The sequence below is a fragment of the Pelodiscus sinensis genome, chromosome 4 (genome assembly GCF_052426305.1).
Source record: "Pelodiscus sinensis isolate ZL-2025 chromosome 4, ASM5242630v1, whole genome shotgun sequence".
Classification (NCBI taxonomy): Eukaryota; Metazoa; Chordata; order Testudines; family Trionychidae; genus Pelodiscus; species Pelodiscus sinensis.
This window is the reverse complement of record NC_143055.1, coordinates 50,708,064-50,780,152: the sequence shown is the minus strand read 5'-3', so window position 1 is coordinate 50,780,152 and position 72,089 is coordinate 50,708,064. Positions and strand designations below refer to the sequence as shown.

Genomic DNA, 72,089 nt, shown 5'->3' with positions numbered 1-72,089 from the left:
CTTCGAGAAAAAGCAAAATAACGATCCACCACTACCACCAATGAGTCCGTTGGAGGAATGAAGAATTAATAAATCAGCATTAATTATTATTCACGTTATTGTACTAGCAAGTAAGTACCCTTAATGTCAGGCGCTATCCAAACATAGGCAGAGACAGTCCCTGACCTGAAGATACAGGTTAGCTAACGAATGCAGCAGTGGCTAGGGCTGGCCGCTTACAAAGCCACCACTCGGGGTAAAGGCCTGTCTAAAGAACCAGGCTGTATCTAAATACCTTTGCTTTTTAGTAACACAGCAGCACAGTCACGCGTACCGTGAGGATCACATGGGGTTGGCTCTTAATTCGACTTAACACCTCTTCGAAGGAGTCTTCTGAAACGAAGGGTTTCAGACGTCCCCTCTCCTGGTAAAAGGATCTGGATGGCAATGTATGCTCCTTGTCCGTAGTGTAGTACTGAGATCTCTGTCTCATTTGCAGATCTTTAAGAGATCGGCAGTAGCCACGCCAGCCCACTCCACTAAACTACAGCCCGCACTTTCTTCCCACCCGGAAAGAAACGCGCGCGGCAGCTATGCGATCGGTAGTGTTACAGAATGGGTGGAAGGAGGAGAGTCCGTAACACCGCACCAAGACTCTCCCGAGCGGATAAGATTCGCTCAGTGAGAACTGAGGCTCTGGTGAAGTTGGCGGTGTCTTAGCGAAAGTCAGTTTGGGCCAATCAGCGCCCACAATGTGAAGCCACTTGTTTAGCCTTAGGTGCTATTTTAAAAGACAAAAGTGATGAGAAATCTTTGGATTGCGAAAGCCGGCTGTTAATTGACCAGCACTGTCATAGGAGCAAACTAAATATACTTGGTGTTCAGATAAAATGTGGTGTTTGAAGTATAAAGTTGTTTTACAATGGAAAAAATTACAGATGCTTAATGAAGAAGACTTTTTTTCCAATACATGGATTTCTTCTTTTGTAGAAACCTTTGCATCTGGCTGGAATAAACATAGGCAAGTGTTTTAGGCTAATTAAATCATATATGGGTGACCATTTAAAAACAATCTCAATACAAGCCTTTCAAACTAGTTATTCCTAAGGGCCCATCCTACACCAACCAGGTCTTTGTTCAAGCCCAGGGTAATGGTGTCAGATCTGTAGATGAATTTCAGTTCTGTGGACTCACTCTGTAATTGGTTAGTGAAATTCCTTTGATTGGCATATTACAAAGCCAATTTCTCCTGCATTTCCACACCAAAACCTATGTAAGGGACATATCCAATCCACTTATTTAGCCTCATTAACACAGTTCTACAATTGACAGGTACTACTTCGGCTATTATATATAGCCTGGCTTCTGTTATTTCCACTCCAGTTCATCTGATGAAGTGGGTTTTGCCCACAAAAGCTCATGATTCTATATATTTTGGTTAGTCTCTAAGGTCTCTTTTAAAGTTATAGAATAACAAAGCTATCTCTCTGAGACTTTTTATCCATTTAAAGTTCTGCAGATGTTTAAGAGCTTTGCTGGATTGGGCTGTAATTCAACCTTTTGAATTTGATGCCAGCTGAAGTGTTGCTTTTCTAGCCAGCTGAGCACACATGACATTACCAAGGAGAGCCATCTCCATCATTTAAAATATATGAGCCAGATTATTGTAGAAATTGTGCATGATGCTACATTTAACCTTCTCAAATTAGCATAATTAGTATAGTTTACTCAACTATACTAATTTTCCTCTTTCATTGAGTGAAGATATTTTTTTATCTGCATATTGTGGTCTCATTTATTAGCTATGGTAGTGCTGGGTAATTGAATGAGAGTTGATAGTGCCTCTCTAGATAAAAACCATCATTATTATATAGTGATATATCTTCAGACTGCTTTGAAATATCTGACTTTAGATGCAAATGATTATTTAAGTGAATATATTACTTCAGGAAACATGCTGGTCTGATATCGTTGGAGCTAAAGTCCACTATTGCATTAAAGTGCATAAAACATATAAAGCATTGGCAGAAACAGAGTCCTAGCCATTTCTATCTACACTGTCCATCTCAGGGTCTGAGGAGGTAATTAATTTTCCTGATTATTTAACCATTTGCTTTCTGCAGAGACTATCAACAAGAGTGTTCTGTGGTAGTGACACTTATTAGGGACTGAATTGAGATTATTAATTCATTTCACATTTACCATTAAGAGACTGAAAGAGGATAAATGACATGTCCAAAGCCCCCCACTCAATTTAGATTTCACATCCCACATTTAATTTCCTATGCTAAAAGTTTAAAACTAAAATAAACACCATTCCATTTTGAGTTGAGCTGGATGTCTCAGAGAAATATGGAAACACCCAAGGGCTTTTCTCCAGGCACCTTTTACACAGGACATGTTGCACTTTCAGCCAGGTGCTCCCAAGTTTTCTTTAGCCAGGGAGATGGGACTTATTTCCTGCTGGCTGCTTTAGCTGGTAAGGTAATAATCCTTCTTCCCCTCAGCTTCGGAAGTGACTAGTTTTGAGTTTTCACCAGTCAGCCCCAAACTGAGCCACGTTCTCTCCTTTTCTTCCCACTCCAGGTCTAGCATTGGCTGCAGAAAAATGGGCAGAGCTGACCACATCCAAAAGCTCTCTTTAACTCCCTCTGTGACAATAGGCAGTTTCTTTGTTTCATATTTGAGGTACAAGATACACAATAGCCCAGATCATATGTCCAAAGTTCATGTATGGAAAAGACATTTTCATATGCAGGTACTATTAACTGAGTGGAATCTTGGCCCCTTTCAAGCCAGTGAGAGTTTTGCCATGGTGTTTAAGGAGGCTGAGGTACCTCATTATAAGGACAGCAGGAGCAGACTGTACATCATTTTTTCAGGATTACAGAGCAAGTCAGTGGCAGGCTCAAAATTAGAACCAAGGACTCCAAGTACCTTGCACCGATCACTAGACTAGACTGCCTCTTGAAAGGCTTCTTAAGGTTACAAACAAGTCTTTTTAGTAAGGGGAAACATGCTTTAAAAATTCCTATGGCAAGGAAATATTTGCCGCTTAGTCACCGTTTACCAGCCATCAGAGTTCCTCCTGTAGATAAGGACTTCTACAGTCCAGGTTTTAATCCTACTCCTGTGATGATTCTAGTACATGTCTTGTGATGTGTTCCCATAAACAATGGTGAGCTTTCTGAAACTTATTTTTATCCTAATAGTGATAAAGACAATTAATCCAAGCTGGAATGTACCTTATTCCTTCATCTACTCCTCCATTGTCCAAAAGCAGGGTGAGATTTATGCAATACCCATGGAATTATATATGTGGCTTCTTCCCCCTTCAGTATGTTTGAGGAGTTCCAAATATGCACCACTGGAATAATATTACAGCTATGTGCAGTGATGGAATGAAGAATAACCAAACAGCTCTGCCACTTCAGGTCTGATATTTTGGACAGAACTGCCAGCATTTCTGATAGGCCACAGTTTTTTTTGAGCTGTACCACTTTTCCTTCTTAATGTCTCACAGGATCAGACCCAGATTAAGGAAATCCTTTAAGTCATAGAGGGAAAGGTCTGAATTTAGAGATGCTCAGAAGAAAACGATAGAAATGTAGCCGTGTTAGTCTGGTGTAGCTGAAACAAAATACAGGACTATGTAGCACTTTAAAGACTAACAAGATGGTTTATTAGGCGATGAGCTTTTGTGGGCCAGACCCACTTCCTCAGATCAAATAGTGGAAGAAAATTGTCACAACCATATATACCAAAGGATACAATTAAAAAAAATGAACACATATGAAAAGGACAAATCAAATTTCAGAACAGAAGGGGGATGCGGGGGGGGGGGGGGGAGGGGAGTTAAATGTCTGTGAGCTAATGATATTAGAGGTGATAATTGGGGAAGCTATCTTTGTAATAGGTAAGGTAATTAGATTCCTTATTCAGACCCAAGTGTAAAGTGTCGAATTTAAGCATGATGGACTCAAGTATTTACTTTTCCTAAAGTGCCTTACATTGAAATTTCTTGCCATATAAAAGTAAATAACCCAGGTTTGCCTCCTTCCTCTTAGAAAAGATTAAAAAGTTTATTTTCTCACATTTTACTTCTTATAAATGCAACGTCCTTCATTATTAACATAAACGATCAGCCTATTCACAGTTTAGTACTTGTTAATATTAATTCCAGTTTTTTGTTATCTATGAGAATAACAACTTTAGAGGTTCAGTCATATTTGAAAGACAAAATCAGTGTCTTCGATAGAAATAGGAACTGTCCAGTGAGATAGCAAAGGATTGAAAACAAGGACACAAAATTAAGTATGGAGGTGAAAACCTGACCCAGTTAAGTGAAGAGGAGCTTTGTTATAGACCTTTACTGAACCAGGATTTCACTCTGTGTTTTTTGGCAGTCATATTAAATGTGTCCATAAAATATATTTACACTCACTTAAAGGTTGCTTTACTCTGCCAGAATGATGTGAGAAGTAGGCCTAAAGTGTCTACTGAAAACTGTTTTAAACAATTCAAAAATATGTTGTGCTTTAAAAGTGATCTTCTGGTGGTAATGGTTTGGTATTGTGCACTTGTCATGTTTAAGGGACGTCTCTAAAGCTTGAACTTGCTTTAAGATGGTCACATGTTTGCTTTTAAAATAAACTTTATAGTTTGCAGACCTAATATTTCAAGGTGAACACTTCTGCAAAAACACATTACATTTCACATAGGTGACTGTGTGTGTGTATTGTATTGTGTGATGACAAAAAAAGTGAGTAAGGACTCTGTCATAGTAGTTAGAACTCTCACACATGAAATAAGTGACCATACACACTCACTACTTCAGTGATTCTTACTACTAAGGGCAAGGTGAATAAATCAGTGGAATGCCTAAAAGCATCCAAGAGTTTATCTTGGCAGTATATAATATGGAAGACAAGTAGGTCTTCCTTAGGTCGGGCATATTACACATTCTTTCTGGATTAGGGGATTCTTCTACCCTCAATAATGTGTCATGTCATGTGGTCTTTAAAACTGAACCAGACCACAGATTTTAAGTTACAAGGGGCCTATTCTTCACTATACTTTGGTATATAAAAAGACGATATCTGCTTTTTTTCTTTATAAGGGATCTATTCTTTACTGTACTTTAAATGGGATTTATAAAGCATCTCTTTCAAAAAGAGACTATACCCCTACATAAGTACCTTTTGAACCCTCTCCTCATTAGTGTCACATACAAGATCTAGCTTCTTATATTACGAAGGCAAAACAGAATAAATGACTTGACTGGAGTGAAAGGGACAGAGCAAAACATTGAAAGAGAATTGAATCTACTCCCATATCTCTTTGCTCTAAGGGCCTAGTCCTGCACCATTAAAGTGACCACCAAAACACCTGTAAATGTCAGTGATTCAAAATCAAGCCTCAGTAGAGAGTTTCTCTTCTCTTTTTTTGTTTTACAAAGAGCATTTTTATTCACAATACTGTAGATTCAAAAGGAGTTTATAAATTAAAGCATGCATCAACGTAAGAAGACCAGCAAATCTAGGCAGGGAAATTACATCAATTCTCTGATTACATGACATGGATTCTTTGAGCTGGAATAATAGAGTGAATTGTGTCTACTTTTCTTTTCTTGACTGTGCCTCTCCATGTCTTTATTAACACCTCAAATTCACTCTTTTTTTACTTTTGTACTCATGGTTTGGATTTTTTATTTGTTCAATGTTATAATAGAGGTGGGGAACCTTTTTGGGTTGGGGGCTGCTGACTCACAGAAAAGTCACTCAGGTATCACACACACACACAAAAGCCCTAACCAACCAACCAAAAATAACCCCTTCACTGACGTGGCCCCCAACTGAGAAATTCCCGTCGTACACCAGGCTAATTGATTTTGTGTTCTCCAGCCCTGTGGGTGGTGCCAACCTGGACTCCTCAACCAGATGGCCCCTAGGCCTTAGGTTCCCCACCACTGTGTTATAGTTAAACTACATTGATCTTTTGCTCCTTTTTCCGGTTTTCCCTTTGAATTTGCTGGTGTCTTGAGTAGAAAAGTCAGACCCCTTTGCTTATCAGTTTCTTTTTCTATGGAACTATGTGCATTAAGATTGCCCCTTTTCAAGTCCATTCTTCTTTCTTCATGCCTTCATCCTTCCCCTTGCTTAGTGCTAGCACTCACATTTTGCAATCAGTGATGCCCAGCTGTTACCTAGTTTCCAAGATTCCAACCAGTTAATTTCTGTTGATTTATATCTAATCTAATTATAGTGTTTACTTTTTCCTTTTAGCCTTCCAAACAAAATAATGTTGATACCATTTGGAATGTACTGCAGACCTTGAATTTGCTATCCTACTTTTCAATACAGCTAGATAGATAAGTAAAGTCCCTCTCTTCCAACATGACTACACTACCATTTTTGGGGGTGTAGGCACTGTTTATCTTTCTCCTTGGGCATACTTTGTCCACCTCTTTTTTTCTGATACTTTGATTTTTATAGTTTACCTTCCTTAATGAAGTCCCTTCCATTCCTTATTTTTATCTTAACTTATTTGCTATATTTTGCCTAGTCAATAACAGCTGTCTTTTCTTACTCTGTCTCTGTGATACAACTGTTTCTTCTTCTAGGTATGTTAGCTATTATCCCCTCATTTCTCATCTCTCTCCTGTATATAAGCTATTTTAGTTTTTTTCCTTTTTAAACACATTTCCCACCACCTTATCCCTATTGATTCTCTTTCTCTCTGTACCAGTTTCATCCTGAAAATATCTTTGAGTTTTTGAGATATTATTTTATGTAGAAGGCTATACAAAGCAAATGCAGGTATCAAGTCAAAAGTTTAATCAGTTTTCACTGGAACTTTGCATAGGCTTATGGGGAGCTGTGTAAGAATTAGGGAGGCCAGAGATACTTGAGACATAAACCAGTTTCAGCAGAAGAAATGATACTGGAAAGGATGGATTCTGTAGCAGCTACAGAGGAAAAACCAGAAGCATGTGGTGACTGCTTGGATGTGGAAAGCCTGAGAGTTTTTATACGATTCTATATTTGTAACAGCTGAACCGCACTATGATGTGTGTGTGTGAATATAAGTTCTCTTTAGCTGGTATCCCTTTCTTGCTCCTCTCCGCTTCTTCTTCTCCTTTCCCTTCCGCCCCCATCTTTCTTCTCTGTTCTCTTTTTCTTGCCAGTTGCCACTTTTTCTTTTAATCCCCTCTACCCACTTCTCTGAACTAATCAGGGTCTTGCCTGAAAAAAGAAGTAGTTGCTGTCAGCTTTGCTTTGCTGCTTGGCAGTAATAGGAGTTCAGAGAACATAGATACTACTGGACCTGCTGATTGTTCTTTGACTATCTGTTGAATGGAGGCATTGCTCCTTAGAAGCCCAGATCCTTGCTAACTCACTAATTTAGGGTACGTCTACACTGCACAGCTCGGAGGTATCCCAAAATAGCTACCCTGTGTCTACACAAGCTAAATATTTTTTCAAAATAATGGGCGTGCTATTTCAGCATCCTGGTAACTCTTGATCCATGAGGGTTAAGGGATGTCTCCAAATAGCATGTTATTTTGAAACTTGGCTCTGTGTAGATGCGCCAAATTTCAAAATAAGCTAATATGAAATAGATTTATAATGCATAGTGCAAATTGTGTATCTTATTTCGAGTTTAGGGGGCTGTGTAGACACTCCTTAAGAAAACGATATGGAGAAACAAGGTAAAGGGGAACTTCACAAATATGGGAGAAGGAATGAAGCCAGAGGAAGAAGAAAGAGGCAAAGCAAGTGAGCAGTAAAGAGGAAGAAGTTAAAGAGGAGCAAAGGAGAAAGCATGAAGCAAGAGAAGGAATAAGACCAGGAAGCAAGGAGAAAAAAGGAAGAAGAAAGGGAAAGCAACAGGAGAAAAAGAAAGAAATCAAGTATCAAAAGAAGAAAGAGACCAATAGGAGTAAGGAAGGGAACACAGGAAAAGAAGTAAAATGGAGGAGAGGGAGAAAGCAGGAGGAAGAAAGGAAGTAACCACTTATTGGGCATTAAGATCTAGGTGGGAATATACTGCAGCAACTCATCCACTGTGCTGATAGATGTTGAAAACAAATACAGTGGGTGTTGGGAAGATAAATACTAGTTACACCCTTAATTATGACATGTATATTTTTGCTCTGCAGCATTGGACAAGATTTCCTGGCACTTAGATAGCTAAGTTGTAGATCCTTAGAAATACAATAATGCTAATACAAAACTGTAGTTTTTCATAATGTTCCCAGAGGAGTGACAGATCTGAGTTGATTGTATTTAATCTGCTCAAAGGGCTGGTAGTGGAAAAATGGTTAGGTGGTTAACATGCTAGCATAGAAGTCAGGGGATCCAGATTTTATCTCCTGCATCACGAGACACGTTGGGCAAGTCATTTGGCCTCTCTTGCCCCAGTTCCCATTTGTAAAATAGGGACAATAGCAATTCCTGATCCACAAGTGAGAATAACAACATGAAAGACTATCTACATTTTTTGTTAGTCTGGTCTCTTAGGTGCTGAAGGACCATTTGTTATTTTTTATGAGGTTCTCAGATACTATAATAATCGAGTAGCATAAATATTTTATATTAAGGATTGCCCAACACTCCCAAATAATACTGTTTTCAGTTGTCTAAAACTTTGCCACATTTTAAGAGTCTGGACTAAGATTTTCTATGACAAGAATCTGCCACTGACAATTATTTTGAAGTTTGTCAAAAAGGTTAGCCCTTTTCCAAGAAAGAGGCAAGGAAAAATAAATTTTAACATTTACATTTTTGGGGCAACCCTTCCTTTGCTTGTGCTTTAGAGTAGAGACTTGAAATTTGATTGTGGGCAAAGCACTTTGTCTGGGAGGTGCCTTTTTACATACACCAGGAAAATTCATCCAAAATTTGCCAAGCTGTAAGTCTTTGAAAAAAATCACAGCTTGCATGTTCAACCAAAAATTCTTAGTTTAGCAAAGAAAATTTCCACAATTCTGTTCTCACTGAACATGAGTCCAATATGTTTACTGGGATTAGTTGGAAAAGGAGATTAGGATGAGAATTCTAATAAGAGGAGACTAGGACTGAGTAGGCAAGAAGAAGGAGACCGAGATAAGGAATCATGGTGGGGAAAAGACAGAAGACGGGGACAGGACGGAGAGGACAATACAAAAGGGGTCAAGCCTGTGAGGAATGGGCAGACGAACCTTTGTCCAGAAGGACGCACTCCCCTCCAGAGGTTGAAATGGAAAGCTCATTCTTATCATTCCTCCACCACCAAATATCTGTGAAACCCACTAGCAAAGGGTGTGTCACAATCCCTTTTAGTACTAGTCCAGACAGAGGATATCAATTTGCTATTGTTATGAATTACTCCGTTAGTTCAAGTGGGAGAGTACGCAAAGTGGATTTCTAGGTTTCAAATCAGCTGGTGAACTATATGGGTATCAGCATGGTGCCACATGACAGAAGTTCTGGTTTTTAATTTTATTTAAACGAAAGAAATTATACAAAAACTATGTTAAAAGAACATTGTTACTTTTGTAAAGTCAAGCAGTCAAGTTAGGAAATGCCAGAAATGAAGTTATATTTCCCCCCCCCCCCCCCCCACTACTAACCAATGTACCTATTTCAAACTAACTTTTAAATGTAGACTGATCCTTAGATTCCTAGCTGACTTTGCATGTTATGGCCAGTAAACTCTCCCCCCCCCCCCCCCAAACACACACACATAGCTATGTATTCTGTAAAAGAAGCTTAATCACTTTTTGTATTTAACCTGAATGAAAAGCAGCTATGTTACACCCACCACTTCAACAAGGTTTCACTCAACCCCCCATCACAACAATATGATCAGCTATTATAATAGAACTCATGTCTCACCTCAGTGTATCCTTTGGACAACAGTCAACACATAAAGAACATTTCTATCAGGGTATACACTAGCACCCTAGTTCGAACTAGGGAGGCTAATGAGGGCGACCGAAATTGCAAATGAAGTGCGGGATTTAAATATCCCACACTTCATTAGCATGTTCTCGGGCGGTCGCCATTTTGGAAATTGACTAGCCTGGAGTAACTGCCCGCATCTACACGTGGCAGTGAAACGGGAGTTCAAAGTAACCCCTTACGTCGAATTAGCTGTTAAACCTCATTCCAGGAGGAGTAACAGCTAATTTGAGTTAAGGGGTTACTTTGAGCTCCTGTTTCACTGCCGCGTGTAGACGCGGGCAGTTACTCCCGGTTAGTAAATTTCTAAATGGCAACCGCCCGGGAACATGCTAATGAAGCGCGGGATATTTAAATCCCACGCTTCATTTGCAACTTTGGTCGCCCTCATTAGCCTCCCAAGTTCGAACTAGGGGGCTAGTGTAGACGTACCCTCAGTGACTATCACAAATACCTGTTGAAAATAGTAGGTGAAATCCATTTCAGTGAAATACAAGTGGCAAATTGGCAATCAGTATTCTCAGTCAATTCGTCCTTCCACGGCAGTCTATTACACAAAGGTTGTAAACCCATCATCAGCCTATCAAAACACAGGATCTAAATGTTCCTGCATACTTCATATCCATTGGCTTAGTCTGTTCAAACCAAAAGATAATTTTTCCTTTCTAAAATGCCATCCTGTTGCCACTAAGTCCCACACTGACTATGATTTGTTGCCACAACAGCCAACATTCTGTTACTAAAGGTCTTACTATATTGCTGGAATTTTGAACTCTTTACATTAACTTCAAGTTTTGACAAATGTTAAAGGTGCAAAGGAAAAACAAAAGATTTTTAAAAAACAAAACAAGAAATATGTAAGTCCTAAAAGTTCTAGGGTATGGGGCAAGTGTACAAATTATATTTTGGGGGAAGGAGTTAAAACACATTATAAATGCAAGGTTTTTTTTCACTTGTATACTTCCTGGAAGACACTATGCATTACTGAAGAACTAACAGAATTACATTATCACTAGTAACAAGAAAGTGAAACCTGAAGTGACAATGAAATATCTTGCAAATTGCATATTATTTGCTTTTTTAAAAATAAACTATTTAATCCAAACACCTGATTAAAAAGTTTGAAGAAAATATTTATCTGCTCCTCCAATAAGAACTCCAGCAAAAACAGTGAAGACAAAACACTTGATACTCTTGAGGGAGGGTGAGAGGGTTGAGGGGTGTCCCCCCCATTTGTATGGGAACATTGCTGGCTGTTCCCCTTTGTCAGGGAGTAAGGGGAAAGTGTACAGTTTCCTGTATTCCTCACTCTGGCTGACGAGTACAGAGGAACCTGGATCTACCTCAGTCAGGGGACATATACCCCTTCCCCTAGCTGTGCCCACTTGAAGCAACAGTAGCCATAGAGAGGCACTTCTCACCTGGCCCCAAACTGCTGTAGTGAGAGAGAGCTGGGGTAGTCCTCTCTCCCTGGGGGTAGCCTGCATACTGACCCCCTTATCCCCAGTCCCACCCCAGAGCAATGATTTAAATGGCCCCCCAATTAATTGAGTTAAAAACCTGAGAAATGCCAGGTAAATCTTTTCGTACCTCATAAAGAAGAAAACAAAGGATACAGATTTGACCATTTTTCATTAAAAATGGTGCTTACTCCCCCCCACATGTTAAGCAATGTCAAGCTTTGCTTTAACACTTGCAGGAAATGGGCTGGAGATTTATCAGGCTCATCCTGTACAAAGAACTTGATTCATATAATTTTTTTTTTTTTTCTAAATCATCAGGGTAAACTGCAGCAAGTTCTGTGGCATGCTTGTGAATATCAGATATATCTACCAAGTTGTTTTCAACTAGTACTCCAAGTTGGTGATTCAACAACTCACGTGTATCCTGTCATACAGACAAGCGAATACCTGGTTGATTACATACAAAATCTCAGTGCAAAACTTTTGACTTCCCTCAAGTAAAACCTCAGGCTCTCCCACTTCCTCTGCTAATTATTTTCATTTTTTGACATAGAATGTTTGGGAGTGCATTGCAGGGTCCCAGTCATGGGAAGGAGCACCACCTAGCCACACTCTGGCCTTATCCCAGCCTATCCTATGGTTCTATTCCTGGCCACGCTCCAGCTGCACCTCTGGTCCCACTCCCAGCCATGTCCATGGGGCACAGGATATTGGAGTACTCCTAGGTTTTTGGCATCCTGGTCCTGCACCCCTGTAACCCAGGATCCTGGCCACTAGCCCCATGTCCCTGCCATCTGGGATCATAGCTGCTGGGCCCACTGCTGGCCCAGGTCCCACTCCTAACTGCTGGGTCCATACCTGGGAGCTCCGTCACTGGGCCCCACACATAGGTTTCCACCCAGCTGCCAGGCGGGGGGGGGGGGGGGGGTGCCTGGCTGCTAGTCCCAGCTCTAGGGGGTAGTGAGGAGCATGGGCAGGTCTAAGGCGGGGGGGGGGGGGGGGGGAGGTGTATAGCTCAGCACCTCCCCTTTTTCTGGAGGAGAAGAATGGTTCAGGCTCTCTGTGGGGGTGGGGGAAATAGGAGAGGTGGCTCAGGCCAGCTCTAGCCAGGGGAGGGCAGATAGGAGGAACAGATTATCTCCACCAGGCTCCATCTTCCAGCCTGGCTGGAGGGCAGAACCTGGGGTGGGGGAGAAGAATCCTAGGGCTGGACGAGACCTCAGGAGGATACCAAGTCCAGCCCCCTGCCCAAGGCAGGACCAATCCCAACAAAATCATCCCGGCCCCGGCTTTGTCAAACGCGGAATTAAACACCTCTAGGGATGGAGACTCCACCCCCCCCCCCCCCCAGGTAACCCATCCCAGTGCTTCCCCCGCCTAGTGACATCATTTCCCTAATGTCCAACCTAGCCCTCCCCCGCTGTAACTGGAGAGGCGGAGAGGGGGCGGGATCCCCAAAGTGGCCTGGCCAAGCCCCGGCAGTAATTCCCTCCCCCAGGCCTGGCGCCGTCAAACCACCGCCCGCGCGGCACCACCCCAGGACGGACACTCGCGCTCGCCTCCGAGCCGCGCGCCGCAGGAGCCCGCCCCCGTAAGCTCTCGCGAGGCCTGGGCGGCGCTGTTGCTGTGGCTCCCGGCCCGGATGTTGTTGTGCCTCCTCCTCCCCGGATAGCGACGGGCGCTTCCTGCCCCTGAGTCGCAGCGACGCCGGCTCAGCCTCGCCGGGGTAGCCCGGCCGCCCCGTACCGGACACAGCGCGCGGCCCGGCCCGGCCCGGCCATGGCGGATTTCGACGAGATCTACGAGGAGGAGGAGGACGAGGAGCGGGCGCTGGAGGAGCAGCTGCTGAAGTATTCACCCGACCCGGTGGTGGTGCGCGGCTCTGGCCATGTCACCGTGTAAGGGCCGCGCCGGGGAAAGGGCAGGCCGCGGCCATGCGATGGGGCCAGGGCGCGGGGAGACTGCGGCGAGCTGGTGCTCCAGCGCGGGGGGTGGCAGCGCTGTGCCCCGTCCAGCCCCTGCTCTGGGAGCTGGCTCGGCCCTGGCGGTGCCCCGGGCGGTTGTGAGGCGAGCGGAGTGCCTGCTGTCTGCAAGCTGGTTGGGAAGGGCCAGGCGGCTGGTTCCGCTGGAGTCCCGGCCGCTCCGCTGCAAGGAGCTCGCCTACGACTCTGGCTTTGAACTTCCCAACCCAGCAAGTCGGGGGCGTGTGGCTTCTCCCTCCTCCCAGCGCTCCTTCGTAGCCAACAGTGGGGGCACCTGTGGCGTGCCCCCTGCGTCGCCTCTTGCATTTTGTAAACACTTCTGCGCGCTTGGCTAGAAATCTTCACAGGCAAATCGCCCGTTGGGGCGATAAGTAAACAAAACTGACCTGGGCCGTGACTAACAGCGGTATGCAGAGTATTAAATCCAACGATGAGCTGTCAGGAAGTGGGACGTTGGGGGAAAAATAGTTCAAGAACGTAACCTGTAGTTCTGTAGTTATTTATGCGTTTGTTAGTCACGGTGTTAGCCTCTTCCTTTTATCAAGCTCCAGCGATCTGTAGTGCTCTCAAAAGTCTTAGTAAATGAGAGCAGCCAGCCAGTCTGACCAGCACAAGCACGCCCAGCATCATTAGCTTTTGGCATGTAATAAGGGTGACTGTATTGTTGTTGAGGGTGGTTTTGGTTTTTTTGAACAGGTATAAGTGAGGGGTCTGGTGATGATTCTAAAATAAGTGTACTTAATTTCTAGTAACTTAACAGACTCAGTTGTTTTATGAGCTCTATTAAGAGCTCGTTTTAAAAAAAAAGTGCTCAGTGGTAGTGGACGCTCTTAGGCACTTTTTAAAAAAATGTAAAAGATAGAATAGGCCGTAAGAAGCTTCTTCATATGCATTCACTACTGAACTGAGCTGGATTTGAGACAGTAGCATAGAAGTTAAAGACCTGTATCCTATTGTCATCTGATGTTGAGTTCTCCAAGATGCTGGGGGGTAATATTAACAGTACCGTGGTAACTTTTCATTAATACTGTTTTACTGTGTTGCTAATGTCATGGAAAATATTGATGTGGAAAGACAGATTGATTTCCTCTCTGCTGAGAAATTAAAGTTTACATAAGGGCTTTGGTGCTCATTGAAAGAGATGTTAGAGGTTGAGATGTTACCACCATCCAATGATATATGTGAAATAGTCCTGATCATATACTACATTAAAATTATAACTGTAATTATGCATTAGTTTTCAACAGTTTCATTGTTCTCATTTTAAAAGGCTTAGAATTAAAGGAAATTAAGATGCTTTTCTTCTCTCTCTTGATTGTGGGTTTTGTGGGCTAAGATCAAAGCCCGCTGGTGGGAAATCATGGAAAAGACTTCACACTTCTAGCTTGTAGAAGAAATTTGGCTCTACGCTACCAGTCCTGCCAACTGTTCATGTGAATTGTTTTCTCTTTTCTTTTCATCTCTAGTACAGGTACCGGAGCTCTTGGATGGCCAAAAGAGTTCCACAAAAGTTATTTTGAGTGGTGGTCTTCAGGTTTATATATCCCACCTAGTATTAAATATGCTCTGAGGGTACACAGCAGGGCTAATGTCGAATTAAGCTATGCAACTTAAGCTACACAACTGATTAGCTCAAATCGAAATAGCTTAATTAGGCTTTTGGCACTGTCTATACAGTGGAAAGTTGAAGGAAGACCACTCTTCCTTGGACTTCCATTACTTGTAAAATGAGGGTTACAGGAGTCGAAGGAAGAAGTCCTCCAGCTTGCCATTATTTCCAAATAATGGTTTGGAGTGTAGACACATTCTTTTTCGGAATAATGTCAGTTATTCTGAAATAAAGCTGCTGGGTAGACATAGGCTGAATGTCCTCGCTCAGCCACCTATTTTCCCTCTCTTCCCCCAAATTACATCTATTAAATTTAATGACATCAGAGAAGATTGAACACTTCTACTGGAGTTTTTCAGCTCTCCTAATGAAACTGAAACTTTTTGTAATTCCTACTTTTCATCATGTTTCCTTTAATAAGTATTTTGACACTAGAAAATTTCAAAAGTATTTGGGATAGGATGTTAAAGCTGTTTTTCTCTTAGATTTTTGTTACAGAATTTGCATGCAAAGATTTCTTCCTTGATTTACAGAAATGTGCATTTTGGAGGTTTGGAAAATTTTATCACAGATCTAGCAAGCAAAAGCAATACTTATTATTCTCTCTGTGCAATTTAAAAATGTTGCTGACTATATTTGTAGTTAAAAACTTCCTCCTTCATAGTCTGTTGTCATATCCTTTCTGATCTTGCAATGGAGTTGTAATATTGAATTTATATTATCAGTAATTTTTATGACTATAGATTAACGTGTCAAAGCCAATTATTACTTGAATGTTATCCAACAGAAGGAGAGATGGGTTGTGTGTGAAAGAATCCTTAGTCTTTAAAAAAAAAAAACACACAAAAAAACCCCACACCATCTTAGAAAAAAATAACAAAGGGAATGCAGGTGAATACTGTCCAAATAAAATGTTTAATGCAGAGGTAATCAACTATTATTTGTCATGGTCCAAATTTCTTTGTCAAAATATAGTCAAGATCCAGACTCCAGAGAAAATCTGGACTCCCTAACTGACCCTGGGCTCCCTGTGGCATTTCTGCAGAACCAGGAGTCAGCTGGGGAGTCCCCAGCTGTTGCTGGGCTCCATGTGACGCTGCCACTTTGAAATGCCGCACTGGAGCCCGAGATTACCTGGGGAGTTCCCAGCTGACCCCGGATTTGGGGAAAATGCTGCACAGAGTCCAAGGTTGACCCCAGGCTCGCTCTACTTGGCATTTCAAAGCGGCAGCACAGCATGGAGCCTGGGATCAGCGGGGGAATTAGTGCTGTTCAGTGTTGTGGTTCTAGATTAACTGGAATTGATTTTTAAAGACACCTTACGATTGTTGCAGAAGCGGACGTTCATATTTTTCCCCACCATATCACTGCAGAGCACAGTTAAGGATACTTGCATGCCTTATTTTCATATTTCCATACTTTAATATGTTTGGATTTCTTTTGAGTTTGAATACTCATGAAATTCAGAATTAGTGCTTGTTTTGTAAATAAATACAATATCCTTGTGCTATTTACCCTTAAGTTACTGATGTATGTGCTCTACTTCATCTCCACTTTAAAGTCATTTTTAGGGATGTTAGCATTTAGTCATTTAAGCGATTAACTGATAAGCCTGGGTTTACTGGTTAATCCAAACGACTACCCCCATTCCCATGCTGCCCCTTTATCAGAGGCACTAAGGCCGGGGGAGGTGAGAGCCAGTGCCTGTGGAGAGCTGGCTTTTGAGTCAGCTTCCCATGAGTACCGGATCTTTCGAAACTGTCCCCCCCCCTCCAACCCATGCTGTTACCTCTGATTAGCGAAGCAGCAGCACAGAGGGTGAGGGGGCACTTTGTATGTGTGGGGAGCCAGCTTTTAAGCTGGTTCTCCGTGTGTGCCGGCTCCACAGAGCCGTTGCCCCCTTCCCCACCCGGCTGCCACCCACAAAAGTAGTGGGGAGTGCAGTTGGGAGCTAGTGCTCAGGGAAGGAGCCGGCTTTGCAGGGATGCCTCCCCCCCACCCCTTTGTGCTACCCCAAGAGGCAGCAGCACAGTGTGGTAGGGGACTACCTTGGGGGGGGGGGGCTCGGAGGACCATAGAATAATCATGTAACTGCTAAGATTTGGTGTGGTTACATGATTATTAAATTAAACAACATCTAACATCCCTAGTTGTTTTATTTTTCTCTTGAAATGATGTTGGATGATGTTTTGTAATTAAATTTTTTCACATGAACATTAACTAATGCTACAAAGTGACATTTCTAACTAAGGATGTTAGCAGCTAGTCAGCACAGCCAGACCATCAGTTAACCGATATACCATTAACGTCCCTACTCTATGGTAGAGATGTAATAGTATAGTCAACTAACCGATTAACTGATAAGCAAAAGCTATAGACTACATGCATTCCCCGCCTTCCACCAGTACATTTTTTAGCAGGCTGGCCAGCAGCCCAGCTTAGTCCCAGCTTTCACCTGGTCTGGGACCAATCCCTACTGTGGCTCTGAATTTCAAGTGTATTAGGAACCAGGTGGGCAGGCAGCCCGGCTCAGTTTCGGCTCATGCTGGGTTTGGGAGCACAGATCCCCACTGGACAGGGGCTGCTGATGCCTCTGTATCAGCTGGTTTTTAAACTGGCTCCCTTCGTGGACCAGCTCCCGCCTGGCACCCTACGCTGTTGCCTCTGATACAGAAGCTGCAGGGCCAAGGGGCAGAGAGCTCCTTGGGAGTGGGGGTGGAGTGCACTGGCTGCAGGCCTCACCCCTGGGGAATAATGAATAGTTGAGTAACCGATAAGAATTCATGAGGTTAATCAGTATTTAACATCCCTAGTCTACGGCCATATCTCCAAGTTTTCTCTTGAGGTCAGTGACAGAAATCCCAATCTTTTAATTTTTACAATGTCAGTTTCAGCAGTCCTCTTTTTTTCACCTTATTTACTTTCATCTGAAAATGAGATCTAGTCAGTCTGGAAGACTGTACCATAGTTGCCTGAATCATAAAAGTTCTTCAGCATTTGCTTCCAGCCCTGCATCTACGTTATATGCTCTTCATAAAACAATAGTTTTAAAGTTCCTAGAGAACTTCTCTATCCCACTGTGTTTTGTGTTTTTCTGCTTTTCAGCATTTGAGAGGGTGTTTTTCCTAATTTTTTCAAATATGGAAATGGTTTGCTTTGGACTGAGTTTTACAAATAATCGCAGAAGGGTAAATCCTTCAAATTCAAATCCATACTGAAAGGCAACTCATCTACTCCCATCTTTGTGTGGTTTTTTTGTTTGTTTTTTTTGTTTTTTAACAAGACAGTAAATACACCAAGGAATTCAGTTCTTGTATTCTTACCCCAAGTTTAGAAAATGCTTCCATTAACATGTTTAATGCACATCAGCCAAAAGTTGTAAATAGAGTAACCAATCTCAAATAAATAAATAGATTTTTATCTCTGTCTGTGTTTGTTTAAAAAACAGGATTGTTGAGCAAATACATTCATTTCCACTATCCTGAGTTTGAAGTAAAATTAAGGGATTGTCTACACTATCAAGTTATTGCACTGAAACTTTCTTGCTCAAGTGTGTGAAAAATGACCCCTCTGAATGCAGCAAGTTTCAGTGCAGTAACTTGCCAGTGTAAATGGTCTCCCAGCACTGGGAGCTATACTGCTCATAAAAGTGGTTTTACTAAAGTACTAGGATAGCTCTCTCCTAGTGCTGGTGTTGCAACCACACCATCATTTTTAAGTACAGGCAGTCCCCGGGTTACATGGATCCGATTTACATCAGATCCCTACTTACAAACAGGGTGAGGCAACCCTGCACTAGCTGCTTCCCTCCAGAAGACCAGGGAGATGCGAAGCTAGAGCCCGCCCCCCCCCCCCCCCAGCAGACCAGGGAGACGCGGAGCGGCTTTTCTCAGCAGACACCTCAGCTTGAGAATAAAGGACTGAGGGAAGTGAGGTGTGGGAGAATAAAACTGAGCTCTGGAGAAATGTTTGGCTAGAGTTTCCCCTACAATATGTACCAGTTCCGACTTACATACAAATTCAACTTAAGAACAAACCTACAGTCCCTATCTTGTACGTAACCCAGGGACTGCCTGTACTGTAGTCCATGGCAGCACGTCAGTGCTGCAAGTGTAGAGCCTAAGTAGTAAATCTCAAGAGTAGATTACCATTTCATTAAATTATATATTTAAGGTAGGGGATAAATTTGATTCTCTAGCAGTAAAAACATCCCATTGAAAGGGATTCTGAAACCTCGAGGCATATTTACTAAACTGTTGTGATTAAGATGAAGTGACTGAATCCCAACCAATGTCATCGTAGAACAAGAGTTAGAAAATGGCAGTCCAAAGAAGGAAATACCTGTGCAATATATTTCCAAAATGTAGCACAGCAGTGCATATCAAGTCGTACATGTTAATTAAATGAATGTAATAGTCATATTATGTATTGCTGTGGAATCTAATCCTGTTGTCATTGCACAGTGACTTATATAATGTATTATTGACTTGATTCATGCAGCTGTGGCTGTAATTTTTTTTTTTTTATTTAAGCTAGTATGTTGATAGTTAAAGTTAGGAATGTTAGATGTCGTTTCATTTAATAATCGTGTAACTGCACCAACTCTGAGCAGTTATACGATTATTCGGTGGTCCCTGGGGCCAGGACCAGCAGCCAGTGCACTCCTGGCCCTGCTCCCAGGGAGTCCCCTATGTACAGGATAGCAGCAGCCTCTGTGTGGGGAGGCTCCCCCAAGCCTCTTTTAAGCGGGCTTCCCAAGAACCGGCTCCGACCTGCCCCCCCCCCCCCATCACCTCTGTGGAAGGCAGCAGGGGAGGGCAGCTGGCTCTACAGGAGCCAATATATACGGGGAGTACTAGCATGTACTAGCTCCCACCTGCCTCCCTCACCATCCACGCTTCAGCCTCTCTATCAGAGGCATTAGGGTTGGGGTGGGGGCAAGCAGCTCGGTGTGATCCGGTGCTCGTGGGGACCGCCTCAGCCCCTCCCCTTCCCTCCCCTCCCCTCCCCTTCTGTGCTGCCTCTGATAGAGAGGCAGCAAGGGGGGACTGCATATAGTCATTAGGATTAACTGATAAGCCTGAGCAACAAGAGCGGGGGAGAAGAGGGAACACTTCAAAGTGGCAGCTCCACTTGGAGCTCGGGCCAGACCCCAAGCTCCACATGGCATTTCAAAGCAGCAGTGCTGCCTGGAGTTAATGGGGGAGTCCCCAGCTGATCCTGGGCTCCATGCTGCCCTGCCACTTTGAAATGCTGTGTGCAGCCTGGGGACACCCTAGCTGCCACTTTGAAGTACCCCCTCCTCATCTCCTCTCTTCTCCCCCCCCCCCACTTCCTCTATCAGAAAGAGACAGCAAGGGAGGGAGAGAAGCAACCAGTTGACTAGCATGACAACTATCCAATAAGCATTTGCTTATCAGATAAAAACTAGTTGACTCACATCCCTAGTTCAGGAAGGTACTGTTTCCACACCAGCAGAAAAACTCCTTCTGTAGGTGTATGATGCATCCACACTAGAGGGTTATCATAGAATACTAGGACTGGAATGGACCTCGAGAGGTCATCGAGTCCAGTCCCCTACCCCCATGGCAGGACCAAATATTGTCTAGACCATCCCTGATAGACATTTATCTAACCTACTCTTAAATATATCCAGAGATCCCTGGGCAATTTATTCCAGTGTTTAACCGCCCTGACAGATGGAGATTCCACAACCTCCCTGGGCAATTTATTCCAGTGTTTAACCGCCCTGACAGTTAGGAACTTTTTCCTAATGTCCAACCTAAACCTCCCTTGCTGCAGTTTAAGCCCATTGTTTCTTGTTCTATCCTCAGAGGCCAAGATGGACAAGTTTTCTCCCTCCTCATGACACCCTTTTAGATACCTGAAAATGGCTATCATATCCCCCCTCGGTCTTCTCTTTTCTAAACTAAACAAACCCAATTCTTTCAGCCTTCCTTCATAGGTCATGTTCTCTAGGCCTTTAATCATTCTTGTTGCTCTTCTCTGGACCCTCTCCAATTTCTCCACATCCTTCTTGAAATGCGGTGCCCAGAACTGGACACAATACTCCAGCTGACGCCTAACCAGCGCAGAGTAGAGCGGAAGAATGACTTCTCGTGTCTTGCTCACAACACACCTGTTAATGCATCTCAGAATCATGTTTGCTTTTTTTGCAACAGCATCACATTGCTGACTCATATTCAGCTTGTGGTCCACTATAACCCCTAGATTCCTTTCTGCCGTACTCCTCCCTGGACTGTCGCTTCCCATTCTGTATGTGTGAAACTGATTGTTCCTTCCTAAGTGGAGCACTTTACATTTGTCTTTATTAAACTTCATCCTGTTTACCTCAGACCATTTCTCCATTTGTCCAGATCATTTTGAATTATGACCCTATCCTCCAGAGCAGTCGCAACCCCTCCCAGCTTGGTATCATCTGCAAACTTAATAAGCGTACTTTCTATGCCAGTATCTAAATTGTTGATGAAGAGAGACAGTCCCAAAACAGACCCCTGCGGAACCCCACTTATTATATCTTTCCGCAGGATTGTGAACCATTAATAACTACTCTCTGAGTACGGTTATCCATCCAGTTATGCACCCACCTTATAGTAGCCCCATCTAAGTTATATTTGCCTAGTTTATTGATAAGAATATCATGCGAGACCATATCAAACACCTTACTAACATCTAGGTATACCACATCCACTTCTTCTCCCGTATCCACAAGGCTCATTATCCTATCAAAGAAAGCTATCAGATTGGTTTGACATGATTTATTCTTTACAAATTCATGCTGGCTGTTCCCTATCTCCTTGCCACCTTCCAAGTGTTTACAGATGATTTCCTTAATTACTTGCTCCATTATCTTCCCTGGCACAGAAGTTAAACTAACTGGTCTGTAGTTTCCTGGGTCGTTCTTATTTCCTTTTTTTATAAATGAGCACTATATTTGCCTTTTTTAGTCTTCTGCCTTCTCCAGTCTTCTCCAGTTATGCTGACATAGGTTATGTTGTACAGACATACCAAAAATAGATTACATAAAGTGTATGTCAGAGTAAAAAAAGATGGAAAAAGGCAAGCTTTTTTTATTCTAAACTTCTTCAGTTATGGTAATTTTAGAAGTTTTTTTTAACAATAATAAATTTTCAGATAGAAATGTGATGATTTTATTTTAATTTGGTTTGCTTTTGGAAAGGAGCCTTCATAATGACATGTTTGTTAATCTCTTCATTGAATTATTGTGTTTCTGATATGATCTGTTTTTATTCCTTTTCAGGTTTGGACTAAGCAACAAATTTGAAGCTGAATTTCCTTCATCATTGACAGGAAAGGTGAGCCTCTATGGATAAGAATCAGTTACAAATGTACTATAAGAGTCTCTAAAACTTAGAATTTGGGTAACAAGATTTTGCTACTAGAAAAGATTATTTGGGTTTTTACATGTAGTTGACTTTGCAGGAATACTCATCGTTTAAATTATACTGCAGTAGTACTGTATTTATTTTTCCCCCTCACAGGTTGCACCTGAGGAATTTAAAGCCAGCATCAGCAGAGTTAACAGTTGTCTTAAGAAGAACCTTCCAGTTAATGTCCGATGGCTACTTTGTGGCTGCCTTTGTTGCTGCTGTACATTAGGTTGTAGTATGTGGCCGGTTATTTGCCTGAGTAAAAGAGTAAGTTGGACTATATTATCATTTGGCACAACTTGCTGTAAATTGTGATTTGGGTTTGTTTGTGTATTGGTTTTTTGTTCCTTTTCAAAACTCTGCATGTAGTTGTTGGGACCTGGCGCGAGACAGGACTGAGCCAACATGCCTGATCGCTGGCTCTTAAACACCTTTAAGCGCTGAGCCACTTACGGGTTGATCATGTAACGGATGATATTGTTGTCTGCTACATGATTATCGAATTATATGCTTCCTAACATCCCTAGTGCAAAAGTGAATTTTACGTGCTTCAGTATGGAATTGAAGTGTGACACACAGGGTTGCCAGATAGTTTCACTAAAAATACCAAACATGGTTTGGGGGGAAGGGAGTGGGAAGGGGAGAAGGGACCAAAGAAAACAGGGACCAAAGGTGTTGAGCAAAAAAAAGTCACCATGCCTTTAAATCCCCATGCTCCCTCCTCCCCCTACCAGACATGGCAGGGAAGAATGTTTCCTGCGGCCTTCCGTCTGAGACAAATAGAAAACACCGGACATTTTACATGTCCGGTATTTTCTGTTTTTTTTTTACCGGATAGAAGACGCAATTACCAGACTGTCCGGGCCCATACCGGACACCTGGCAAACCTAGTGACACATCACCTCTGTATTTGTGCACATAACACAATTCATGGGTTGGGGCTGAGAGGTGCAGCATGTGGGAGGTTGTCCAAACATTAATGAGGGAGGTTTGGTCATAACTGAGCTACTGCAAGCAGCATAACCTATTCAGGCCATCCATGTCCATCGGGACTTGTATACCCATTTCTCATTATGTACTGCCCTTACAAGGAGTAAATTAAATAGGCTTCAGAGTGAGGTATCTTTCTCATTAGCCTAACTCAGCGATGAACAACCAAGTCTATTGAGTGGTCCTCATGATTGGCCCCCAGATCTCAGCAGGATGCAAGACTGACATAACCAAGACAGTTAGCAAAACTACCCTATCCAGGGAGACTATCTAGAACTTGTGGGATGTGCCAATAGCTGCACTTGATTGGATGCAGAGGGAGCACACAGTTTTTTCAGTCAACGTTGTATGTGATCAGCATTCACCTCAGCTCACATGCCCGTGCTTTATGTGCATGTCACTTTAGAACACCTGTAAGGGGGGGGGGAAATCTGTGTGAATGGAACACAATGGAATGTGGCAGTCCTGCACATGGACAACCCCTCACACTGGGGTATTATGTCTTCGAGGCGCGTTCTCAGGGTGGCAGATTGAGGAAGTCTTCCATGGAGTGACCTTGAGGAGTTGCACTGAATAGTATGGAATAAAGTGCTGTGAACTACCAGTACCTAGAAGAATCAATACTTGATTTCAAACCAAGGCAGACAGAGCTTGCTAAGCCATTTTAGGCACATCTGTTTTGGGGTGCGTCTACATAGCACCCTAAACTCGAAATAAGATATGCAATTAGCGTTACGCAAATTGTGTATCTTATTTTGAAATTTGAAATAACCCTTGTGGACTGAGGGTTACAGTGATGTTGAAATAGCGTGCCCTTTATTTAAAAAATTATTTCGAAATGATGGGCAGCTTAAGATGTGGGGTGGCTGTTTTGGGATACCTCTGGTATCCTAAAATAGCTGTGCAGTGTCAACTTACACTAGGAGAAAGATTCATGGAGGATAGAGGTGTCACTGGCTATTAGCCAAGATGCTTAGGGACTGAAGCCTGTGCACTGGGTGTCCCTAAACCTGTAACTGCCGGAAGGAGACAAAAGATGGGTCACTTGATAATTGCCTTGTTTTGGTAATACCGTCTGAGGCATCTAGCACTGGCCATTGTCAGAAAGCAGAGTAATGGGTTAGATCCATGATATCCAACCAGTCTGAAGCAGTAGCCAGTACAGTGGCTACTGCTGTAGTGAACTAGTCACACTCAACTGCCAAATAGCCACATGTGGCTAGTGTGTTGGTCACCAGGGTCTAGATGGATCATTAGGCTGACCCATGATGGCCTTGCTTATGTTCCTATTGTGTATCTGTCCATACATGTATTTTGACACTTTCTGGAGATTATTGTATCATCTGGAGATTACCAGCACATTTTATGTGTCAAAAGTTAATGAAGGGAATAGTACAGGTTGTACCTCCATACATCGGATGTTCCTGGACCACAGAGCCTAGGTATAGGAAGGTTGTGCCGTGGGGCAGAAGCTGCAGTGAGGACACGGAGACTTAGCTGGGAGCCAGGGGGCAGGGCGCGGAGGGGTGGGTGGCGCAGCATGGAGCTCTGGCCACTGCGGCCAGGTGGTAGCGGGGGCCTGGCAGCAGCAGCTGTGGAACTCTGGCCCCGGAGCTCCGGCAGTGACGGTAGCCAGGGGCTCTGTCCCTGGCTGCAGAGCTCTGACTTCAGTGGCAGCCAGGTCCAGGCAGGCAGCTGTGGGGCTAGGCTGGAGCCCTAGCTGGGGGCAGCAGGACAGTATGGGCCATGTTGGGAGGGACCTCCCTTTGTCCAGCAAATCCCTTTGTACAGTACTAGTCAGGTCCTGAGGTTGCTGGATGAAGGAGGTCCAACCTATACTTTATATTGTCCACATGTACCTAAAATTTACAGTTGGTGATGAACTGATATTTGCATGAATTGTTTGCAAAGGTACAATATGATGTATGATCTATAAACTAAAACAATAAGAATGTTGAAGAAGGTTGCAAAACAAACTATTTTGGGTTTTTTCCTGCTTTATATCAGACAGATGAACACACTTGTGTGGTTTTAGTGGCTTTCATTTTCTTATAATACAGCTTATATTTATGTCCTTGTACTGTTTACAACTATCTTAAAGAATTTTTAGGTTTTTTAATATTCTCAGTTGTGTACTGTATTTTTCTTTTATTCCCTATAACACCCTAAATGTTTTTTGGGTCTTACCAAGTCTCTGTTCTTCTGATTTCATGGTAGCTGCCATCAACAGTCACATGATAGAACAATCCTCTGACTTTTAAAAAATAATTTAAAGCAGGAAGGGCATTTTTACTAGTGGGTTCTTGGCTTGGGAAATCACTACCTTATCTTTGTAGTATCAAAGGCCAGTTTTGGTAAACTGCAGGGTACTCTTCAAAGACCTGCCTCTCTCCTTCCCCCAGGCTTTTTTGGGGAAGTAGAAAAATGAGTAAATGCTGAGTGAAGTTTTGGTAAATGCCCAAGGGAGTATCTTTTTATTTTGCAATCTTTTTTGTTGTTGTTGTTTTTTTTGTTAAATGATTACTTTTTAAAATGAAAGCATCTATATGAATATGAAATAAATTGAAAGATATTTAGTAGTATCTATCTCTTGTGTATTAAAGTTCATATGTATTTAAAAAATAACATTCTAAAGTTGACTCAGAGTCCAACATACTAAGAAGTCAATAAGGAATGCTACAATGTGAACATTATACAGTAAAACCTGTGTTAACCAGAATGCCCTAATTCCCGAGCTTTCCGGTTATCTAAAAATTCCGGTTATCTGAGGGTGTCATCAACCTAGGAAAAACCAATGAACAATAAGAGTAAAACTCAAGTTTTTAATATTGGTAGTTTTGTAGTGTGAGGAAGTTGGTGTCACATTTCTGTTTTCAGTTAAAGATTAGTACTACTTAAATAAAAAATTGTTAAGCCAATCGTGGTAAACCAAGCCAAGCCGGTGCGCCTGAAAATATGACACTATTGTGATTCGGGGCAATGCCAGTTAACAAAGTTTTCTGGTTAACAGAGTGCCGGATAACAACGCTTTCACTGTCATAATTTTATGTATTTTGAATTAAAGATGTTAAGGACTTGTTGACTAGTCAATTCCCTCCACCCCCCTTGCTGTCTCCATCAGATAGAGGCAGCAAAGGGGGCGGGAAGGGGAGGTACTTCAAAGCAGCAGCCCCGGCGGAAGATCTGGTGAAGATGCTGGAAAACTTTTCATCCCCAGTCCCACTGTAGGGAACAAGCGAATGAGTCAAGGTGGGCCAGAGATCCCTGGTTACACACAGCCGACCCCTCTGTGCAGGCAGCCTGTGCTGAAGAGGAGCCTGAGTCAGGCTGGAGCTGAAGGGGACTTTCCGGGGATGCTGTGGTCGAGGATTGCAAAGCATTGGCTGAACTGTATGGAGGAAACTTGCTTAGCACATGGTAACAGGCACCTCCCAGGGCCTTAGACCTCCTTGGAGTGAGGCTGTGGCCTGCTGAGTAGATGCTGGCAATTAGCACGCCCTTCTTCCCCGGCTTCCAGGCCCTGGAGACTGATCGTGGCATTTCAAAGGGGCAGCGCCGCATGGAGCCCAGAGTCATCCCCTTGTGGTGCTGCTTTGAAACGCTGAGGCAGAGTTTCAAAGGGGCAGCACCGCACAGCTGAGCCCGTGATCAGCTGTGCGATGCTGCCCCTTTGAAATGCCGCTGTGGCATTTTCATGGAGCCTGGTGTCAGCTGGACACAGAGATGGCGGTTCTGTGGAAACCTGGGTTCCGTGGAAATGCTGCAGGGAGCCCAGGATCAGGTGGGGAGACCCCAGCTGACCTGGGCTCCACATGGCATTTCAAAGCAGCAGCTCAGCATGGAGCCCAGGGTCAGCAGGGGACTCTGAGTCCCTTGCTGACCCCAGACTCCATTAGGGCGCTCCCACTGGAGACTCTTGTACATTTCAAAACTGGCACCCGCATGTAGCCAGGAATCAGCAGGACTTCCCACTGGCCCGAGGCTACATGCAGAGTTCCGCGTTCCTCCTTTGAAATGTACAAGAGCCCCAGCAGGAAATTCCATTAACTACTCAACTAGTAAATTACTCAATATTTAACATCCTTATTTAGAATAAAGTTATATATATGTTTCAGTTTGGGTGATAGATATGCCTTTCAAATATAAGAACAGCCATTTTTTAAAAATGTTATCAGTGAATTGTTTGCTGACTTTTTAAAGATCTTTTTGAATTAATTGTATGTTGGAATTATGCCTTTGAAAACTTTTAATAGTAATCCATAAAGGATATATATGTCTACCACATCATGGCAATATTTGAAATGTTTTAGATATAAACAAACTATAATGTCTAGTTTATTTTTGAAATCTACTACATAAGTTATATTGACCATAATATTTACTTAAAAATAAAAAACATTTAAACAGTGATTAGGGATGTTAGATATCGTGTAATTGAATAGTCATGTAACTGCTTGCAGTTTTAAGGGTTACACGATTATTCGATAGTCTCCACAGGCAGGGCTGGCAGCCAATGTACTCCCATCCCCATTCTCGAGGAGCCCCCTGCCACCTCATGCTGCTGCCTCTGTATCAGATGGGGGAGCACAGGGTGGCAGGCAGGAGCCAGTCCACCGGGGAGCCAGTTTAAATACTTTTGGTACAAATCAGCTGCCCGATTCATCATGCTGCTACCTCTGTGGGCAGCAGCCCCTCATAGAGGCAACAGGGCGGGGGGGGGGGGGGCAGGAGAGTAGCTTTAAGACAGCTCCCCCCAGCACTGGCTCTTGCCTGCCTTGAAGCAGCAAGTGGGAGGGCAGGGAAGTCCAGAGAGTATTGCCTCTAGCCTGCCCCTCCTCACCCTCCATGCTGCTGCCTCTCTATCAGAGGCAGCAGTGTGAGGGAGAGGGGAGCAGTGGGAGGCAGATCTGGTGTTCATGAGGAGCCTGCTTAAAACAGCTCTTCACAGGCACCAGCTCCCATTCTCCCCCACTTTGCTGCCTCTGCAGAGGCAGCAAAGGGCAGGGGGGAGTACAGGTAGTCGACAGGATTAACAGATGAGACCACGCTTATCAGTTAATCATGTAGGTGACTACATGTTGACATCCCTAATAGTGGTGTGGGTCTAGTCAAAGCATTCATTACTTATGGTGATGGCATCTGCCAACAAAAATAATCCCAGCAAAGCATAATTAACCAATCTGAAATGGAAAGTACAGAAAATCAAAGGAAAACAAATATAATGTTATAGAGAAGCAAAGAGTATAAAAACATAACAGTAATAAATTACATTGAAATAATTTAGTAATAGAAATGTAGCCATGTTAGTCTGGTGGAGCTGAAGCAAAATGCAGGACTATGTAGCACTTTGAAGACTAACAAGATGGTTTATTAGATGATGAGCTACCATATATACCAAAGGATACAATTAAAAAAAATGAACACATATGAAAAGGACAAATCACATTTCAGAACAGAAGGGGGATGCGGGCGGGGGGGGGGGGGGGGGGAGGAAGGAAGGTAAGTGTCTGTGAATTAATGATATTAGACTTTCCCCACCTCTAATATCATTAATTCACAGACACTTACCTTCTCCCCCCCCCCCGCATCCCCCTTCTGTTCTGAAATGTGATTTGTCCTTTTCATATGTGTTCATTTTTTTAATTGTATCCTTTGGTATATATGGTTGTGACTGTTTTATTCCACTATTTGATCTGAGGAAGTGGGTCTGGCCCACAAAAGCTCAGCATCTAATAAACCATCTTGTTAGTCTTTAAAGTGCTACATAGTCCTGCATTTTGATTGAAATAATTTGTTTGAATGAAATAAGTCCAGTATGTGTCCCTTGCCATGAAAGGAAATATCCTCTTTTGGCCCCAATGAAAAGGAAGCAAAAGAATATATTGGTGAGAGCCGAAAAGAAAAAAACCTCTGTCCTAAAGACATTGTAATTAGAGCTGTGGAAATCACTTGGTGTGGCTTTTGTTGTCGTTGTTGTTCGTTATCAGTTCTGAAAAATTAGGAAGAAGGTAAAATTAGTTTGACCTGAACTGAAAATGACAGTTTTTAGCATTTTGGGCACACTGAAAAAGTTCTTTACTTGATTGACTGAACAGCGGTGATGGTAGAGCCCCCCTGTATTCTTCCTTTATGGTAGCACCTCCAGGAGCAGAGACTTGAAGCCAGATTTCCCCTCCTCTTCCTGGGTGGTGTGCTCAAACCACCCAGACTCATAGGGTGTTCAGTGGTTGGTGTGTCTCAATTTCTGTGCGGAAATTGTCCCATTTGATATGAAATTGTTGAGTATTCAATGGCATGGGGTCTGGAACCCATGTCTCCTGCCCACCCATATCCTCTGCTCAGTGTTGTAGCCATCAGATTATAGAGCCCCTCTCTGTCTCTCTATCACTCTTTTTGCTCTCATCCAGTGATTGTGGTTCACCAGGGATCTAAAAGGCCAGAATTGGGGAGGATTAAAACCCTTCATGTTGCTGAGGTAGAGGGAGATTGTAAATGGCATTTTTTCTTTGAATGTGCATACCAAGTGCTTATCACCTTCCATGGCAGGCACCTCCCATGGTGCCAAGCCACATATGCATCTCTGAATCTCTCTAACTCCACACAGCCCCTCTCACTTCCACCAAACCACAGCTGTAGCTCCTGGAACATTTGATTAGTGGAGCAGGGATGTGAAGTGGTAGGGAGAGCATAGCTTTCTAGGGGGTGCTTGAAAAAGTGGTCGTCAAGCTGACCGGGGAACCTCTGGTGGAATAAGCAGAGCAGAGGATGGCTGCATTCTGATGAATAGGGGGATCCTCTATTACTCCCCTATTTTCACCCCAAGCAAGCCCAATGCATCCTATTCCCTCACCAATCCTGCTTTTAGGCCAGGAGTGGGAAACTTTTTATTGGATTGGGGGGCCTCTAACCCACAGAAAAATTAGTCGGGAGCCGCACACAAGTGAGAAGCAAAAGAAAAAACCCTCTCTGACACATCCCACGACTGAGAAGCAGAAAGACACTCCCCTCACACAACAGAGCCTAGGGGGCTCCAGGCTAGTAGATTTTGTGTGCTCCAGCCCCACGGGAGATGGGGGTTGGAGCACCAACACATGCTCCCCAGGGCTGGGTGGGGGACAAGCCTTAAGGACTGGATTTGGGCAAGCCAGTTCCCCACCCCGTACCCTGACAGTGGCCAATGCCAGGTGTTCAAGAGGGAGTGAATCGAACCGGTAATGACCAAGCAATCTCTCTCCTGCCATCCATCTCCACCCTCTGACAAACAGAGGTTGGGAACACCATTCCTTACTCATACTGGCTAATAGCCATTTATGGATTTAACCTCCAGGAATTTATCTAGTTCTCTTTTAAACCCTGTTATAGTCCTAACCTTCACTGCCTCCTCAAGCAAGGAGTTCCATAGATTGACTATGCGCTGTGTGAAGAAGAACTTCTTTTTATTTGTTTTCAACCTGGTGCCCATTAATTTCATTTGGTGGCCCCTAGTTCTTGTATTATGGAAACAAGTAAATAACTTTTCCTTATTCACTTTCTCCACACCACTCATGATTTTATATACCTCTATCATATCTCCCTTTAGTCTCTTCTTTTCCAAGCTGAAAAGTCCCAGTCTCTTTAATCTCTCCTCATATGGGACCCGTTCCTAACCCCCTAATCATTCTAGTTGCCCTTCTTTGAACCTTTTCTAATGCCAGTATATCTTTTTTGAGATGAGGAGACCACATCCAGATGTGGGCGTACCATGGATTTATGCAAGGGCAATAAGATATTCTCTGTCTTATTTTCTATTCCTTTTTCAGTGATTCCTAACATCCTGTTTGCTTTTTTGATTGCCGCTGCACACTGCAAGGATGTCTTCAGAGAACGATGACTCCAAGATCTCTTTCCTGATTAGTTGTAGCTAAATTAGCCCCCATTATATTATATGTATAGTTGGGATTATTTTTCCCAATGTGCATTACTTTACATTTATCCACATTAAATTTCATTTGCCATTTTGTTGCCCAGTCACTTAGTTTGGGTTCACATGTATCCTGGTCATAGACGAGGGTTGTGGTGGATTGTAATGCTCATTGGCAGGAGTGTGTTGAGGAACAAGGTTGTAGGAGACCTTGGGAGGAGTTGCAGCTGTATGCAGAGCCAGAAGAAGAAGTGGAACTCGGGGAGTACAGCATAGGAAAGATATTAGACATTCTCTAAGACTTCCCCAAGCACTTGCTTAGCTTGCAGTTAATGTTGCTTGGGTACTCATTATTTCAACACAAACAATAAAACCAAAGGAAATCCAACTGCACACTTGAATTGTACCTTCCACTTACCAGACCTCACTTAGATTCATGACGCTCACTGATATCCTACAATACCCAGCACTAAAAGTTAACTCTCTACAGGGCTATTTTTATGACTCAAACTGCATTCTATTGTTGCATATTTCTTGCAGAAATATGATTCCTCAGTTTTATGATACCTCAGTTTCACTCCTCCCACTGTGCCCCCACAACATAGTTCAGATATAACAATCATATGTCAACTGTTCCCACAGTCTCAACCTAAACACATTTCTCTAACTAATTTGGTAAGAATTGAGGTAGGCATTTGGTTGTAAGAGGGAGATGGTCTGGGTGGTGGTTTTTTGTGTTTTAATTGGGGTGATGAGAAAGTATGGGTGAAATATATTTAACTTGTGACTTTTTTTGGCTTTCATTGTGTTGGTGGATGTATACCTGAGTAACCATAACTGGAAGCTAACACAGATTTAGAGATGAAACTATAACTTATTTCTGGAAAAATTCTTTTTTAGACCAAAAGCATGCATAGATGCAGGCACAGAATAGATAAGAAGCCTTTCTGTCTTTGTATTTAGTTGAATTCCTGTGAAGATGCATAGCCACAAAGACCCCAGATGTTGCAAAATCCCAACTAAATTAGATTACTTGCATATTTGAAGTCAATCATGTTCATAAGTCTTTTCAGGAGCAGGGCGAAAAGCATTATCATTTAATTGTGTAATTGGTTATACAGACAGTCCCCGGGTTACGTACAAGATCGGGACTGTAGGTTTGTTCTTAAGTTGAATCTGTATGTAAGTCGGAACTGGCACCCAGATTCAGCCGCTGCTGAAACTGATCAGCGGCTGATTCCAGGAAGCCGGGGGCAGAGCAACTCAGCCTCGGGCTTACTGTAGTCAGCCGCTGGTCAGTTTCAGCAGCGGCTGACTTGGGGACGCCTGGGGCAGAGCAGCTGGGGTGCTGCTGCGTTGCTCCAGTAGCGCCGCTCCTCGGCACTTCTGGAGCAACCCAGCAGCGCCCCAGCTGCTCTGCCCCAGGCGTCGTGGGCAGAAAAGCCTGGTCTGATGGGGGAGGAGGGGAGGAGGCACTAGCTGCGCCCCCGCCCCCCAGCAGACCAGGGAGACGGGGAGCAAAGCCTCAGAGGACGCCCGCAGCGGGACAGCCGCGGCGCGCCTGGGCTGTCCCACTGCGGGCGGCCTCCGCGGCTTTGCTCCCCGTCTCCCTGGTCTGACCAGCAGACCAAGGAGACGGGGAGCAAAGCCTCAGAGGCCGCCGTCTCCTTGGTCTGCTGGTCAGACCAGGGAGACGGGGAGCAAAGCCGCGGAGGACGCCCGCAGCGGGACAGCCCAGGCGCAGACCAGGGAGACGGGGAGCAGCTTTTCTCGCCCCGGAGAACGTGGGTGACGGCACTGCGGCTCATCTGGGCATCCTGCCGCTCCCGTCTTCCGGGGCGAGAAAAGCCCCGTTTGTAACTGCGGATCCGACATAAGTCGGATCCGCGTAACTCGGGGACTGCCTGTATTTATAAAATAATTGGTTGTCTTGGTACAGTTCTTATGGGGCATGTGTCACATCACAGTTAGCACCCTTGTTGTCAATTTCAGGAAAGAAGCCAAAGATCAAATGGTCACGAAGAATGAAGCTCCCTATTAATCCTAGAGGAATGTGAACAAAATTGAGTAGGGTGAAAAAGTTGTAATGCAACTGGCCTTCCCCTGTTGTATTTAAATAGAGGGCTTTATTCTCCAGGACTGTCAAAATTACTATTTATGAACTATACAGTCCTTTAAATATTTATAAAAATATAGTATGATTAATCCTTAGGAATCCACACCTTAAAATAGGGAGATACTCAAATAGCATTATAATAAGTACAGGGTCTCTGTAATTTAATATTTGCATTGCAGTAGCATTGAGAGGCCTCCATCAGGAATTGGGTTCCCATTCAGCTAGATGCTGTAAGCATGTATGAGGAGAAGGTTATCTTGAAATTGAATGGCATGAGAGGTTAGAAGATAAATGTTGAGCAAAATTGTATGATGGGATATGTTGTGGGAAGACAAAAAAGAATGTATAACACTGGGTGCATGGAGACATTGAGGCTCAGACTCTTGGATGGCAGCTGTACCCAGATTGCCCATTTGGAACTTCGAGGGGTTTGAATTTAAAGGGTATTTTTTGGCTCTTGGAAAGAGGATACGTTTAGACTATGATCATCAAGGGAAGCATTGCTGGGGCTTTACAAGATTATGGTTTCTCTATATGGAGTAAGAAGTAGAAAAATTACTAAATGTGACTGTTATTTATCCAGAGTAAACAGAACATATATACGTTTAGTGGTTTTTCAAACCCAGTAGTTGGAAGCATAGTCAGTGGGTTTTGAAGAGATCTTCAGTAATGTAGAATTATGCAGAGCAGCTGGAATCACCGAGTATTTACAGAGGCCAGGTTTACACTAGGGGAAAAGTCAGCTTAAGATATGCAACTCCAGCTATGTGAATAACGTAACTGTAGTTGACATACTTTAGATTGAATTTCTTCAGAGTCCCCACTGTGGAAGGTCAATGGGAGAAATACTCATGTTGATTTCTCTTACTCCTTGTGAACTGGTGAGTACCAGAGTTACTAAACCCTCTAAATTAGACCATGGAAGATGGATCTTAGCAGTGTCAATCTCCAGGTAAGTGGATCAAGCCCTGATAAGTGTCCTGAAAAGAAGAGTAGAGGGGCAAAAGGGCTATTCTAGTCATCCAGAAACAGCAGTATTCAATAAGTAAGGTACATGTCCAGGGAGAAGCAGGTTGATAACAGATCTTAAAAATGTAAGTAATTTTTGATAGATAACACTGATTTGTCACACTCAGCCTACCTGAAAACCACACAAATTAAATAACTAAAAAAGTGCAACATAGCTTTTAGCTAAAGGGCTTAACTTTGCTCCCTTTGCAGAAATGGCAAAACTCTCATTGACTTAAATGGGAGCACTATCTGACTAAAAGTGTTTATTTTGGCTGTAGATTTTCTTGTGGCTGGAGGAATAATTTTTCAAACGAGGCCATCAAACATGCTCATTTTAGAAGCTGAGTCAAATCTAATTGCATGTAGGAATTCAGGATGCTATGTTTTCATATTACTGAAATGTCTCATTCAATTCTCCACCTAGAATTGATGAAGCTGAATTTGTTATGCTACTTTTTTTTTTTTTTTTTTTTTTTTAATGGAGAATAAAGATCTGGTTTGTCACATCTGTCTATACTTTTAACAGTGAAAAAACAAAAACTTGTATTGGTAGTTGTTTACAAAATTGATTTTTAAAAAGATTTAGAGATGTGAACAGTATTAACTAACTTCCTTATAACTAAAGCTTTCTTCCACTTAATTTGTGCTTTTGTTGTTACTAACAAATAATTTGCAGTATAGGTTTTTTCTGTACACCATTGATAGAATCTATATGCTTGTCATCCCAGTATGCTGGAAACGTTACACTAAAATCAAGGGGTCCTTTCTGGTTTTGTATGTCCTCACCTGCTCCTCACTGTAAATCATTGAGATGTCAAGTGCAGTGATTAATTAAGCTGCACGTGCAAGTGCTTTTTTTCACCTGTCAAGTAGGAAAGAAGACTTGCTATAGAGAATTGTGATGCTGTTTAATTCACTTCTTTTCCCCCAAGCTGTGGAGTTTTCAGTAGAGTTTTACATTTTAAGTTTTCATTCACATTTTTATAGCTGTAATTCAGTGTTGGTTTATGAATTGTAAATCTCACAAAGCATATATACAGGGGGATAGGAAGTATTATAGTAGCAATTTTACATATGTGATCAAGACCATCTTTGTTGTAATGTGTTATCAAACGTTATATAGTCCAAATCTTACTAGCTAGAGTAGTTCTAATTGGATACAATTGATTAGTTTTTAAATAAATTGATTAAACCTACATCAGTAGTTTAACAGGTTTAATATTTGGTGGATATTTTTACTGTAATGAAGGATCTTGTACAGAAAGTATTTTTGGTCCATTCTGCATGCAACATTTTAATATTGTACGTTCAGTTTCTTGTGCATATGTAATGTATGCAATATACAGTATACTATCTACATACACATATTTGTGTTAGCCATTTTATTGGAATTTAGAAATCTAGAATATTTGTTCCACTCTTTTTCAGGCAAGTAATAAAATTAATAGATTAAGATCACAATACAATTTATTAAAAGGTCCGGGAAAGGAAGATTACAAGGTAGATTCAAAACCTGAGTCGGTTTTGCCATTGGTTTAGCAGCGGGTGGGCAGGCAGATGCCTGCTCAGAGTAGAACCTATTGCCATTTTTCACCATTGATAGAGTAGCCTTTCAGAGTCAATGAGCTCTGTCAATGTGAGCTTGTCAAGGCTACAACTTCATAGACCTGAGAGGCGGTTTGAGAGGTCAGCCCTTTTCAGGTTTGCTGTGATGCAAATGAACTTTAATGCTTAAACAACTATTGGAATTTTTATGTCTGCTCCTTGTTCTTTTTTCTTCACAAAGTCATTGACGAGACATTCAGTGCTTTTTAAATTGGAAGTTGCATTGTGCTAAAGACCTAGTACAGATTTACGGAGGGCTGAAAGCAGTTAGATCATGTTCTTTTCATGGTGCGATTAGAATCAAATCGATTTCCCTACAGCCTTCAGCATTCAGATGGCAATTTTAACAAAGCTTGGGGGCTAGACAAGGGACAAAACGACTGAACTGAATGTTAATTACACTCTGCAGCCTTATTTTCTTTTGATTTGGAGCTGACTGGCAACTAAATTAACAAAAGTGTGACCATAACTGCTGCCCTATTTTCATTTAAAAGGAGAGCAGACTCTAAAAGGCTATCTTTACAAAGAAACAAGTTAGGTCTGCTGATCATTGTTAAAGGGCACTGTCTTAAAAAAAAAAAGTAGTAGTTGTTGTTATTATTTTTATTATTATTATTATAGTAAACAAAAAACCTCAATTCCAAAAAAACCCGATGTAATACACTAAGTCACTGACAAAACCATGTTTAATGTCCCTATAATGTGTGATTTTAAAATATAATGTAGTTGAAACACAACCCAATAATGATTATTCCTAGATTATAATTAATTTATTTTTAATCCTATGACCATAGCTCAGGCTTAAATATGTTTGTTGAAAGGTTGTATGGTAACTAAAAAGCAAATAGCTGACTTTAAATAAATATTAACATTTTGTTTTTGAAATGCCTAACCAATCAGTTGAAAGCAGTTGTTTAATTTTTATTTTCTTCAGCTTATACTTGCTTGATGCACAGATTTGTCGCTTGTCATTGTTAGTGTTTGTTTATATTACCTCTGTTATTTTGCAATAATAACAGCAAGATGCTTCCCCCTTCACCCCATTGCCTTGTAAGGAAGCTGCAGCTGCACTAAGTTGCAGTTGATCCTTGTCGGTACTGTGTCCTTTTGCACCTGCAGCTCTGTTGGTCTCATCTTAACACCTGGCATCATGAATTATCCTCTTTTATTCATACTTGCTAGCAAATCCCATTAAGGACTGAGCAGTATACATTGCAGCAGTCAAATGACCATAAATGTTGGTGTACGTTTCTAAAATGTAAATACAACTAAATTAGTATACCCAAATACTCAAAATATCACTAGGCGTGAAGCTGTTCTTAAAGATTGCCATTTTCATTACATTTTGTATACATGCAAAATGTCAGTTGTAAAGATTTATCGAGGTTTAGATTTTAAAATGTCAGAATTCTTTCCATGAAATGTCAAATGTAAAAACACAAATATCCAAACGTTTAGAGTCTGAAATACTGATATTTCACTGCATTTTTATGTAAATCATAGATTTTTTTATAACCACTTAAGATGGGAACTTGCACAAACGCTTAACTTTCTGTATTTGGACTTCTCTGGCAAGTTTTCAGAGGTTAAGATATAAAAGATTTTGTTAAAGATCTTGCTTAGATAGAATATTAGATATTTATCCTGGACATCTTACATTACAAAATAAGGTTTACAGCATCTTTCAGCTGTTCAAATACTAACCTTTTGGAAGCAGTATATTCACATTGATATTATTGTGTAACATTCTTTTTGATACTTAAAAAAAAGTCTCAAAATTGCTGTTTGAGTACTCTGAGGAGACATTTTTAAGGCCAAAGCTAGTCTCCAAGCAATTAAAACACATATGAACCACTGTGTTAAAAAGTTGTAATGCTTTTTTCATATGGCCCAAGATTTTATTTTTTTAAAAGGGTCATTTCTGCTCTAGTTACAGTTCAATACTACAGAAGGTTTGATAGTATTGCAGACCACCCTGTACTCAGTCACTGTCCTATACCTCTCCCCTTTTCACACAAAAGCAGCTGCAAAACAAAGTTTTTCTAAAACCAGTCAAGAGTAAAATTCTTTCTCATTTGTCTTCCAGACACGAAGATCGATTGAGAAGTTATTAGAATGGGAAAACAATAGGTTATACCACAAGGTGAGTGCCGCAGGGAGCAGCTTCGTACTGTTGGAGTTTGAATTGCACAGTATGGAAACAGATGCTTTTGTTGAACGAAAAATATGAAAGGTGGACAAATGGGCTACTCTGTGTGCTGCAATAAAATACAACTCATTTTTCTTCTTTTTCTTTCCTCCTTGTCTAGCTGTGCTTGCATTGGAGACTGAGCAAAAGGAAATGTGAAACGAATAACATGATGGAATATGTAAGTTAAAGGGCTGTTTTGTGAGTTTCTCTATTAAATGATCATTTATTTTGCTTCTGATCTTATTCTTTTCATGATTATTAATCAGTAAAGGTGTCAGGAGCTTAATCGCCTGAGTGCAAGGATTTTCTACGGTTCACAGATGCATGGTTTCATGTGCAGGACTGATTTATAAAGTTATGAATGACTTGAAAACAAGGCTTCACTGTGTTCTGAAAAATAATAAATTAATTGCCAAGATAAAATAGCTTGAACGTGTGTTGATGGAGTGTGAAATTTTAGATGCTGTATAAAGAATAACCACAACTTTGGTTCCGCAGCAAGTCAGATATGGCTGTTTAATATAATGCTAATCAAGTCTAAAAGTATGGAAGAAGACCTTTCAGCTAAGCTGTTGGAGCTTAAGAAACCTTTAGCCTTTATAGATATTAACTGCCCCATATCTCAATTGCCTTGATAGTATCATTAACAGGGTCACTAAAATCTATTTTAAAGTTATTCTTGTAAGTAAGCTACAAAAGAAACTTCCCTTTAGAACTTTTTAGAGAATACATTCCAAAGTTACAAAAATACATACACTGAAAAGTTGCATGCCTCTACAGTCAGTCAGCATGGGATTTTGGTTTGCACACCTAGCTGTTATCTTATTCTTTTATTTGTTTTCTGTTTTATTGCTATTTTCAAAAATTTTCGAACACAGTCAAGGGAGAACGTAGTGTGGTGAGATGAGTTTGTTAAATTGATTATATAATTCAAATATGTAGGAATTCCTTAATAGAAGTGGGCCAAGAAGGAGTTAACTACTGAAAATAAAGACTAACCTTGGAGAAACACTTAAGATAGCATTTCTTAAATATGCATGGTCTTTTGTTATGTGATATTTTGTCTATTCTTTGAAACAATAAAGCCATCATAGACAATATATGAAAAGATTGGTTAAAATAGTATTTAAATAAGTAGAAATTATCTTAAAATTGTCTTTTCACTGCTTTCTTCCATTTTCATGCGAAATCCTATTTCTAGGCTGAAACATAAAAGATTTTTAATGTCTCTTCATAGAATAGCTCTATTCACTAAACTGAATAAGTAGATTTTTGTATCATTACACTTTACTCAGCCAGTTAGTTTTTTCCTACATCCCCAAATGTACTTACTGAGAGTCAGCTTTTTGTCTATTTCAGGTAATAAGCTTTTTATGTGATAGGTTTTTGATGATGAAACATTCTTTTGTTTCAAAAACTTTTAGGAATGCAATTTTAATTGATTAGAAGAAAGGCTACCTTCTTTTACCAGCGTGCTTTGAATTGCACAGTTAGAAACCAATAAAATTCAATTACATTCCTTTGTTGAACAGAGTAGAGTGTTAGGAGTCCCAATCTTACTTATGTGTCAGTAATTTTATGGACAATTTTATGGAGGGGGAAAGTTTTGAAAGGGTAGCTTTTTTTAAGATGTCCTTCAACACACACTAAGGGGTAGATTATATTCAGATAGGTTATATTGAGGGCCTCCTATATCTTGCATCCGAGTCCAGCTGTAAATATTCATGTTGAAACATAAGTTGAGTTTCTTTTTACCAACCTCAAAATTTGATATAGAGATGGGCATTGAAATATGTTAGGCAGAAGATTAGTGAAATAGTAATTTAGTACTTGTTATGGAAAGTCATTGAAACTGTAAGCATGTTTTAAATTTCGAATTGATTGCAAAACTAATTTGAATTGAGAACAGCTGTTGATAGTTTGCATGTAATGTTATTCTTCAATGTATTTATCTTCTCTTTTAAACATTTAATGCATTTACATTTTGTTAGGGAAAAATTGACAGGTAGCTGAATTTCTTAAAGGATTGTCATCTCGTACTGTAGCTGTGAAGGTTTATTGCTCTTAGATAGGCACATAGTGTGCATCACCTTTTGTTAGTGGTCCTTTACCTAGAAAGGGTAGCATGACCTTTGATTGTTCATTCCTTCCGCCCTTTTCCCCCTGCCTTTCTAGATAAATGGGAACACATTTTGTGAGTGGTTGCTGTGATGGATACAACTAATGCCCAGTTTCCTTAAAATTATTTTTCTTTTTACACAGGTCATCCTGATAGAATTTTTACCAAAGACACCAATTTTTCGACCAGATTAGCATTTGCTTTATTTATAGAGACTTATCCAAGTATGTTGTCTTTCCAATGGTGCCTTGCTTGGTGCTCTCATGGTGGTGACATAGCATTGGTTCTACAGATTATTGTGGTGGTTTTTTTTCTTTGTTTTTTTTAATAATGGCATGTTCTAAGTGCATTTTGTCAAAATTTGCAAAAGTCATTTCATGCAAATGTTTAACTACTACTTAAGTTATTACTTGTACTTTTTATGTTAATGTATCTTGATTTTTGGAGAATCTTTTATATGTGTGTGTGTATATACAGAACTATAAATATACAGCTGAAAATAGCTTATAAGTGAGCAGATATTTTTTTACTCCATAATACACATAATGAGTTGATTATAAATTGTGGTAGTTCTTTTAATTTTTAACCTGTATATCTAAGTAACTTCTATGACCATCTGCAGATTTTACTGGTGACATGTATACTAGTTGTATATTTTTACTTTCCTATCTTTCTCTGGATGGGATGCGGGAGGAAATATCATTCTTCCCCCTCTACTGGGATAATGACTTACATTTGTTTGAAACTGTCCATTTTGGAACCCAAATGTCAATGCTTCATTAGAAGTCTCTGTGCTCTTTTTGTGAAGAAATCTATCAGCTGGTTCTGAAGAAGTTCTACTTGAAGATTAATAAACCAGAATTCGAAGTATTGTACTCAAACTAGAAAAAAATCACAAAGGTTTGCATGTATCTGATGACTACTAGAGCTCAGGATCACAAAAATACATTAATATTGCAACTTACAATGTATATATCTTAATTCAGGCTGATGCCATGTAACAGCTTTACTATTTTCTTCTTATTGTTCACCAGATCTTGTACACAAGGGTGCAAAACTATTTTTCAGTGAATTTATTATCCCAATAAAATATTTTTAAAGGTTTTATTTAAATAAATTTATAACCTCACATAGGCAGTTGTTTGAGAGAGATTTTGAGAAACACAGGTCCAGACACAAATGTGGGCTGATGCCATGTATCACAAAATTTAATCAAAGCTGGGTGCACTGGAGAATTTAAGAAATATATTGGATAAATATTTATTGCACCCTTGTTTCTTCCCAGTTTGTTTTACAAGGTATTATATTCTGCACAAATATGATTTAAAAACCTGTATATATATGATATATGCTTGGGTCAGGCCTTTCTATTTCATTCTGTTATTTATCTCACTTAGTTGTACATATCTTCATGTATATTTTGTTTTTAATAGCTACTTGGTAATCTTATTTTTATGTTTGTTCTTTGTATGTCTGGAATAACTGTACATGAACATAAAAGTAAGCTAAGAAACTGTTCCCCGTAGATCTGTGGTAGCAAGCAATAATGTGAATAATTATGACAAACAAATATACTCTGCTTAGTATTTGTATCAATGAAAAGTTGACATCACTACAAGAATAGCTTTCTCTTTTTACTTTTTTAAATGCAAGTTTCATTTTTCATTACCAAAAACAAGTACCCGGGTGTTTATGAACTATTTTTGTATACTTCTTCAAAATAGTTATTCTTGATAAATCTTCACTTGTGAATGTCATATTCATTGTTTGATATCAGGAACTCTCTAGAAAGGTCAAGGGTTTTCTCTGAATTATTTTCATCTGTGTTCTCAATACATGTCCCAGAGTAGAAATCTTCCATACTCAGCTTTTATCTATTGATCCCCACTCTCTGCTTTTGAAGAAAGGAATTCTGTTTCTTGTGAAAGCTTCAGGTATGTTCTATTGTTATCAAAGATTTCAATGGACTGTATAAAACAGCATTTTCATGGATGTATTGTTTGGTATCTGTTATCTCTTCAAGGTTCCCTGTGGTATTTCATTAATGAAGAAGAGTCAGAGTGGTTTAAGATTTTCACTGGCTGCATATCCTTTGTAAACTTCCTATATGTGATACAACCCTGTGTTAAGACCAGAGCTATGACTATGCAAGCTGTCAAATTTGTATTAACCAAATGAATATCTGTCTAGTTTTATCAGACTTTGCAACTCAGTTTTGAAACTTCTGTGAATATCTGTTGTGCAAAAGTCCAAATTAGAGCTTTTGTCAGTCAAAAACTTTGAAAATTCCTTGATATAAAGGACAAGTCAAAACGTCTGAAAAGCTCTAAGAGCAGTTCTCATCAGACTTAATGTCTCTGACTTTGGATGGCCTCCAGAGAGACTCAGGAATTTGAGATCATTGAGGCAGTTATTGCTAACCAAGATTCTTAAATCCTTGTGGTTTCTCCTGTCAAAATAGACCATTCATCTAGTAGTAGTTATAAAATGACCTTACACAAATCCCTTTACAAAAATCATAGAAGCCAGAGATGGAAAAGACCTTAAAAAGTCATCAAGATAATCTTAATAGCAGCCAGTAGGGATTTTTTAACAACATAATTTCTAGTGTTTTGTCCAATCTGCAGTAAGTTTGTATGTCTAACCATGGTTTCATTTCCTACAAGTCCAACTACAAAAATAAAACAATTTATAGCTTGGGCAGGCAACAAGACAATGGTAAGGGGAAAAGGGGAATAATAATGATACTTTCTTTTGCATGATATTTTTCAATTATAAAGAACATCCTGAAATGCAGTTGACACTAGATTAGTTTGTGTTAACTGCTTTACAATTATGAAAGAGAGCCTGAAAATACCCTACAGAAGAAAATAATCTTTCTGATTCCCTTTAGCTAGTTAACTTTACTCCCTCATTAAACTGTGAAAGTGGCTATACATGTAAGATTTCTCATTTGTATTCTTTTTAATTAACTCAGTGTCTAGTTATGCCTATTTCACTTTTAATATGGGAAAAACTGGTGTTAGGGACATCAGTATTTGAAAGTTATGTTAGATGATTATAAGTGCTGTTTGCTTGAATTGATTGGCCAGGATTTCTCTTTCTATAGTACAGGCAGTCCCCGGGTTACGTACAAGATAGGGACTGTAGGTTTGTTCTTAAGTTGAATCTGTATGTAAGTCGGAACTGGCGTCCAGATTCAGCGGCTGCTGAAACTGACCGCCAGTTCTGACTTACATACAGAATCAACTTAAGAACCCCAGGCGTCCCCAAGTCAGCTGCTGCTGAAACTGATCAGCAGCTGATTCCAGGAAGCCTAGGGCAGAGCAACTCTGCCTCGGGCTTCCTGTAGTCAGCGCTGGTCAGTTTCAGCAGAAGCTGACTTGGGGACGCCTGGGGCAGAGCAGCTGGGGTGCTGCTGGGTTGCTCCAGTAGCGCCGCTCCTCGGTGCTACTGGACCAACCCAGCAGCACCCCAGCTGCTCTGCCCCAGGCGTCCTGATTCAGCCGCTGCTGAAACTGACCAGCAGCGGCTGAATCAGGACCTGGGGCAGAGCAGCTGGGGTGCTGCCGGATTGGTCCAGTAGTGCCCAGAGCGGCGCTGCAGGACCAATCGGCAGCGCCCCAGCTGCTCTGCCCCAGGGTCCAAAACAAAAGCCTGGTCTGCTGGGGGGGGGGGCACACTAGCTGCGCCCCCCCCCCCCCCAGCAGACCAGGGACATGGGGAGAAGAGCCGCAGCGGCAGTGGGGTGCCGCACCTCTGAGGCTTTGCTCTGGCAAAGCCTCAGAGGCGCGGGACCCGCCGCGGCTGCCGCTTCAGTCCCGGTGCCTGTGGTCTGCTGGGGACGATCCCCAGCAGACCACAGGCACCGGGACTGAAGCGGCAGCCGTGGCGGTTCCCCGCGCTTCTGAGGCTTTGCTCTGGCCTCAGAAGCAAAGCCTCAGAAGCAAAGCCTCAGAAGCGCGGGAACCCGCCCGGTGCCCCTGGTCTGCTAGAGACGGTCTCCAGCAGACCAGGGGCACCGGAGCAGCTTACGAACGGGGCTTTCTCGCCCCGGAGCTCGCAGGTAGCAATCCGCCACCTCGACCTCCGGGGCGAGAGAGCCCAATTCGTAAGTGCGGATCCGGCGTAAGTCGGGGACTGCCTGTATAAGCAAAGCAATTAGTTATCTTTTGATAGAGACAACTGAGTTGTTGAGGAAAGGCTCCTCTGCAGAGGGCTTTGGATCAGGCCCTACATGTAAAGTCTTCATGGTATTATATATTTGCTAGAACCGTTAACACTTGGTCATTCATTAAAGTTTGAAGCTTCCAATAAGATTTTACAGTTGATTCAGTAAGCTGTTAGGCAAAGGAAGGAATCTTTATAAAAGTTACAGCTAGCAAGCATTTCAATATCCCCTGCTAAGGGTACTTTTAAATACATTTTAGAAGGAAATCCTAGAGTCCCAGTTACACCCATCAGAATAACAGAACTATTCATTATATATGCTCTGGTTTCTGAGGCCTAGTGGTAGTTGAGTTCTAAATATCTTAGGAAAGTGTTAAAATTGTTTTTCCCCAAATAGTTACCAAATCCAACGTTGCCAACTCATTATTTTTATCATAAGATCTTGGAGGCATGTGATAGGTTAGAATCTTAGCTTTAAAAATATAAATTTCTAGTCATCCTAGTTGCAGGTAAACACTTGAATACATGAGTCCTAAAGGCTCAGAAACTAAAAGGAAAAGAACCATACATTTTTTTTTTTTTTTAAATCAAGAGACATTTAAATAAATAAAATTTGGGAGGAGAGGAGTGACTCATTTGAATATTTGAGTTTGGTAATCCTCTATATAATATTAGTGGCTCTAGTCTACACCTTGAAGCACTGCATTTTTGTAGATAAGAGCCTTCTCCCTATCTGAGGTCAAAATGTTTAATGTGACTGATCCTTAAAATCAGTCAAGGATGCATCCAAATCTGAAAAGATGTCTTGGATTCATTGTAGCAACCCGGAAGTGTGAGTGGTGCCTTCAGCCTGGCTAGCTTTAGATCCATGACTGAAACCAAGTTCTTGCTTAAATAATTTGCTATTGAAAGAACAGTGTTTCAGAAGAGAAATCCATATTCATCTGTCCAAAACAAGCCTTAACTGTAAATATTGATTTTGCTAGCCGTACATAAATAAAAATATAATTCCTGAGGCATTAATAGGAAATATGATAAAAGAGCTAATAGGTTGAATGGGCCTTTCTACATGAAGACTTATTTTGCAAATGGCTTCCCAGAATGCACAACCATTTAGAATGTCATCACCCTGTGGCCAAGAGAACCCACTTCATGGTGCCATGTCAGAATGTTAAACACAATGAGCGTTTTAGATAAGGACAGATGAATTTCCTTGCTATATTGGACAGCCCTTTAATGTGAAACCTGAATGTTTCCAAGGATGACTAGTTTCACACTGAAATGCTTTCCACATGCTTTCCCTTTCTATAACAGGTGTGTCTGCAAACTAGGTGAGCCAGGATTTTCTGTTAATGGTAATTGCAATGTCCTTTTTTGCTAGAAGACAATCAGTGGGTCCTGATGGAGAAAAAAGTGCAGTGGACATAAATGCTCTTGCTACTATGTGTTGTAGTTCTAGTCTCAGTTAATGCGGTTATCTCGTTTTCCACCAGATTAATATGTTTGGTGGTGTTAATAGTAGCATGTCAAACTCGGTTTTTTTATTATCCACTGACATAGCATTAGTCTTTACCCCCAGAATTTCCTGGTAAAATGGCTAGTCAGTGTGATTTGGTATGTTTTGAGACTAGTGTGTTAAGGCTGTTAAAAATGCTTTGAGTTGTGTATTAAATTTACTATTGTCTGTATATATCCCCACCATATCACAGCTGGATGAAACAGATTTTTTTTTTGTAACCAAGATTATTTTGTTTAACTGGAAGACTATCTTTTTTTAAAAGCTAATCTAGTCTTATTTCCTTTGATACTCCTTCATTAAAATTTGCTTGTGTTGGAGAAAATTAAATTATACTATTCCATTTACCATCAAGAGTCAGGCATTTGGGAAAATTACAATGAGTCAATGGTGCAAGTAAGGTAATTGTAATACATTTTAGTAGGAAGGCAAGGTGCAAAAGGCTGAACATAGAGCTTGGTAACAGAACTCTGAGTGTACTTCAAAATGGATTTCTTTCTGTATCAAACAGTACTGAAGGATGAAGGTTATGTCAAGACTAATTGAATCCCTTTCCTGAGCTTTTGTAGACAGTGTTCTAATTTCCACTGCATTTTGGGTCTCCAGCAAGTGCCTCATTAACCTTTTTGGCTGTGTCCTAATTGAGAGAGATTTTTCTAGCCATACTACGTATGAGAAAAGCTTCCATCTTAAGGGTAAATTATCTTTTACCTTTCTGTTAAGTTTTAAACTAAAGATACCCAGTTAAGCTATCTAGATCAAAAAGGAATCACAAATAAAAGCGGGACAGTCTTAACTACTCACCAGTCTCTTCTGTAGCTAGAGCCTGCAATGCATAGTTAATTCTTGCAAAAGAAAATTCTTAACTTGTCCATACAGCTCCTGTCATGTGACAACATACATAATATCCAAAAGTAAGGTTCCAGTGAGGCTAACTTACATTCAGGTTAAGTGGATTTGGTAGCAGGCTTTCTTTTTGAGAATGAACTTAAAATATTTACCTTTGTAAGGGGCAGATACATTTTTTTAAATGGCCCTTGCAGTATATTTCTCTCTAACAAGCATTGCAAATTAGATTGCCCCAAATGTCAAAAATTAGGATCGGTCATAGTATTCTAAAATTTTTGTTTCAATAATTTTTATTTGTAAAAATGGTGTTGTTCATCCATTTTATAGACAATGCTTTAGCAGGTTTTTATAAATTAAAATACACTGATGATGCAGTGTAATCCTAAAATATTTTACGGTTGTCATGTATATGGAGGAACCTTCTCAATGAGTTTTCTGATCTCATGTGGTTGCAACCCATTACCTAATGCATTAGGATATTCATTTGTATATATTTCAAAACAGAAGGGTTTTTTTCAGTGAGTAAACAGTTTCAAGGAAATCTGAGTAGTTCAGCATTAAAATGTGCTATTTATTCAGTTTTCCTAAAAGACCAAAATTTTACAGTGAAAAAAGCTGACCTTTAAAAGAATGTTTCCAGGTTCAAGTAAAATAAGGGCCATTATACACATTAAGTAGAAATCCTAAAAATGACCTAAGAGATCTGTCAAACTGACCAAATAAATAAACTCGTTAGAATAACCACACTGCATCAGTCTGTTTAAAAAAGCCAAAACAATAAATTAAGATTTAGTAGCAGCTTCTTAAATACCTAAATTCAAAAGTAATCATGTCACTTAAGGATACCCTGGTAATACATAATTGAGAATATCAGAAGGATTGGATTGCAGTGACTTGACTATTTTAACATTACTCTTCAGATATTTTAAATCCAGGATGAGTGACTGAAACTTTAAAGACCAGTATTATGTTAAGGGGAGGGAAATGAGTGAAGAAAGGATAGTTTAAAAACTGTGCAATTGTAAATATGCATATTTAACCACATTTGCTACAATTACTGAAGTTAATGACTTGTTAACTTTACAACTTTATTTAATGCATCAACCTTTTGTTAGTTTTTTTTTTTTAACCTGACCCAGGGTTGGAATGGATTCCAAAACACCTTTTTAAAGCGTTTAAGTTGTATTATTTCAAACTAATAAAATAATAGTTTCACAATCTACTAAGGCTTATTTCTTTTATAAAATAGTAGCTGGAGGTACCTGGTGTTGCTCGGGAAAGTGGAGGAACAAAATTTAGAAAACTTGTTGAAATATAAGTTGACAGTTGATATAACTGAGGTGATCCTGAGGGAAGGGAGCCGTGCGCCTCCCACTGGCGCCCAAGCCCACCTTCTGCTTCCTTGTCCCTCCGCCGGCCTTAGTGAGCGACTGTCCCTGCTGCTTCCCTCTGGAAGCCACTTCTCCCCGCACTACCAAGCTCTGTGCAGCCTCGGGGAGAGGTGTTGGTCTCTCATCTCTTCCCTCCCACAGTACCTTAAAACCTTCTCCTGAAAAAAAGGTTACCCATGCAAAGTTTGGTTGCGGTAGCTCTTACAGTGTCCAAGTTATTAGCATACAAACATTCTCCTTTATATATTAGATGTGAAAGCTGTTTTATGGCATAATAAGTTTTAATTCTTGAGAGACAAGGTGGGCAAGATAAGATCTTTTATTGGACCAACATATGGTAATGAAAGACAAGCTTTCCTTCTTACACACACCTCCTCTTAGGATCTGGTTAAATCATATCAGTTTAATACTTTAAGTCTCATTGGGAGAGAAGTCCATAAACTCTCTAGAACTGCAGAATTCAAACTGGGTAGTTTTGCCTACACCGAATCTTTCAAACTGACTTATTTAATTCTGTGGCTGAAGTTCTTAAGCATTTCATACCAGCATACTATTGGTGTTACTTGGTGACATACATTCACTTGTTGGAGCAGTAGATAATACCATAGTTAGCACTGTTTCAAGTTAGTTTTATATATTAGTTACCTACACAGTTAATATATAATCTCCATCCAATCGAAAGTCACTATCTTAGCCCCATAAGAACCATTATTGTTTAATTATTTCATATTAGGCAAATATACCACACTCTCTTACAAAACCTAATAATGTTCCTTAAACTGGACCTTCATCAGCAATGCTCAACTTCTCTCCAGTGCTGTAAGAAGAGCATTGAATGTAATCAGCGAACTTCTTATTTCTTTATGTATCAAACATTATATCCCTGAGGTTACTGTGCTTATGAAATCCTAATTGCCTCTTTTTTTAAGCTATATTTTTAAAAAATCCAACCCCGCCCTGGAACTATTCTCAAGCATGCAGGGTGTTGTAAATTCAGCTTGCAAAGCGGTATGATACAATGTTGCTGAGCAGAAAAGCACACGATAGATTTAATGTAGCCAATTGTGTACTTTTGAAAAAAAGAGTAACTGTTCAGTGTGAGTTAATTTTGGATTTTTTCAGCATCTCTCTTTTAGGCTTTGTGCTGCATTCTTCTAGACAAATGCGTATTCCATGTGGGCCACTGTTCTGCTAAATGCTCTCAGTTCTCCTTTTGCAATCAAGATTATGTTGCTAAGGAGATTTTGCTTTTATTGGTGCCATTGATTTGTGTTAATACGTTTTGAATACCTCTCGGTATTCTTCCGTAGACAAGGCCAAAAGAAAAACTTCCCCGAGTTTCCCGATTTACATTACAAATGGAGCGGTGGTGTAATGAAGCCGATATAAAGTGGGCAGTTGAAAGGGAACTAAAGAAGGGCACTCAAGTGAGAAATGAAGAAATGTGCCGAGTGCAGTCTGCAGGCCGCCTTCGGCCCAGCTGCAGGAACTGGCTCAGGCCAGCAGCAGAGGGAGAAGAGCGAGCGCCTCCCTCCGCACAGACCACCCACTCGCTGCTCCCCGGGGATTACCTCAGTGCTCACAAAGCACTGCTCTGCTGGCTGCGGGAGGCATCGATGGAGCTTCCCCTAGGGGTCCTAGAACCAGGCCGCTCTGCTCACCCAGTGCTTCCTGGCCTTTCACTGGGAACGAGCCCTTAGCACTATCTTGGGGCGTTTGTCATGTAACCTCTCCATCGGACTCCTCTGTGAGAGGAGCTGCAGGCAACTTCTTGCAGCCTAGTGAACTGCCCTCCCTCCCCATGCTGGTAGGCCGCTTCATTCCCACTCCTCATCCCCCCGATTGGCATTGCATGGCCTCTGTTGTGAATTGTGAGATGATACTGCTGTGTGCCAGGGAATAGGAACATTTCCTCTTAAAAACACAGGATTGTGCCTGACCCCAGCAAGCCAAACCCTGCTGGCCTGGGACTAATAAACAGGAAGCAGACTCGATACAGCAACACAACCAACTGCAAATCTTTGTGTTGTGTGGTGATGGGGCTGGGGATCCTATTGCAGCAACTGTGTTACAAAGCAGCTCCAATGTGACAGCCTCCTGTAAAATCAGGAGCCAAGGAAGGGCCTCATCTGCTTCCATTCCTTCTAAGAGGGGCTTTGCCAAAGAAGTGAGCAATTTGAAGGCAAGTGCTCATTTGTTCATGACAAACTGTGAGAACATTAACGTTTGTGACCTTGCACTACATTGTGGGTGGGGAACCTTTTTTGGGCCAGGAGCCACTGACCCAGAGAAAAATCAGTTGGGGGCCATACAAGTGAGAAATTCCTTCCCTCTCCCCTCCCCTCCCCGCCCAAATACTCCTCACTGACTGAGAAGGAGAAAGACACTCCATACATTCCCCTGGCACACCAGAACCTGGCGGGGCCCAGCCTAGTAGATTTTGTGTGCTCCAGCCCCATGATGGGATAGTAGGGGGGCTGGAGTGCCAGTGCCAGCTTCCCAATGCTGTGGGGGGCCCTGAGCCTTGTGGCCAGATCCAGTCAAGCTGGGGCGGGGGAAGTGCATCCAGTCCCCGGGCCTGAGGTTCCCTACCCCTGCACTAAATCATCAAAACCCCAAGAGGGTCAATTTTGGGAGAAAAGGGTGATTTCAGCTTGTTCCTTTTGGAATAGGACCAGTGGTGCATAGGATATGGTATCACCCAAATCTTGCTCAGATAAGGGACTAAATCTTGCTCTGCGGTTGTTTCACCTTTCAGCCTTACCATTATTTTTACAGGACTACCTGGTCCAAGAGGGAGTTGGCAGAGACAAGGTTGGGGAGATAGCACTGCCAGGCAGCATCGCAAAGGAGGACTGTTCATGTATGAAAAGTAACACAGTAAATACTTAAAAACAAGTAGTCCTGTGGCACCTTAGAAACTAAAGCATATATATAATATCATGAGCTTTTGTAGTAGCTCATGATATTACAAAACACAATACAATGAAAACTCATGAAACTATATATTTTTGTTAGTCTCAAAGGTGTCAAAGGGCTATTTGTTATTAAAGTTAGACTAACATGGCAACCCCTCTAAGACAGTAAATAATATATTGGTGGTGGATGGGTATTAAAGATTCTAACCTGAGGCAACGAGAGGACTAAGAATAAAAGTTTAATATAGATGATGTTGGTCCCATCAGGTCTGCAGGCATTTGATCTCACTTCCTTCCTTTTTCCTCCTCACATGAACTTGTTTTTCTTCTTTCTATATGTGCACAGCTGAGGAGCAATCTGACGTTTTAAATATTTGACCATCATGTACACAGTTGGCTTGTTCATCCAGCAGTGAGTATCTCACCCCCTTTCCTCCTGCCAGGGAGTTCCTACAACCATGTAATTAATTAGCTAATCCAGTTTGCGAGCATTCACCATGCAAACTATTCTACTTTTGAAACCATAGGGCTCAAGCTCTAAGTTAGGTTTTATTTAATTGTTTTGGAGGGAGAATACAAAATGCAGCCCCACTTTCTGGAAAATGAGCCATATTAGTTTGGCTCATACTACTAAACCTTCTCACCACAGGAGTGACATATGGGTCATCCTCCCCCCCTCTTTTCTCCACTAAGGTGCCACAGAACTACTCGTTTATAAGAACTACAAGTAACACTCAAACACAAGAACTAGAGGTCACCAAATGAAATTAATAGGTAGACTAACATGGCTGCCCCAATTTAGTTTAATATAATAGCGAGTTTAAATCAAACAAAAGGAAGTACTTCACACACTGCACAGTCAAGCTGTGGAACTCCTTGCTAGAGGAGTTGGGAAGACCAGGGTTCAAAAAGGACTAAGATAAATTCATAGGGGATAGGTCCATCCATGGCTACTAGCCAGGATCAGTAGGAATGATGTCCCTAGCCTCTGTTTGTCAGAAGCTGGGAATGGGTGTCGGGGACAGATAACCTAATGATTACCTGTTCTTTTCACTCCCTCTAGGGCATCTGGCATTGGCCTCTGTCGGAAGACAGAATATTGGGCTAGACAGACCTTTGGTCTTGTCCAACCATAGCTGTTCTTATGTTACAATCAGGTCCGAGAATGAGAGTCAATACCCTGTGAGCAGTCATAGCCAAATAACTGATGTGAGGCTAGAAAAACACCCGTTTTTTCAAGTGTTTTAAAAAAAAGTGTTCCTATTGTGCTAGATGTCTTACAAAATGAAAACATGAGTATTTTCTCTAGAAATGGCAATCTATCTCTTTATCACTATAAAATAGTACTTCAAAGCAGTGACTATGTGCTGCCTGGCTGGCTGGCTGGCTGACTGATTTCATTACCTTTCACTTTGTTATGCAAGCAATGATAGCCATGGCACTGATGGGATCTAAGAGTCACCATTTCCATGCATTCTACCTTTCCAGGAGGCCATTGTAAGGATTAAAAATAAAATTTACTGTCCTTTTGAAGAGTTGGTACTAATGAATCAGATCTTGAAATGAAGACAGTGGAACAAGCACATTACATTCCTGAATTAATGGGAACAGAAATCCAGTAGCCAAGGTAAGTAGTAGATTTTACAGCATTTTCTTCTTCCCTACCTCTTGTGGGACAGGAAGCTTTTAAAATCTACCTTTGTGTTATTCAATGAAAAAAAGTTCAGTTTCAAAAAGGGAAATTTCATTGGCTGTGATAATTTTCTTAATAGACCTACAATTAATAAGAAATGAACAGTATTTTACACTTTGATCTAAGAAAGTCAAAACACAAATATGAATGAAACCTTACTTCAGTTCTGTGATGGTCGATACTGTTGGTTTAGCTGAAGCCAAGTGATTTGTGGGTACAAAGGACACCAATAGCAGAGCCAGTAAGGAGAACCCAGCACTCTTGAATCTTAGTCCCACATTCTAGTCACTAAATCAGTTCCTCCCCAAAATAGTTTAGATGAGCTATTTTGCTGCTGTTAAGCTCTTTAATTACTTTATAATAAATCCAATAATTGTTGCTTCATTTGAACTAAACCCAGCTAAGAGGCTTAAAAATAGTGTAGTCTTAACAAATTTGAATTTTTCCAATATAAGGTATGTGTATTTCAGATACTGTTTTACAGATCACAGGGGACTCACTCCATAGTGTGTTGTGCCAAAAAGGAAATAGCGAGCAATTGGATTCTTTGTCTTTTGAAGCTTGCTCTTCTGGTGCATCAGAGTGCTATGTGGTACTGCTTATCCCATGTATGTAGTTTGTATTGGGGTATATGTAATGCAATATACATTATAGACCTGGGGTGGAGAACCTCAGGCCTTGGGGCCAGATGCAGCCCTGGGCTTGCCTGGATTCAGCTCCCAAGACTTGGGGCTCCCCCCCAGTAATGGGGAGCCAGCAATGGTGCTCCACCCCTGTGGGGCTGAAGCACTCAAAATCTACTAGCCTCTGGTGTGCAAGGGGAATGTAGAGAGTGTCTTTCTGCTTCTCAGTCAGAGGCCATGTCAATGAGGACTTGTTTTGGTTTTTTGCTTCTCATTTGTGTATGGGCCCTGACTGATTTTTTTTTTTCTGAGAGTTAGTGGCCCCTGGCCCAAAAAAGTGTCTCTGTTATAGACCAAGAACAGTTCTTCTCAGGGGCTAGTACAAATAGCCATAATGAAAGACTTTACACATTAGCAAGGGGAATTTGGGCTATTTTTTTCCCTCTAAGTCCTTTAAGCTTTATACAAATAGTAAAGCTTTGATCTTACTCTGAGGTAGGTACTGTACCTATCTTACAGATAATAGAGGAATTCGGTATGGCAGCTCAAGCAAGCAACTGCCACAGGGACCCCTACTAGTCCTGCAGCCAGAAGAGATAGTTGGCTGTATATATAAAGGAAGCTACATCAGAACCCCATAAAATGTAAGACTTTCTCTATATTAGTCACTCTGCTTGCATGTGTGTGATAGCTACATAGCCATTAGAACATTGCAGAATGAACAGTCCCTTTGGGAAAGGGCATGGCAACTGTGTTGACTGTCTGCCAGCACAGCAGGGTTAAAAAGAGTCTTTTGGGCCTAGTTAGCCCAAGTCCCTTATACCTGCAGTCAATGACAAATCTAGAGGAGGAACAAAAGGAGAATATCTGGCTCAGTTTAGAGATGAATGGCACACCGATAAGGACTAGTTGCTTCCTTACCTGAGAGGATGGGTCACTAGCTGCCATCTGCCTGGGAGTAAGTATAGTCTCTCCAGCCAAGAAGGAGACATAGGAGTTCCCTGCAAAGGAGACCTATAAGCCTCCTGAAACTGAGGAACTGGGTGAGTGAGGTCTACAAACATTGTGGAGCTCGGCCTCATCAACTCATGGCCGCCTGCCTGGGTTGAGGGGGTTTAGGACAGATTGTTACAGAGTGCTGCCCACGATCCATGAAAGGATACTATGAGAGGCAAGATACCCAGAGAATTGGACTAGAGGGGCTACACTCCAACCTTAAGACACAGTGGAAGGAAGAAGTCCAGGGCAGTGCATTTAGACTCTTTCCTGGAAGGCCCTTCCACCCACCACTCCCATTCAGGATGATGCACTGGAGGGGCACACATGGATACATGCTCCTCCCTAAAATCCAGAGTGGGGGCCGGTGGCAGCACCAGAAGGGAAGAGGTGGCGCCAGAACCTTTTGTTGTGGTTCCAGCCATGCTGCTTGCTTGAGATGTTGCCCAGTGCAGTGCAGTGGCTGCAGTCCCCCAGGCAGCTGCTGTGGTGCACTGGACAGCATCCCAGGCAGGCAGTGTGAGCAGGAGAGGTTGCGGGGCCCCAGGCTGGGAGTGGGAGTTGGTTGCATGGGGTTATGTTCCTGCTCAGCTGTGGCACCCCTTATTTTCCTCCCATTAATCATTTATGGGTCAGGGGTTGATGCACACAGAGCTAGTGGCTGGGAGCTTGTGGAGAAGGATGGTCTGGGTCCATCTACCTCCCTGCCTTAAAGAGTGAGGGTACGTCTACACAGCAGCGTTATTTTGGAATAACTGACATTATTTCAAAATAACATAGTGCGCGTCTACACTGCAAGCCATTATTTCAAAATGTCAAGTTGGAGGACTTCTTGCTCCAGCTTCTGTTACTCTTTGTGAAATAGGGTAAGAGAAGTCGAGGGAAGGCTGTTCTTCCTTTGACTTCCTGCTGTGTAGACAGCGCCAAAAGCGGAATTAAGCTATTTAAACTTCAGCTACAGAATTGACGTAGCTGAAGTTGGTAGCTTAATTCGACTTTTGCCCTGCTGTCTAGATGTGCCCCGAGACTCCTCAACAAAGCAATGGGCTGAAAGTCAAATGTTCCAACCTCTCCAAGCCCCCTGTTACAGTAACCTTCAAGAAATACCCAATGAAGATAATTTGCCTGTAATCCTTGTAGATTAGATCTATTAGAAAATCAGATCTCAGCCAAAAATTTTTAATATGTGGTATGCAGGCACCAGGCAGATAAAGAACACCAGGATCTGACAGACCGTACGGAAACAGAAAATCTTAGGTTTATACATGTTGAAAATACCAAAGATTGTTCACAGAATTCAGGAACATTATTACTTGGCTTTGACTGCTCTCTGATGCAGTGATCAAATTTCCTTCTCTCACAGTTTGACTTCTGAAAGGTACAAAATAAAGATCTAAATTCAATTTCACAATAAAGAGTAATGTATCTCTCCCAAATTATGCATGTTTATAGGAAAATGTCTTGGTATTTGCACTGCAGTATGTGAACCTGCTAGTTAATGTAGAGATACACAATATATATTTGAGAAGCACACATTTCTACCTGGTTACTGAATCAAATTAAAATAGCTTGCCAGTTTTCAAAGGTGTAGCTTCCCTAAATAAGAATTGGCCTGTCAAAACATTTAATAGTGCTTGTTAATGTCTTAGTACTTTCAGAGGATATCTTAATTATTTCACACTATCTTGGTGAGACAGGCAAGCATTATTATAGCTGTATTACCCAGCAGTGGGGAAATGAGGCTTGCCCCAAGATTACAGAACTGATAAAAGAACCAAAAAGCATCTTGACTCCCTGCAACTAGAGGACCTATATTCTCTCATAAAAAAGGGTAATTTATCACTTGCACTATGAATGCCCGAATAGGATTGTTTTTGTGGCTGGACCTCGCAGTTCTCACTGATATTAAGGTGTTATTGCAGTTATCTCATATTAAACTGGTTTTGGTTTTTCAGTTTGTTGTTCCATATTATGCAAATAATTTCATCCTAATATTCACTGACTGCTGCACACCTTAAACCTCTCTTTTCATGCTCTGTTTTTCCAGTGCAATACAAATGGAATACTAATAGAAAATATGATGCCTCACAAGGCTGGACTGTGGCAATTTTTTAATGTCTGTAAGTACCCACTAATGAAAAGGAATACTTACAACAAGAAGGTTTCATTACAAAGTTTGCCAGTGTTACCTTATCAGTAGACCTTATTTGCAGCATGTTATACTATTTTAGAGAACTTAATTAGTCTGTCAAATTAAATCCTTCCATAATAATTCACAAGTCTGTGCCTGGGTATCAAATGCATAATATGTAAAGTCCCTTGTATATCTTTTCCAACATGCTCTGGTAAATTCTGCTCCTAGAGAATATGAGAGTTTTGCCCATTACATTAGTGGGAGCAGGTTGAGACTAAAAGGTTCTACTGTATTGTTCATAGGGGCATAGATCTTTTTAAATCCTCTTTTTTGTTTTATATATTTAACATTCAGAGTTCAACCCAGTTAGATGTTTAGCTGATTTTAATGTGTCATCTAATCAGTTAAATGAGAATGTGTAGAAAACCTGAAGAGTTGCTTCATATCGGCAGAGAACGTCTGTTTGCATTGTTGCACTTCAGCTAAGAGGATATTTGTCATGTACAGTGCATCTAAAAGAAAAATGTGTAAGGCCAAAGAAATCTTTTAGACAATTGGATCCAACCCCTTTTCCCTCCACTCCACAATACAAGCTCTGATGACTTAGTATTTTAATTAATGTCAACCCGTACCATCAAGGCTCATGGGAGTAATCATTAAACCAACACAAAAACATTTTAAATGGTTGGCAACCTACCAGACACTGAGCTAAGCATTCCCATGGTAGACTGGATTGCTTCATCTCCGACTCTGCATCAGATTAAATACATACTCTATTAGCACAGACACTAAAGCCCATTATTTTCAAACTAAATAGTGCAATATGGTTTCAAAGTTTTCTATTTTAGAATGTTTTTATATTGACTTTCCAACACTAGAGTCCATGTTATTTATGTGGATGTGGTTTACTTTGTTTCTTGTTGTTCCTAAAAGTTATTTTTCTTTTCATATTATTTTTTTGGCTTCCTCTCCACTAAACCAAAAACAGTTTTTCTTAAGAAAATCTCACGATGAGACAAAATAGAAACCAAGGATGATTGTCTTTCTAGTTCCAAAAATCGCTGGCTGAGTAGATTTTAAAATTAGACAAATTTATGCCTCTGGAACCTGGTTTCACATTATTTCACAATCAGATTGTTAGTCCCATCTATTCAAGTCTCTATGGGTATGTCTACACTACAGCACTAATTCAAACTAACTTAATTTGATTAGTTAATTTGAACTAAGCTAATTTGAACTAGTGCATCTAGACCTAAAAACTAGTTCGAATTAGCATTTTGCTAAAAGCCCAAAGTTAAGGCTGGGCTTAAGCAGTGCCGGCAGGGCATCAGGTTAGGACTTAGAGTGTGGAGCTGCTGCCTCAGACTAGCCGAGGGCTGTGCTTAAAGGGACCCGACCGTCACCCCGGACAGACAGTTCTCAGGGTTCCCCGCTTGCTTGTCTACCTCGATGAGGGACAGCAAAGCAGTCCTGTCTTGGAGTGCCCTGAGTGCCCACACTCGGCACATCATGGCACTCGGCCATCAGCCCGGCTGCACTTCCGGGGGGGTCAATTGGGGAGCTGCAGGAGAGCTTCCTCCCCGAGGAACCCGCAGAGCCAACCTAGTCCTCCCCATCGGGGGCTCATACCCTATTCCTCCCTCACCTCCTTCCACTTACCCCTCCCTAGCCCCCCTTCCTGATGTAGAAAATAAAGGACACGTGTGTTCAAAAATAGAAACTCTCTTTATTTAACAAAACTGGGGGGGGGGGAGGGATTAAGCTCTGGGGAGACTGGGAAGAGAGAGGGTGGGAGAGGGGAGGGGGAAACTTGGGAGGAGGGAGCTGGAAGGAGGAAGCCAGGGGAAGAAAGAGGAGGGGAAGTATCAAACTATGGTATGCCATATCTTCAATACTGTGTACAGATGTGATCTCCTCACCCCAGAAAAGATATTTTGGCCTTGGAAAGGGTTCCGAAAAGGCTAACTAAAATGATCAGGGGTTTGGAACAGGTCCCATATGAAGAGAGGCTAAAGAGACTGGGACTTTTCAGCTTAGAAAAGAGGAGACGGAGGGGGGACAGGATAGAGGTCTATAAAAGCATGAGTTGTGTGGAAAGGGTGCATACAGAAAAGTTCTTCATTAGTTCCCATAATAGAAGGACTAGAGGACACCAAATGAAATGAATGGGTAGCAGGCTTCAAACTAATAACAGAAAGTTGTTCTTCACAAAGCAAAGAGTCAACCTGTGGAACTCCTTGCCGCAGGAGGCTGTGAAGGCTAGAACTATAACAGAGTTTAAAGAGAAGTTAGATAAAGTCATGGAGGTTGGGTCCATGGAGTGGTATTAGCCAGGGGGTAGAAATGATGTCCCTGGCCTCTGTTTGTGGAAGGCTGGAGATGGATGGCATGAGACAAATGGCTTGGTCATTGTCTTTGGTCCATCCCCTCCAGGCTACCTAGTGTGGGCCGCTGTCGGCAGACAGGCCACTGGGCTAGATGGACCTTTGGTCTGACCCAGTACGGCCGTTCTTATGTTCTAAGCTCAGGGTCGGTGGTCTCACTGGACCACCTTGATTTTCATGCAAACCTGCTCCTTGGTTTGCATGTGGCCTTTGGTGGCCAGGCTGTCAGCTATCCTGCCCTAGACGGCCGCTTTCCTGTGCCTAGTGCGGAGGTCGTGGACGTTAGAGGCCTCCCCCCAAACCTGGATGAGGTCCACTATCTCTGCACTAGACCAGACGGGCACCCACCTCTTGCGGCTCCAGGCAGGCTCCTGGGAGCCGCCAGCCTGGTCCCGGGAAGAGGCGGAGGGCTGGGTGGCAGAGGTGGGCTGGCTCATGCCGTGCCAGGTGCAGGGTCTGCTGGCAGGCTTGCACCTGGCACGGGCACCATAGCCAGACCGTGCCCCTTTAAGGGCTCCAGGGCCGAGAGGGGGGCAGACGAGTTTCCCTGGTTGTGCCCAGAGTGGCCACCAGGGCAAGCTGGGAAGGGCTAGCCTCCCACTAGTTCGAATTAAGTGGCTACACAGCCCTTAATTCGAACTACTTAATTCTTACTAGGCATTAGTCCTCGTAGAATGAGGTTTACCTAGTTCGAATTAAGCGCTCCGCTAGTTCGAATTAAGTTTGAACTAGCGGTTTGCCTGTGTAGCGCCTATGAAAGTTAATTCAAACTAACAGCTGTTAGTTCGAATTAACTTTGTAGTATAGACATACCCAATGTGACCCTATTCTCTGTATATCTGAGCACATGATATGCTAAATAATACATTCTTAATCTTTATCATCCCTTCCAGGCTGTGTTTGCTGTGTTCTCAAATTGTTTGAACATGGTACTCCGTAACAAGCTATGAATGCAGGCTAGAGCCATGCATAATGTAGTTTTATGTTGTGTATGCTTCACAACTTGACTGTTAAGTCATCTCAGTCTTGACCTGAAATGCCCTTGCTATTTCGGTCTATGGACCCCACCTATTTAAAAACTACTTATCCACTGTATGTCCTCAGGCCTTTGAGCAAGAGGTGTCCATGGAAAAAAAACACTGGAAGCTAAGGGAAGATGCCAGAATGGATTTGACTGTTATATCCCTAAGCAGAGATTATCATCCATTCTAAGTTGTGATGAACTAGTGAAATCTGATTTGGGGTCAAACCCTGCTTTTGGCTTTCTCACATGGGTAGTCCCATTGCATTTAATGAGTCTGCTTTGGTAAGGAGAGCTGGCGCTAACCCTTTACCTCTTTCCTACAACATTTTTGCCAGAGATCTGTTCTCTTTCACCTGGAATATTTCTCTGCCCAGGTGACATACCTGCCACATTGAATTTGACTTCTCCTTCTCTCAGCTTCCATTGCATGGACACCTCTTGCATGGACACCTCTTGCTCAAAGGCCTGAGGACATACAGGGAATATGTAATTTTTAATTTGTCAGTCATGTAAAACGCACAGATGCCAAAGGCATTGACAATGTTAGGCAGCTCATTAGAAAGAATAGGACTTCCAAGACCGGGATGACAGCAGAGGGAATCTTCTTGATGATTCTGCCTGTGCTGAGATGAAAAGAAGCAAAAAAGGGTCAGGAAAATAGAAGAAAACTGATCTTGATTGAGGGAATATAAAAAGGGGGTGAGTGGGTCCTCAAAACACTGATCTTTTTGTGGGCTTCAGTGGAGGAGTAGCCACCCCACATAAGACTGAAAGGGGTTAAGGTAGCCAGGCCTATTAACTCTACGTGCTGCACCTGGAGGAAGAGCCAGGAAGTAGGGAACTAATTAGAAGCAGGGTCAGCTGTGTTGGAACAGCCAAAGCCAGAATAAAGCCAGTTAGCTGATATCAGATAGGGCCTGCAGGAAAGCAAGCAACAGTTACTCCATTGGAAAATGATTTGAAGCTGGTACTGCCAGAGAGAGAAAGGCATGACAGGATGGAAGAGGACCAGTGAAGGGGCAGTGTGGAAAAGTCCAGAACTGCTGAGCTGTTGGGCCCTGAGCTGGAACCCAGAGTAGAGGGTGCCCTGGGTTCTCCTTGCAACTATTGAGGGAGTGGCACTAAGGCAATGGAAGGGAAGGCTGCCTACAACTTCTAGGGAGACTGGAGTTTGTTACTCTGGAAGGCGGGAAGAGGGTGAGTCACCTGGAGGTAAGGCTGAGTCACAAAGAAGGTACTGTGATTCCTGGGATGAAAAAGGAACAGCAGACCCTCTTAGAGAGATCATGGTAGCATGAAAGGGGGAACTGACCTCATGAGTTAATCCCTAGAATGACTTGCTGGAGACATCAGCCCAGCAGTGAGTACTATATTCCATGACAGGTGCCAGAGAATCAATGGGCTCATCTGGAGATACGTGGTGGGAATGATAGACAATCAAATGGCTGCTTGAAGAGCTTTGACTCGATTCCTTTGCTGGGTAGTAAAGGACACGGGATTAATTGGATTTTCGGAGGTGGGGGTAGGGGATGAGGCTAGAGAATGTCCAATTGGATAAGGGGTTGGAGTCAGAAACACAATTGGCTGGAGGAAAGGCCTGCAGGATACAGGATGGATTGGTTGGAAACTGTTGAGGACACAGGTTTTGATTGAGCGGTAGGTGCAAGATGCTAGCTGAGTTGTTGTGAATGGAAATAAAGGGATGGAGGAACAGGACAAGGCTCTGAGAGCACCAGCACCTGGGGATGATAAGAGAAACCAATTATGGAAACTTGAAAAAAGAGAAGAAAATGTAGGGAGAAGTGGTTGGAGCAGGTCAGCATTAAGGAAGTCATTGGTGTAGGGACATAGAATGGCAAGAAAATGGTAGAGTAAACTTAAGCAGAGGTCAGAAGATTACTATCAAGGAAAAACAGATAATGTGAGAAGGGTGAATAAAAAGAAAGTTACTGGAAAGGCAAATGGCACAGATGGATAAACTAGAAAGGGAGAGATCTGAAGGAGGAACAGGGGATACAAGACACAGAATTAGGGAAAGGAGACAGCTACAGAAAGAAAATCAAATGAAGATGAAAATGTCCCATCTCCTCTCAGAAGAAAGACAAACACACACTTCATGTATTATTTGTATTGCCAGAGCACCTAGTAGCCTGGTGCGGCACTGTGCAAACACAGAATAGAAAGACATTTTCTGCCCCAGAGAATTTGCAACCTCTGTAGAAGGCAACAAACACCAGATGAATACTGGCAGTTGGGGTGTACACGAAAATAATGTGACATTATTGGTCAGTGTAACTGGTAGTGGTCTCAGCACACCAGCAGGCACCCACTGTCATGGGTTTGTAGGTATGAGGACAAAGGAGAGTTGTAAGAAGAGATGTGAAAGGGAACAATGAAGTGGCTTTATGGACACAAGAAGCTCCATTCAAGCAAAATGTAGAAAAGGGTGTGTATCTCTTACATTTTTTAAATAAATAAGCTGCCTGGAGTTCTCCCTACATCCATTATCTGGGACTGACCCAGTCAGCTCCATCCACCATTGCTGACCACCCTTATTCCAGCTTGCTTCACCTGGGGAGGGCAAGGGAAGGAAGTCTGATTTTTTTTTTTTTTTTAATTCCCAGAAGCCTTCACATTTCCTGACTCTTCTTCCTTTTTGGAGAGGCAGCTGTCTTTTTCAGTTTGTGTGACTAAAAAGAGGGAGTAAAAATCTTAAGTTGTCATAGAAGTGCCATATCTTCTCGACCCTTTGTGTTGCTTCAAATGTTGCAGCTGGGACAATGGGGTCATCATCATTCCTCCCACAGTTTGCCTCCTGTCATTGGCAAGCACATGGTTGTCTCTTTTCCCCTCAGATTAGTTTAATGTGCAGAGTAAACTTGATTTGAAAAAGACTGCTCTGAAAAAGAACTGCTCTTCTGTCGTTCTAGTCGGCACAGAACTGATTCAGTAGTTCCAATAACAAAGCTTTTAGAGCAGTCACTACTTTTGAAAATGTTGATTCAACTCTGTGAGCGACCATGGCAACAAAGATAGGATGGAGACCTTTGAAGAAAACTTTGAAGACTATTTAAAAGAGGCAGAATGGATGGGTGACAGAGGGAAAGAGAATAGGATTCATTTACTTCTTAGAGGTGCTATCATTTTAGGAGACTGTAGTAATTCCTATAATAGATTTCACTCCTGGGCAAAGAAAATACTACTGAAAAGCCTAGCATGAGTGCCACTTCCCATTGAGATAATATCTAAGATTGTAGTCAGGTTTTTTGCTATATTTGTTTTGACAAGTAGATTCCTTTGCTTTATCTCTCTTAAACAAGAGAAGTTTTAAGGCTTAACGATTTGAGCCCTCTGAGAAATAAAAACTTCAGTCTTTGAGGTTGTGCTAAGTATATTTACACAAGATTTATGACAAATCCCACAGAAGTAAAGAGAATGCTTAATACAATTCAAATAGGCTGGAATTTACCATCTAAAGAAGTACTAATCTACTGCCTGCCTGTGATTCCCTTGTAAGAGACAACACAACTCACAATGTAAAACAAAAGAGGATTTTAGGGAACAAGAAAGTATAAAAATCCTCATCTTAAATTCATGGATATTCTTTTTTAACTGAAATTTCAAAGGTTATGCCTGCTCAGGACAAAGGCATTTTTCAGGTTTTGCAGCAGCATTATTATTTACCATTTTTACTCTGAGAAAATTCTGTCCCTTTGTACTGTATCATGTTTCTGCTATAAACAAGTTTTTTAATCAGCTTCACTTCTAACAGGATTTTTAATTGCACTATGAACTGTTTTCTTGTTGTCTACTGTATTTTTGAAGGTAAAAGTTCTCCCAAGTTTGGGATGAGGTACAGTGGAATATTTTGTATCTTCTTGAGGTTCTATCTCAAAGCCCTTATAAGGCAATACAATGGATGTTCTGCAGTAGGAGCACTTAACTTAGTTTAATGGAGGAATAAAAATGGGTTCTGCTTTAATGTTTTCTTTAGCATTCACCAACTGCCATGCTCAACTGTTTGTCACCCTAAATGGAACATTGTTTCCTATGAACAAATATAGACAGGCATTAATTACAGGGGAAAAGAGTGCCGTGGGTACACTGCCTTCCCCTTTTTCTGAAAGCAGAAGTCCTCTCCTGCCTTTTCACTGGCTGATAAGGAGAGGCCTTGTTAGATAAGACAAGCCGCAGGAACACGTGGTACCTGACTAAATAGCCTTTTCATCTGTAGGTGGAGTAGCAGCAGTACTTGCATTGTCTCTAAGTAATTTGTTGATCAGTTATGGGATTATTGGGGAAATAGGCACTTTGGGAGCATGGCATTGTGGTTGATGCTCCCACATTGTTTTTTCTCCACTAGTTCATCTCCATACATTGGTCATGCTGTTAAATAGAAAGCCAAAAATGTATAGGGAACCTGAGTTCTGAAAGTCTCAAAGTTCATTGAAGTCCATCTGACCAAGAGAAGCATGGTTTTTTTCATCTTTCCACTAACCGCCCTTTGGCTAAAGATAGTCTATGTGTTTGGCTAGCTGTCAAGATCTGGAGATAACTCAGAAGAGACTAGTAACAAAGGGGTTGCCATGTTAGTCTGGATCTGCAAAAGCGACAAGGGGTCCTGTAGCACCTTATAGACTAACAGACGTATTGAAGCATAAGATTTCATGGGCAAAGACCCACTTCGTCGGATGCATGTAAGATACATGCATCCGACGAAGTGGGTCTTTGCCCACGAAATCTTATGCTCCGATACATCTGTTAGTCTATAAGGTGCTTTAGGACCCCTTGTCAGAAGAGACTAGTATCAGAAGGGTAGCCATGTTAGTCTGAATCTGCAGGACTCCTCGTCACTTTTTCAGAAGAGACTAAATGTTTACCATGCAGGTCATGATACAAGGTGATTGATAGAATTGTCTAGGTAGGTATATGAATTTCCAAGGACAAAACAAATCTAGAGGACTCCATTGCCATACTTGGTGGCTTCTCTGGTAATTTTTCTAAGGCCAGGTCTACACTATGCAAAAAATTAGATTTAAGATACACAACTCCAGCTAAGAGAATAGCATAGTTGCAGTTGATGTACCTTAAATCATATTTCTCCAGCATCTCTGCTATGGGAGGTGGATGGAGAAATACTCTCCCACTGACTTGCCTTACTCCTCGTGACCCTGTGGAGTACTGGGGTTGATGGGATTGCCATCAACATTTGATTTAGCAGGTCCTTATTAGATCACTATATCAAACCCTAGATGATCAATCTCTGGAGTGTCAATCTCTGTGTAAGTATAGACAAGGTCAAAGGCTTTGAAACAGTAGAATCCCCATGTTCCTTTTCTACAAAATAGAGTACTCCGAACATCTTTTATTACTTACAAAACTGGCCACCATGGAAAATTTCTGCAAGAAATGTACAGGTTGTCAGTGTTCCAATTTGTTATGCATCAGCATGAAACATTGACAGCACATTTCTGGCAAAAAAAAATCCATTTCAGGGCCTACCAACCCACACACCAGCTGAGGAGTTAGCTGGCTGGCTTGCTGACTGCTGGGCAAACAGCCCAGGGAGGTTCACCCCCACCAGCCAGCTCACTGAGGCAGCCCAGGAACCCACCAGCTAGGAAGCCAAGGAGTTAGCTGAGCAACAGGTGACATGGGTTTTCTGCTAGCCAAGTGGCTGGCTGGTAAGTGTACTGTTAGAAAACCAGGTAGAGACGGTGGCCATAGGCAGACAGTTTGGCCAGTCCACCAGTTAGCTTTCCTGTCGGTCTGGTTTCCCTGTAATCTGTTGAGGGAACTGGCATATTCCCATAAAATGTTTAAATTCCACTGAATCAACATTTTCCAACTGAAACCTGTTCCATCAGAAACATTTCTACCAGTGCTCACACAAACAGGGTACTGTGTTGGTTTTTGCATTCAGGTCTGAGTTACATTCCAGCTAATTATGTAGAGTAACACTGAGTTATGTATATAGTACCAGACCTTACCTCTTATTTAGTCTAAATTGCATTTTAGTAGAATTTCAAGTATGTGAGGAGGGAGAGCTTAGTGGATTATTTTATTTACATCAGAACCAAATGGTTGCTAAGTGAAGTTCACAGGATAAATGAAGCTGTCAGAGTTCTAAATGTTGGCCTCTTGGGACCAACATGGAACACTGCATGTTATGAAGTATAGTTTCCACAACCATGCTGCTGGATTAAAATGGCTGCTCCAATTTATGGAAATTGGGTGTATCCATTGGTCTTTGGCATATTGCTAATGTATTCCTGAATTGGCAGCCCTGGTATAAATGACCTGCCTGTGATTTGCTGAAAGTCATCAAATACATACACTTCTAAACATATGAGGTCTCCTCCAAAAGCAAATCTTCTTTCAAATGTTGTTTGCTCCAATCAATTCAGTAACACTGTTTGCTTTTTTTCCTGTGTTGACATGATGGCTTAGCTTCATCAAGATTATTTTATTATTCTGCTTAGATATTTATTTTCCTGTCCAAACATCCTGTGAACAGACCAATTGTACTTCATCAGATTCAAATTTTAGCTGTCTGCCAATTGCTTTCAAATCTCAAACCAATCAAAATTAACAGCACTCAAAAAAACAGTTAGAGGTGGACACCTCCACTTCACAAAGGTTAACCAAATATTTGGTTGAGGTTTTTTAAAGCCTTGTAAGGATTACTTTCACCATTTTGGCTCTGTGTATACACCATGTCTTGTTTAAAACTCAACACTATGCCCAAATTTCCCTCCTAAACAAGCGCGTGCGCGCGCACACGCACACACACACACACACACACACACTGCTGTTCAGCTTGTCATTCACATTCTGTCCAGTGCAAATTACAGATTCCTGTCTTATCAATGGCCAAGAGAGATGCTTTTAGAGTTCATGTGCAAGATTTCTGCTTTTGCTGTTGCTGATTATTATAAATTACATGACCAGAAAATTAGACTGGTGCATCCTGTCACAGATAACTAATTTTGTTTTAGCAAGCAAAAGAAAAGATGTTGTTAATAAAATATTTTCTTTCAGAGTCAGATTCCAGTCCAGTTGCAAATATTGGAAGCAAAGGACACAGCTAGCATACACAAGTATGCAGTTTAGTTTGTCAGAGCCTAAGGCTATGTCTATATTGCCACCCTAGTTCGAACTACAGGTGGCTAATGTAGTCATTCGAACTTGCAAATGAAGCCCAGGATTTAAATATCCTGGGCTTCATTTGCATGTTCCCAGGCACCGCCATTTTTAAATGCCTGATAGTTCGAACTACCTGCCCACTGCTACACGCAGCACGGACTAGGTAGTACGAATTAAAGCTCCTAATTCGAACTACTGTTACTCCTCACGAACCCTCAATGAGCAGGCAGACAGGGATTCTGTCTCACTGCTATGATCAGTGATACGGAACAGAGGGATGGGTGAGCTAATTCTTCCCTTTACACCTTTGGAAAGAAATGGTGACTGTACAATGGATGTTCTCTAGAAACAGAGGGTATGTCGTTTGTGGCTTTGTTTACATGTCTTGGGTTCCTCCTGAAGGATCCTCAGAGGTGACTATAATATGTGACCTTTTTTGTAGACTAGGTAGCTAGTTCCTTAGCAGGTTTGTTTTGAAATCTAACCCTTTAAAAGAGGGGCTTTCTCCTTGTCATAGTATTTCTTCTGTTCTACTTTCCTAACAGGTACCTCTTTTGTAAGTACAGATTGAACCTCCAAAATCCAGGACTTTCTGGTCCAGCAACATCCGGAAGGACCATGGATGTTGCTGGACCAGAGAGTCCCAGAGATGAGGAGCACAAGCCAGCCAGGAGTCCTATGGGTGCTGGGGAGCCTCAGCTGGCCCTGCGGTGGGTGGAGAGCCCCAGCCTGGGGATGCCTGGTGGCAGCAGGGAGGAATCCCTGGTCCTGGCCAAAAATCAGCTGCGGCAGCGGCCAGGGTGGGGGTGGGGGGAGAATCCCTGGTGGCAGCAGGCCGTTAGATGGCCAAGGGGATCCCTGCCCCAGCCAGGAACCCCAGTGGCAGCAGGGTGGTGTAGGCTGTAGTCCCAGCCCAAGGAGTCTGGCCCCAGGCATGGGGCCAGCAGCAGGGCTGGGAGCTCAGGCACCAGGGACCCCCACAGTCCAGAAAGTAGCTTGACCTCCCGTGGTGTGGCAAATTTCCTGGTTTGGGACTGTTCAGGTCCCAAAGGTGCCAGACCAGGGAGGTCCAACCTATACTTCCATGTAAATTATGTTTAGCTCAAGAAGTTTTAGATGCACTAATACTTTTGTTATTCTGCCAAGGATTTGCTCAAAAGTTTATTCTAAAAAAACACTGAGATTTTCTAACAGTGGCTATTATTTCACACTTTAAATATACAAGGTTTCTCATAAAAACAGTCATACTGAGTCAGACCAGTATCCTAGCCCAGTATCTTGTCTGCCGACAGTGGCCAATACCAGGTGTCCCAGAGGAAGGGTACATAACAGGTGATCCTCACGTGATCACCCATTTCCAGACAAACAGAGGTGTTAGGGACACCATTCAAATACTTTTGGTATTTCTACTGACTCTTATTCTAACCCATTTTTGGGGTATAGTTAAGTGCTTGATGTTTGAATATTTATCTCAAAAAGAAAATCACCAAAGTGAGCCTTTCCTAAATTGTGGGTCACTATTTATTAACTCATCTGGAATCCCATTAAGTGATTTATGATGATATTGTTATTTGATGTGTTGTGCAGCAGCTTAACTTTTAAGAAAGTAGCTCATCAAAGAAAATATAATCAATAATCTTATTTCCTTCGTATTTGTTTCCCTCTGCAATTGTACAAGAGAAACACTTTATGCTCTCAATAGTGATATTTATAAGTCTGAACCCTGTGTAGCTAAGGGTCTAGTTTTCTATGTGGAAAAAGCAAGGTCTGTGAAGTTGGTAAAAGGAGAAAAGGATAACTCAGAGGAAATTCCAGGCATGGGGCTTCCTAGAGATAGTATCCTCTAAACACAGGATATATAGGTAGGGGACAATCTGGTGTTCAGTAACTTTTCATAGATAACATTAATATACATAGATAACATTTTCATAGATTAACATACTGACTTTCCATTAATGCTACTTAATGTTTCAAGCGAGTTAAGATCTATCTTAATGAAAACACTGTAATGTTTAATACATGCAATAAATATACCAGCAACTTGCTTGAATTTAGACATTTTCCCTTTATATTAAGATAGTGATGAAGATGAATTAAGTACGCTAACAGTAAGCTACACTTGGAATAGAAGATTATTTGCCATCTTTTAAAATAAGTAGTGTTTAACATCCTTACAAAAGTGAGCTCTCTCTTGTTACATAATATTTCTAATGACAATAGCAGCCTTAATTATAAAGTATTGATCCGACATTTTTAGTAACAGTTTAAACATGCAACTGAGAATAGTAAATGTATTAAAGTTATGTAAACCCAATAAAAGATTACTGAAATTAAATGAAAACCACTTGCAATTAATATAATCTGTCCTAAAACTGCAGAATGATCACTAATACTTATCATAATTACAATGATATTAAGGCTTGTTTGTTTGGTTTTTGTTTCTTTGTAAATAGGATTTAAGCAGCAAAAATGATAGATCTAACTGCATGACTACCAGGTGCAAGAATTCTATCTTTGTGCTAATCCCTCACTAGCTCTTTCCCGTTTGGCAGTGAAGTATTTCCTGGTGTGCACTGTAATAACAGGCAGCTGTCCTCTCAGCTCCACTGAAAAATGAGATAATAAGGCAGGCAAATGATGTCCTTTAAGTCTCAAATCTACTATTTCCTACAGTTTTCCTTTAAGAGGGTTCAAGCAACTTTTAACAGTTTTTTTTTTTCCCTTCACATGTGATTGGACTGAATTGTAATGAATAACAGTACAGGCAGTCCCCGAGTTACGCGGATCCTACCTATGTCGGATCCACACTTACAAATGGGGCTCTTCCCGCCCCGGAACTCGCGGGCGGCGGGACCACCCAGACGCGCAGTGGTCCCGCCACCGCATCCTCCGGGGCGAGAAAAGCTGCTCCGGGTGTCCCTGGTCTGCTGGGGGAGGTCCCCAGCAGACCAGGGACACCCGGAGCAAAGCCTTGGAGGCGGCGGGGTCCCGCGCCTCTGCAGCTTTGCTCCGGAGCAAAGCCTTGGAGGCGCGGGACCCCGCCGCCTCTGCGGCTTTGCTCCAGGTCTCCCTGGTCTGCTGGGGGGGGGGGGGGGAGGCGCAGCTAGTGCGCCCCTCCCCCAGCAGACCAGGCTTTTGTTGTGGACGCCTGGGGTAGAGCAGCTGGGGTGCTGCCGGGTTGGTCCTGGGGGGACCTACCTGGCAGCGCCCCAGCTGTTCTGTCCCAGGCTCCAGATTCAGCCGCTGTTGAAACTGATCAGTGGCTGATTCCAGGAAGCTGGGGGCAGAACAACTCTGCCTCGGGCTTCCTGTAGTCAGCCCCTGGTCAGTTTCAGCAGCAGCGGCTGAATCTGGAACCAGTTCTGACTTACGTACAAATTCAACTTAAGAATAAACCTATAGTCCCTATCTTGTACGTAACCGGGGGACTGCCTGTACTGAATATCATCTCCCGAAGAAGAGGCAGCATGTTAAATAGGTTAAAAACATCTAAAGAGACAAACCAGCTAACTGAAAACATGACACTAAAAGTCTCACTAAGGTAATAAGACCTATAGATGCCAACACTGCTTCTGTTAAAGTTTTTCCATTAACTTCAGCTGGGAGCAGGGTCAGCCTGATAAGCTGAAGGATGGGATGCTCCTTGTTGTTCACGCAGGACTAGGAATCAAGTGATCTGTAGATTCCCACTGGTATCACAAGCTTCTTCTGTGAAATGTCCAGCCCTGCACCAGTTTTTGATAGAATCCCCCCTCTAGCCTTTGACATGGAACTAGACCTTGAGGCCTGTGGCCTTTTGGAACTCCCAGTACTGGATGCTTTCAACCTTTAATTTCTCTGTGCTGCAGTTTTCCTATCTATAGCATTAGGCTACCAGATATTGAGTAATATTTTGAGCTTCTCTGCCCAAAGGTGCTATGGAAATATTAAGTGGTATTATCATTTGTTACAAAGAACTTAAATCTTGGAAACATTTATCTTAGACATGCTGTCCTATGATCTGTTCTCTCTCTGATTTTACAGATAAGAACATGGCTAATTCCAGTTACAAAAATCCTCTAAAATTCACGGAGCTGTTAGGAAGGAAAACATGCTTAATTCGCTTCATTGAGAACCCTTGAATAGATAACTAACTGGAATAAGCTGTCTATACAGGAAGTTTTCCAGTTAGTAGATGGCTTATACCCTAAACAAAAGGGTTTATGTAACTTAGGCCAGGAGTAATCCATTATTTTTGTTAACTTCCAAATTTCTTGGTCAAGTTCCAGACTCCAAGAAAATACAATAATAATAAATGGATTTTGTGGTCAATTCAAAAGCATCTGATGGCGGGGGGCTGGAACAATTTGTACAGCGGGGATGCTGAGAGCCATTGAATCTAATTATAAACCCTCTATATCATTATTACAAGCTGGGGATGTGGCAGCACCCCTATTCCAGCATGTGTCTGGTGGTCGGTATTTGGCCTGCAGTCCACCTATTGACTACCTCGGTCTTAGGATCAGTTTTATTAATCTTGTTTCCCTGTACGTGTCTATTTTTAAATCCTGTTAAAACTTTGCATTCTGTTTCATGATGTGTTCTGCAGGTTTCTAGTAAATTATTTCAAATTTATTGCCTTTCAATGTTGTTGGCTGTCTGCTTGATTTTGTATTAAGAAAGAGGGTAAAATGAAACATCAAAACTACCTTCTTTGTATCACTCAGTATGCATCTCTCTCCATCTTTCTTCAGATGGAGGCCTTTTATTTACACTCAGTTTTGTTGCTTGCCTTAGGGCAGAAATAGATAGAGCTCAAACTTTAAAATTTGAAATTTAGGCCACATGAAAAGCAATCATGTACCCCTGATTTTTCTCATACCATATTTTCAGTGGTTTTTTTACCTCATTCATTGAGTCCGGACATTTTGTTTGCTAATTTGAC

At 41.7% G+C, this 72,089-nt stretch overlaps 1 protein-coding gene across 1 annotated transcript; it reads left to right on the top strand.

The window, feature by feature from the left end:
* The first annotated feature begins 12,966 nt into the window (after positions 1 to 12,966).
* Positions 12,967 to 42,521, top strand: CHIC2 (cysteine rich hydrophobic domain 2). The gene is made up of 6 exons (XM_075930413.2): positions 12,967 to 13,284; positions 22,260 to 22,314; positions 22,501 to 22,656; positions 38,098 to 38,154; positions 38,321 to 38,380; positions 40,465 to 42,521. The coding sequence occupies exons 1-6, from the start codon at positions 13,166 to 13,168 to the stop codon at positions 40,513 to 40,515; spliced, it is 498 nt and encodes a 165-aa protein (XP_075786528.1). The 5' UTR covers positions 12,967 to 13,165; the 3' UTR covers positions 40,516 to 42,521.
* The last annotated feature ends 29,568 nt before the right edge of the window (positions 42,522 to 72,089 follow it).

Bases quoted from the DNA above. Each gene is read 5' to 3' on its own strand.
- CHIC2 (XM_075930413.2), top strand. From the start codon at position 13,166: ATGGCGGATTTCGACGAGATCTACGAGGAGGAGGAGGACGAGGAGCGG. The intron at 22,315-22,500 runs GTGAGCCTCTAT...TCCCCCTCACAG, and splicing joins CTTCATCATTGACAGGAAAG to GTTGCACCTGAGGAATTTAA. The intron at 38,155-38,320 runs GTGAGTGCCGCA...CTCCTTGTCTAG, and splicing joins ACAATAGGTTATACCACAAG to CTGTGCTTGCATTGGAGACT.